This window comes from Oncorhynchus kisutch, linkage group LG1 (genome assembly GCF_002021735.2).
Source record: "Oncorhynchus kisutch isolate 150728-3 linkage group LG1, Okis_V2, whole genome shotgun sequence".
NCBI classification, from domain to species: domain Eukaryota; kingdom Metazoa; phylum Chordata; class Actinopteri; order Salmoniformes; family Salmonidae; genus Oncorhynchus; species Oncorhynchus kisutch.
The window spans coordinates 23,409,851-23,466,080 of NC_034174.2; the positions used below are offsets into that span (position 1 = coordinate 23,409,851).

Below are 56,230 nucleotides of genomic sequence, written 5' to 3' on the forward strand. Positions count from 1 at the left end.
AAAATTAGGGGTTCAACAACGATTCTTCTAAGATCCTCAAAGTTCTTTGAGAAACCTTAGGGTTCTTGGCACTGAACATGGCCCCCCAAAAGGTTCTTCCAAGAGCCACATAGGAGGTGGGGTTCATCGAGGAACCTCCTTAGTTGGTGGGAGTACTTGCAGGAACCTAACTGCCCAACTGAAACATTTGCATTTCAATTTGAAAGGACAGCAGGTGCAGGCACTTAACTGAAACATGTAAAGATCCCCTCAGTTTAAGGTAAGGGTTGTCCCTTGTATGATCTAAATTGATAGTTGTGTGATGATACCATCTATCTTTTCATATTTGTGCAAATCTTTCTAAAACAGAACATTTACCAAATTCAATGGATATCAATCAACAAAGAGGTAAGAATATGTAGGCTATAAGAATGTGTTGAAGGCTGGCTGTATTGGGTGCAGATGACTGAACTGCTCACCTTTTGTGTCTGTAGGTATACAGACGAGGAGGCATACAAAGGTATGTCAAGCTGATCACATTTACCATTCTCCTCCCTTACCTCGTCAATTAATATCCCATAAGTCTCTACATTATGGACAAGATATGTGTATGAAAACCATTATCAAAACAGGTTTTTTCATTCACCATAAAAACCAAGGTATGAATACTGTTGTGTGCATGTTTTGACATCTGTACAATTCCTATATTTTGGAGTCGCAGACTTCACCCTCCCAACACCTCTGATGAATATAACAGGAAATCTGTTTGATCACCATGCACTGCAAAATCATTCTGGCTATGGATACAGAGAACATCAACACAGTTTATCTCATTTGCTCATTTTATAAAATAATTAACGTTGCTTGTGTTGTGTCCATACATTTTCTGTCAATCATTTCTTAACTACGTTTGCAAAGCTGTAACTAGATAGCCCTTCATCTAAAAATAACACACAAGAGAAAAATTACGTAAATACATGCCTAGGTATCCCTAAACAATCAATTGTGCTGTAGGTTGCATCCAGGCCAATAAGAACAACTGAGATGAATTGCCACTCAAGGAGAGATTTACTCCAGACAGGCCATTTTTTCCGTCCCCTCCAAGACTGTTAACTGGTTTTATAGGTAATTGCTCATCTTAAAGAGCTGTTCCCTCAGCGGTGTAATTATCAAGTACTGTAATTACCACAGAGTCACATTCACCCTCTTTGCCATTATTAAACCACCATCCACCCAACACCTGGGATCTAATATAAACTTAGTTACAAAATAACCCACAATTAGAAGTAAAATATAATATAGACCATGTGAAAGAGAAAGGCAAGACACAACATCCGGGTACCTGAAATACACTGCATGGTTGTTTTTAAGATGCACAGTAGACCTTCCCGTTGACTTATTCAAATTTCAATCAAAATGTATTTTATGAAGCCCTTTTTAAATCAGTAGTTGCCACAAAGTGCTAGACAGAAACCCTGCCTAAAATCCCAAAGAGCAAGCAATGCAGATGTAGAAGCACAGTGGCTAGAAAAAAACTCTAGAAAGGCAGGAACCTATAGGAATAAACCTACAGAGGAACCAGGCACACAGGGATGGCCAGTCCTCTTCTGGCTGTGCCGGGTTGAGATGATAAGAGTACATGGGCATTTAGGCCAGATAGTTCTTCAAGACGTTCAAAGTTCGTGGATGACATGCAGGGTCAAATAATATCCAAAGTGGTTATAGGGGGTGCAGCACTTCGACACCTCAGGAGGAAATTTCAGTTTCCTTTTCATAGCCAAGCATTATGATAGAGACATTGAACTTTACTGCAATGGAACTCATAGTGTCTTCCCAGAGGCATCTCTGACATTTCCTAGTATATACTGCCAGCTTCTGGTATCATAGTGAATAAACAATAATTTTTCCTCTGAAGGTACACTACAGAAAAAAATATTAGTCACCTGACTGGTTTTATGCAGCTAATCTGGGACTCACTTTTGCTAGCACAGGGCAGCCAAGAACTAAACTGGCTGTGACTTCTAGACATCTTCTTTGGTGGGGTTTATCAACAGTTGGCATCCAACATTATGGTGCATTACCGCCACCTCCTGTTTTATTTTACCTTTATTTAACAAGTCAGTTTAGAACAAATTCTTATTTTCAATAACGGCCTAAAAACAGGCCTAAGAACAGGGGCAGAACGGCAGATTTTTACCTTGTCAGCTCAGGTATTTGATCTTGCAACCTTTCGGTTACTAGTCCAACACTCTCACCACTAGGCTACCTGCCGCCCCAGGTAGTGTGGACCAGAGACAGAGAAACTAAATCCTACCTGCCAGCACAGTTGCTCTTAAAAAAAGATATCTAATGACATTCTACTCAAAATACTCTTTAAACTAATTTCCCTATATCCCCTTCTCCCTCATACTAGATCTCATCCTCTCTCTTTCCCTCCAATAATGTCCACACAGTATCATTACCTGCTCCACTGTCTCTGTTTCCTGGCAATACTCACATTTTCCCGATGGATGCTTTCCTATCACATGTACGGTCTTATTCAACTGACTGTGTCCCACCCTTAATCTACTGACTGTGTCCCACCCTTAATCAACTGGCTGTGTCCCACCCTTAATCTACTGGCTGTGTCCCAGTATTAATCTTGTAAATATAGCCTCCTCTCTTCTGTCCCTTCCTGCCGTCCTCCCCTCCCCAACTTTCCTCTGTACTTGAACTAAATGCCTGCCCTTGGTATCTCTATTCCACTGCTCCTGACATTTCTCCTCCATCACTGTCCATATCATGCTTTTTGCCTCTGCCTTGCTCATTGAAACTACCACAACATCCCCACTACTTAGTGCTTGTTTAGCCAGTACATCAACTGCCTCATTCCCCTCCACTCTCACATGAGCTGGGAACCATGTAAATATGATCTGTATACCCATTTTTTTACTCCTGCAATGGGTTTGTAGCACCTCATAAAGCAGGTCGTCTGCTGCGTGATATAAAGGACTGGAGACTCATCAACACTGCACATGAATCAGAGCAAATAACTACTCTTTCTGGCTTAACTTCCTCCACCCACTGCAAGGCCAACATTATCTCTGCCGTTTAAAGAGCCAGATGATCTGTAACACGTTTCCTTACTCTCACTTCACATTCCTGCACTACAAATACTGACCCAGTACGTCCTGTCCTTGGATCTTTTGAACAATCTGTGTATATGGCCATAAAATCCTGATACACAGTATCCAGACGTGTCTTAAACCAATCAGATGGATCAACACCCTCCCTATCTTCCCCTAGTCTCTTCAATACTTCCAGATCTACTACTGGAGGTGGGACTAGCCATGGTGGATTCACAGGGATAGCTACCGTTGAACTCCCTTCCATACAGTCATCTCCTTCGCCTGGGTATTACCCATCCACCCAAAGCTTGTGTTCCGTCTTCGCTCATGTTCCCAGCATGCCTGTAAAATCCTTTCGCAGGATAAGATACCCCATGTCCCTGTAGGCTGACCCAATAATTAATTGCCAGCTGCTGTCTACTAATCTACAATGGCATATTCCCCACCTCCACCATATCCTTGCCCCTGTATGACATCTAGCCTTTACAATGATGTCTGGGCTGCCGAACCATACGCTTTCCTGCCACAGTCTATTACAGACCGGATCAATGCAACATACATGGTCTTCAATGAGGAACGCCCAGCCCCCCCACTCCTTCCCCGTGAGACCGGATCAATGCAACATACATGGTCTTCAATGAGGAACGCCCAGCCCCCCCACTCCTTCCCCGTCAGACAGCACATCACATTTAGTACCTTCTAACACTTTCCCACCACTCTCTCAATGTGTTCTGCCCAGGTCATTCTAGTATCAAAGTATAGCCCAAGGAACCTGAAGGCCCCCACCCTCTCCCATATAACCTCAAGCATACCTCATCTCCCAACTTCCTCCTGGTAAAGTACACTGAGTTCTCTACAGAGAACCTGATTCCCACATTAATGCCCACCACTCTACCTCATCAATTGCTTCCTGTACCTTCCTGACTATACATGGCACATTTCTTCCTCTCTCCCATAAGGCCTCATCATCTGCAAATAACTACCTCCCAATATCCGGCTGTACCTGAGAGTAAACATCATTGATCATGATTGAAAACAACAGGACTAATCACACTCCCCTGTGGTGTACCATTAACCACCAAGTAGCTGCCTGAGAGAGACTTCTCCACCCTCACCTGGATAGATCTTTCAAACAGGAAATCCTTTATCCAGTTCTACGTTCTTCCTCCTACCCCCATAATATCAAGCTTGATTAACAACCCCTCCTTCCACATCATATGGCTTCTCCACATCAAAAAAATACAGCTACAACAGTCCTTGTTCACCTGAGCCTTCCTGACCTCTGCGTCTAAGCAGAGCACTGGGTCCGTTGTTCCCCTACCCTTCCTGAATCCGCTCTGATGTGGCGATACTAACCCCCTGCTCTCCAGGAAGTAAGTTAGCCTCTCCGTTATCATACGCTCTATAATCTTACATATATGTGATGTTAAGGCTATTGGCCGATAGCTTGTTGACCTCGTTGGGCCCTTCCCTGGCTTCCGGATTGGTACCACTACTAACTCCTTCCAGCTGCCTGGTAGTTTCCCTTCCTCCCACACTCTGTTGTACAACACCAATACCTTATCCAATGCCTCATCACTAAGATGGGCCAACATAACATAGAACACCTCATCTTTCCCAGGTGAAGTTAACCAGCCTTACCTTTTGCCCTTTTCACCTCTGCCATGGTAAACGGTTCATTCAACGCATCATTTACATCCTCCCTCCTAACCAGCAGTCCAGGATGCTCCTCTCTTCCCCTCTGCCCCTCCTCTGACTAATTTGCCAAACTGTACAGTTGGACAAACGCTTTGGCCATCATCTCTGCCTTCTCATCTGTTACTGCCACATCGTCAACACTGGATAATCCCACTCCCTTCTGACCCCACTCATCCTCTTAATCATCCCCCACACTTCTCCCACAGGTGTCGGCCTTCCAATTGTGTCACAGAACCGACGCCAACATGACCTCTTTTTCTCATCAGAGCCTGGGCCTGCTTATACTGAAAAAGATATTGGAAGTTGTGTCCTTTTCAGTACTCCAAATGCCCTGATCCTACTCCTCACCATTTCCCCACACTCCTCCATCCACCACGGGTCTGCTTTCCTCCTCCTCCCTGAACTCTTGGGTATCGCCTCAGTAACTGCCCACACTAAAGCTGCTCTTACCCAGTTATTCATACTATCTACTTCCCCTCACATCTAGTCATCATAACTTTGTAGCTAAAATGTACTCAAACTTTATGATGAAACGAACATGACTTACAGTACCATTTCATTTGTGATCTTGGTGACGATTTGAATAAGCAATTTCTTATTGGTCCATTCCGGTTTCTGTGCAATGCATTGTGAGTAGCTAGATTCTTCTTCTTTGGTGGAGTTTAATAAAGGTTGGCATCCAATATTAATGGTGCATTACCACCACCTACTGGACAGGGGTGAAAAAGGAAACTCCATATGGTGAAATGCCACCACCTACTGTATGGGCATTGAACGACAAAATCAAAATCCTTTGCGGGAAAGGGGGAAAAACGACATTATACAAAAATAGATACATCAACAAACAAAACCTATTTCACTCCTTCAGTGACAAAATACATCCATACACAGGTTCAGGGACCTGTGAGGGCAGAACATTGGTCGACAGGATTCCATGCAAGGCCTAGCTTTGGAATCACAAAGACCCCAAAAACTTTTAGCTGCACTCACAATGATGCCAATTTCCTCCAACTTCTTCGCTGCTTGTGCTGTAAAGTGTATGACCATTGTAATAATAATAATATTTTTTAAATCAACCTTTTTAACACTTAGTGGTTAGAGCATTGGACTAGTAACCGAAAGGTTGCAAGTTCAAATCCCCGAGCTGACAAGGTACAAAATCTGTCGTTCTGCCCTTGAACAGGCAGTTAACACACTGTTCCTAGGCCGTCATTGAAAATAAGAATTTGTTCTTAACTGACTTGCCTAGTAAAATAAAGGTTAAAAAAAATAAAAAATAAACAAAAAATAAAAAATATCATGATCCCTCGGTTGGTGAGAAACCTACACTGGTGGTGGTGGCTCTACTACCATTGTTTCTTCACCGCCACTCGCTCCTTCCACTCTTCTCATCGTCTCCAGACAGGAGACACGCTGGAAAGCCACTACTCTTGCCACCTCTGTCTCCTTCATCCTAAAAGGGCACTCCAGGAATTCGGGCAGCATTTCACCTCAGCTTGCATACAATACTGTTCCCGTCTGCTTACACTTGACACACACGACCAAATCTTTTGCATTTGACACTGAAGGGGCTTGTGCACAAAAGTTCTTACAGGGTGTCTCATGAACCCTAACTTGACATGAGAAGGAAGAGACTGCTAATCAAAGAACAATAGAATGGATTAAGTGAATTTATTTTTTCCATCCACAATATAGTCTCATAAACCCAACCGTAGGCAAAAGTAGTGACTAGACTAGTGTCTGGTTTCAATGATGGACTATTTTGGCATAGAGGAACTATGTCACTGCCTACGTCAATAAAATACCGGGGACTCTCCCAACAAATCACAAGGCAGACATACCAGAACCTTGCTATTCAAAACCAAAGTTTGCAGTGAAAACTTTGCAGTGGTTTAAGTTAAGGTAGTTGATGCAAACTAGCCACTTACGAAATGCACTCATTAAAAATAACCTCCTTGATCTCCATCTTGCTAACTATTATTTTATTCAAGCAGATAGGCAGTGATATTGTTCCTCTATGCCAAAGGAGTCCATCATTGAAATCAGACCCTAGTCTCTGCTTTTGCCTAGTGTCAGGTTTATGAGACTATCCAGAATATGGGTCAATTGACATGCACACCCCAATCCATCTAGGTCTTCAGTTATATCATCTGCTTCATTTTTTATTTAACCAGGCAAGTCAGTTAAGAACAAATTCTTATTTACAATGACGGCCTAGGAACAGTGTGTTAACTGCCTTATTCAGAGGCAGAACCACAGATTTTTACCTTGTCAGCTCGGGGAATTGATCTAGCAACCGTTCAGTTACTGGCCCAAAGCTCTAAACACTAGGCTACCTGCCATCCCTGAATAGGGGCCCTGCTAAGAAAACCCATACACTAAAAATTCAACTTCACATATCTTTTGTCTAGCAATGGAAAACCTACCGGAATTTTTCCAATAGAAACTCTAATTTTCATTGCAAAACATTTTCAGTTTGCGGTAAACGGTTTCTGTTGCAAAAAGTTTCTCAACAGACTAAATGTTTTGCAACAGAATTGGCGTAATGAATACACCCCAGGGCATGGAAATATGAAATACACTCCTGCTGCAGACAGCTCAGGCCTCACTCTATACTGCCACCTACTGGAGACCTCACTTACTGGCCCCTCCCTATACTCACACCTATTCTATTTTATTTAACCTGTATTTAACTAGGCAAGTCAATTAAAAAAACTTTTTTATTTACAATGACGACCTACCAAAAAGCAAAAGGCCCCCTGCGGGGACGGGGGCCTGGGATTTTTTTTTTTTTAATACAATATAAATATAGGACAAAACACACATCACAACAAGAGAGACAGCACAACACTACATAAAGAGAGACCTAAGACAACATAGCAAGGCAGCAACACATATGACAACACAGCATGGTAGCAACACAACATAACAACAACATGGTAGCAACACAAAACATGGTACAAACATTATCGGGCACTGTCAACAGCACTAAGGTCAAGAAGGTAGAGACAGCAATACGTCACACAAAGCAGCCACAACTGTCAGTAAGAGTGTCCATGATTGAAGCTTTGAATGAAGAGATTGAGATAACTGTCCAGTTTGAGTGTTTGTTGCAGCTTGTTCCAGTCGCTAGCTGCAGCGAACTGAAAAGAGGAGCAACCCAGGGATGTGTGTGCTTTGGGGCCCTTTAACAGAATGTGATTGGCAGAACGGATGTTGTATGTGGAGGATGAGGGCTGCAGTAGATATCTCAGATAGGGGGGAGTGAGGCATAAGAGGGTTTTATAAATAAGCATAAACCAATGGGTCTTGTGACAGGTATACAGAGATGACCAGTTTACAGAGGAGTATAGAGTGCAGTGATGTGTCCTGTAAGGAGCATTGGTGGCAAATCTGATGGCCGAATGGTAAAGAACATCTAGCAGCTCGAGAGCACCCTTACCTGCAGATCTATAAATTATGTCTCCGTAATCTAGCATGGGTAGGATGGTCATCTGAATCAGTGTTAGTTTGACAGCTGGGGTGAAAGAGGAGCGATTACGATAGAGGAAACCATGTCTAGATTTAACTTTAGCCTACAGCTTTGATATGTGCTGAGAGAAGGAGGGTGTACTGTCTAGCCATACTCCCAAGAACTTATATGAGGTGACTACCTCAAGCTCTAAATCCTCAGAGGTAGTAATAACATCTGTGGGAAGACGGGCATTCTTCTTACCAAACCACATGATCTTTGTTTTGGAGGTGTTCAGAACAAGGTTAAGGGTAGAGAAAGCTTGTTGGACACTAAGAACACTTTGTTGTAAAGCATTTAACACAAAATCCAGGGAGGGGCCAGCTGAGTATAAGACCATCATCATCATCATGCATATAAATGGATAAGAGAGCTTCCTACTGCCCTAGCTATGTTGTTGATGTAAATTGAGAAGAGCGTGGGGCTTAGGATTGAGCCTTGGGGTACTCCCTAGGTGACAGGCAGTGGTTGAGACAGAAGATTTTCTGACTTTATACACTGCACTCAGAGAGGTAGTTAGCAAACCAGGCCAAAGGCGACTCAGAGACACCAATACCCCTTAACCAGCCCACAAGAACGGAATGGTCTACCGTATCAAAATGTCAATAAAAATCGCAGCACAATATTGCTTAGAATCAAGGACAATGGTGACATCATTTAGGACCTTTAAGGTTGCAGTGACACATGCATAACCTGAGCAGAAACCAGACTGCATACCCGAGAGAATACTATAGACATCAAGAAAGCCAGTCAGTTGATTATTAACAAGTTTTTCCAGAACTTTTGATAAACAGGGGAAATAGAAATGTTTGACCCTGGTACAGTTAGGATCTGCTTGATCTCCCCCTTTAAATAAAGGACGAACTGTGGCTGCCTTCAAATGAATGGGAACCTCACTAGAAAGTAGAGACAGGTTAAAAATGTCAGAGCTTGGTGATGATAGGGGCAGCAACCTTAAAGAAGAAAGGGTCTAAACCATCTGACCCAGATGTTTTTTGGGGGTCAAGTTTAAGGAGCTCCTTTGGCACCTCAGACTCAGTGACTGCCTTCAGGGAGAAACTTTGTAGCGGGGCAGGGGAAAAAGAGGGAGAAGTATTGAGGATAGTCACGTTAGAAGGGTTGGGAGATGAGGAAATGTTGGATGGGCAAGGAGGCATGGCTGAGTCAAATAGGAATCCTGACTTAATGAAGTGGTGATTAAAGAGCTCAGCCATGTGCTTATTCAGTAACAACCACATCATCAACATTACGGGACATGGGCAGCTGTGAGGAGGAGGGTTTATTCTCCAGGTCTTTAACTTTGGCCTTCCGGATAGCCTGAGTGCACTTATTTCTCATTTGCCTGAACGATAGCCAGTCAGCCTGAGTATGCATGTGGCGAGCATTTCGTCAACTCGGCAAGATCACGGTCGAACCAGAGGCTAAGCCTCATATTTGACTATTTTTATTCACAAATGTGAGTGAAATGCTTTGTGTACATTGTGGAGCCCTGACCACCTGTCAATGTGGCTGGTGAAATAGACATTTTACCCTTCAATGCCAAAATCTACCCGAATTTGGCAGGTGGCCAGTGTTCATTTTTGACCCTGGTACCTTGACCACCCAGCAGTGCAGACTTTAGTAAAGCAGACTACACCAACAACTCCAGCCCTGACCTGCTGAAGCTGATGATGAGCCAGCAGCTGATGTTGGGTTAGCAGTTGACAGGCCTGAGACCAAGCCTTCTCACCCAGGCCCACGACAGATGAGTGACCTTCCCAACACAGAACGACATCATGGAAGGTATGTGAACAGTTATGGTAGAAGCTGGTTCTTTACTTTCCTTAATTCTTCTAATAACAAAAAGAGTGTTCCGTCCCCCATCCTTTTCCAAATACTGAACATGTTTACAATATATTTTCAACATAATTCACAACAGGTTTTAAATGAAGTCTTAAATTCTAATGCAATATGACGTAGTTATAATTTGAAGTTTGACTCTTATTAACTGCTCTGTCTCCCCCTGTGACAGACCCTCTGCTGCTCACCGCTACTATGTTGAACACTACAACCTCGCCCATACGCACAGCACAGATGCCCAATAACGCAGTGTCCCCACCCTCCATGCATCCCCTCTACCCTTCTGTGGACATCGGTGCACATGTTCGTCACACGACATAGCTATATTTTTATATGTCTATCTTTTCAGGGAACATGGTCATTTGTGTGTAGAGGTGGAAGTCTGCTCTCCAACACCATCAGACAGATACAATCTAACTATCTGTCCCCAAGTTTCACTCATCTAATTCTGATGGATCATGTTGAGGTGGAGATCCTGCTGGATAAAGGAGAGGAAATTGAGAACCTAGTCTGAGAGAACCAAAATCACAATAATGTTGCATGGCTGAGCTGGATGGATGGCACACACCACTAACTCAAGCTGAACTGCTGCAGGTGGCTGCAGCTTAGGACCATGTTCTGTCTACAACCATCTCCACACTGGCAGAAAAAGACACACTGCTGTGAAGGGTCCTGCTTGACCCAAATGCTTCAAATGGCACAATTACATAAGAGGCTGTCTGTTTGACAGGTGTTAATCAAACAGAAACCAACAGAACACCATCAGTGAATAACGTTTGAGTTAAACTGTTTTATCATAAAGTAATGATTAATTATAATGTGGACTACATATTGTTACACTTTCCGGACTGCTGTCCCTAGGTTAGCATTGTCTAGCACAAACACTTTTAGCTGAATGCATTGCTAATACCACCCCTAACATGTTGCCATTCCCATGTCGTTTCATTATGTGCATCTCATTAGTCATTGACATAAACATTTGTGTGTTACGATGTGGTATCTGTTTCTGTGTTGACAGTTGCAATAGTCAAAATAACAAGCATTACAAATGTATTCATACATTTTCTTTCTTTAATTTGTCTAAATACCAGTTCCCACATCATACGTTTTATACTCTGCAGGGTTCTCTCTCTATGTAATACTACTTGTTGATAAAAAGGAAATCATGATGTCAAATATATACAGTATATATACAGTATATATATATATATATATATCACAAACACACAAAAGTATAAAGACAACCTTTCAAATTAGTGGATTTCAGCCACACCCGTTGCTGACAGGTGTATAAAATCAAGCACACAGCAATAGAATCTCCATAGACAAATATTGGCAGTAAAATGTCCTTACTGAAGAGCTCAGTGACATTCAATGTGGCACCGTCATAGGCTGGAAGCAACTTCAGCAGAATAACTGTTCGTCGGGAGCTTCATGAAATGGGTTTCCATGACCGAGCAGTCACACACAAGCTTAAGATCTCCATGCGCAATGCCAAACATCTTGAGTGGTGTAAAGCTGGTGGCAAGCTTGTGTTTTCTGGATTGATGAATCACGCTTCACCATCTGGCAGTCCAACGCATGAATTTGGGTTTGCGGATGCCAGGAGAACGCTACCTGCCCAAATGCATAGTGCCAACTAAAGTTTGGTGAATAAAAAAAGGAAGACGAATAATGGTCTGGGGCTGTTTTTCGTGGTTCTGGCTAGGTCCCTAAGTTCCAGTGAAGGGAAATGTTAATGCTACAGAATACAATTACATTCTAGACAAATCTGTGAATCCAACTTTGTGGTAACAGTTTGGGGAAGGTCCATTCCTGTAACTGTGCAGGATGTAAATCTCAGTCGGATGCTTGATGCTGGATGTAACTCAGAGATGGATTCTGGATGTACAGTTGAAGTCGGAAGTTTACATACACCTTAGCCAAATACATTTAAACTCAGTTATTCACAAATTCTGACATCTAATCCAAATCCCCACATAAGAATGTGAAATGTCAGAATAATAGTAGAGATAATTATTTATTTCAGCTTTATTTATTTTATTTATTTCATCACATTCCCAGTGGGTCAGAAGTTTACATACACTCAATTAGTATTTGGTAGCCTTGCCCTTAAATTATTTAACTTGGGTCAAACGATTCGGGTAGCCTTCCACAAGCTTCCCACAATAAGTTGGGTAAATTTTGGCCCATTCCTCCTGACAGTGCTGGTGTAACGGAGTCAGGTTTGTAGGCCTCCTTGCTCGCACACACTTTTTCGGTTCTGCCCACAAATTTTCTGTAGGATTGAGGTCAGGGCTTTGTGTTGGCCACTCCAATACCTTGACTTTATTGTCCTTAAGCCATTTTGCCACAACTTTGGATGTATGCTTGGGGTCATTGTCCATTTGGAAGACCCATTTGGGACCAAGCTTTAACTTCCTGACTGATGTCTTGAGATGTTGGTTCAATATATCCACATAATTTTCCATCCTCATGACGCCATCTATTTTGTGAAGTGCACCAGTCCCTCCTGCAGCAAAGCACCCCCACAACATGATGCTGCCACCCCCGTGCTTCAAGGTTGGGATGGTGTTCTTCAGCTTGCAAGCATCCCCCTTTTTCCTCCAAACATAACGATGGTCATTATGGCCAAACAGCTCTATTTTTTTTCATCAGACCAGAGGAAATTTATCCAAAAAGAACGCTCTTTGTCCCCATGTGCAGTTGAAAACCTTAGTCTGGCGTTTTTTATGGCGTTTTTGGAGCAGTGGCTTCTTCCTTGCTGAGCAGCCTTTCAGATTATGTCGATATAGGACTTGTTTTACTGTGGATATAGATACTTTTGTACCCGTTTCCACCAGCATCTTCACAAGGTCCTTTGCTGTTGTTCCGGGTATGATTTGCACGTTTCACACCAAAGTACGTTCATCTCTAGGAGACAGAACGCATCTCCTTCCTGAGCGGTATGATGACTGTGTGGTCCCATGGTGTTTATACTTGCGTACTATTGTTTGTACAGATGAACGTGGTACCTTCAGGCATTTGGAAGTTGCTCCCAATGATGAACCAGACTTGTGGAGGCCTATACATTTTTTTCTGAGGTCTTGGCTGATTTCTTTTGATTTTTCCATGATGTCAAGCAAAGAGGCACTGTGTTTGAAGGTAGGCCTTAAAATACATCCACAGGTACACCTCCAATGGACTCAAATGATGTCAATTAGCCTATCAGAAGCTTCCAAAGCCATGACATCATTTTCTGGAATTTTCCAAGCTGTTTAAAGGCACAGTCAACTTAGTGTATGTAAAATTCTGACCCACTGGAATTGTGATAGTGAATTATAAGTGAAATCATCTGTCTGTAAACAATTGATGACACAAGTCATTTTTCGATGCAAAGTAAATGTCCTAACCGACTTGCCAAAACTATAGTTTGTTAACAAGAAACTTGTGGAGTGGTTGAAAAACTAGTTTAAATGACTCCAACATAAGTGTATGTACACTTCCGACTTCAACTGCAACTCTGTGCGGGACGCTTGATGCAACTCTGTGCCGGATGCTGGATGGAACTTGGAGCTGGATTCTATACCGGATGTCACATATAGCATCTAGCTCAAAGTTACAGCCCCTACTGCACCCAGAATTCCACACAATAGTTTGTGGACTCTACTCCATAATTGCTAGGAGGTGAATAAACAGCATGTTGGTATGTTATTACAAAATGTATTCTAAATTAAACAATAGATCAATTCAAAAGCTAACTAGTCCTTGCTTGTTCAAGTACCCTTATGTCCTGCACAGATTTCCATGATCACTGTAAAAAGCCAGTCTATTAGATATACAAACGATTGATTATACATTTGTGGAATAAATGGGTACAATATTTTTGAACGTATTTTTCTTTCATAGTCTGCTTTGTCTTGTATTATATTGAAACTATTAGATTTGTACATTTGTACAGCTAGAATGTAGTATTGTTAGTGCGTTTTTTTTTCTTCCCACGCTGCATGTGTTGTAAAGAGAATTATCACGGCTATGGCATCCACAAATACACAGTCTGTAGCTAGGTCTCCATCCAATTGGTGACACATTTTCTTGCGAATATTCTAAAATCGGCATAAAGAAAATATGCACATTTTCCCACCCAATTAACATGTTGAGGATACAAATCAGTGCATGATGACGTAGTGGACACAAATGTACTTTTTGGCTTAAATGTTCATGTACCGAATAAAAATCTAAGATTCAATGGTGTTTCCATTGCATTTTAAACTCTACCGATAGTTGTCACAAATACTGTTGCGTTGAATAGCAAATGTGCCTACTCTAGCAAACAACTCGTAGTGCGGGTATGATGTGCTTGTAGGCTACTCTACATGAGATTATTTTGAATAAACGAGAATATTTGTATTTGTGTTAGTGTTTACATACTGGAGAGGGAATGCAAAACAACGACGCTGGACAGAGTGGAATCAGGTGTATCAAAAAGGCAGTTTATTGAGTCAAAGAGATCTTGTCCTGCCGTTTATCGTGCACGGACCTAAGCAATATGACTCTGTGAGGAGTCAGAAAAATTAGGCTCCCCAGCCAGAGTTTACAGCAGAATGTATACACAGAATAATGTAGGTGGAGTCTCGTCGTGTTGGTCTTCTGACTGGTCCTGAAGAGTTGGAGGTGGGCCTGCTCTTAGCCAGAGCAGGAGCCCCATTGGTGCACAGCAAAGTCCTTTTCTCTTGGCACCCGACCAGTAGGGGGGTGCCAAGAAATGTATGTGTGTCAAGGAAGCGTGGATTTAGGGACTGGTAATGTCTGCTTTAGGCTCAGGTGTTTCCTGTTTATGCAGGAGTGCATGTAGGGTTCAATGTCAGTGAGATAGCTTGGCACTCTAAGCTCGTTAGTGTTGCAGGATGATCTTTGTAGTTTACAGGGGAGTATATTTGCGTGATGGCAGCTGTGTGTCCTTCAGATAATCATGTTATTGCACGTAGGCTCTAAACTTGACTGAGGACACTGGGCCCAGAGTTATCTGAGGGCATCCGTTTAACCAGAGCTTTGGTCTGCTAGTAATGCTTTATATTATTATTTATATAACATTTGTCAAATGGCAGTCAAGCATCAAGCATCAAGCATCAAGCCTCATGTCACCAGAGTAAATCTGTCGATATTTATTTGAAATCGAGATCGCTGTACACTTTCACCACCCTGTGAAGTTCATCATAATTTATTTAATATGTAGCCTAATAAACTGCATGGTTTCCCAAGACATAGTGGGAGGACCACACACCATATAATCGCGTGGCTCCCAATTGACTTTGGTATGATGTTATTTGTCTATATTTGTTCATAAAGGCGTTTAACCACCATTTCTTGCATAATTAATTTTACCGACACAAAAAGATCCCACCATGTCGAATGAACAAATTATCTGTCTACATTTATACAATTTTACGGAAACTGTACCTGTTTCGATCACAGCTGTTATTATTTTAAAAAATTACGATATGACGATATGACTCGCATAAAACCTGTTGATGAAAACGTAGTTATTGCTGGTAAATGATTAGACACTAAAAGGAAATGTGCGTGTTTTATTTAGCTAGTTAAAATATAAATAAAGTGTTTTATGACCTGGTTTAAACAGACAGCATTAGATGTGTATTCTGGAATTGAGACGCTCTGCAACCAGGTTGTGTGATAGGACCTTCTGTGTTTGCTATCAATAAATAGATTTGATAACTGCTTTTCCCCCCCATTTTAGCTGCTTGTGCCACGGATGTCTTCAAAATAGCATCAATATGAGTTTTCAATTGCTGATTATCACTAGACAAGTCCATATGTACATGTAAGGGAATATGCATTTCACGACAGCTTCACGACTTTCTGCTTTGTCTGCAGTGCCTACATTCCTATGAACAACATGGTGTTTGTTTAGTGACGTTGATGGTCTGTACACCACAGCGAAAGGTAGGTTTTCTGTTTAAGAATACTATGATGAAAGGTATCTGGTAATAAATTGTTATCGAATTCCACTATATTTATTTCAAATTTCAAGGGAACTGTTCAGCCTGCAGCCAAGTTAAGACTCAAGTCTCTATCTACACATTTGATTCTGGAAAGCCAAACTACTCCACTGTCATATTTCATATCTGGAATGGTTAGTGATATCTCTGTGTTATATGCACTACAACCTCACAAGCTCTCTTGCACTGGAGAAAAGAGAACAGTACCATACTTAAACAATAAACTCTCTTATTTTACTTTTTTTTTGTGAGTTCTTTATTAATGTTTTTGATTTCGTTGCAGTAATTCCTTCATTGGGTTTCACACACCCAGACATAACTGGAATAAATGTTTTCCTACACAAAACATATCTGTGTGTCTACAAGTCTGTCAGAGAACTGGAGATGAAATGCATTGACTTACATATTTTCAATTAAATACACGGTAAAACTTCTAGTTTCGTTGTCATGTCAAATCCCCTGTATTCTGTTGGCAATGTACCAGACAGTGACATCTGGTGCTTGATGTTGGAGAACATACTCGTTCTATGAGGTAAAGCGGAGTTTGAAGAGCAAAGTCTTGGGAGATTTATGACTGAGACTTCAGGCCTGAGTGGGTAAATGGTTTTCCTTGTTGCATATCCATCATGTTCAAATGTGTTCCTTACCTGCCACCCTAGACCCACTTCAGCTTGCATACCGCCCCTAGAGGTCCATAGACCATGCAATCGCCATCACACTGCACAATCCCATCTGGACAAGAGGAAAACCCATGTAAGAATGCTGTTCATTGACTCAGCATTTAACACCATAGTACCCTCCAATCTCATCATTAAGCTGGAGGCCTTGGGTCTCAACCCCGCCCTGTGCAATTGGGTCCTGGACTTCCTAAAGGGCCGCCCCCAGGTGGTGAAAGTAGGAAACTACATCTCCACTTCGCTGATCCTCAACACCCCACAATGGTGGTTCAGTTGCCGTCTGCACAATGCATCACCGGGGGAAAACTACCTGCCCTCCAGGACACCTATAGCACCCAATGTCACAGGAAGGCCAAAAAGATCATCAAGGACAACAACCACCCGAGCCACTGCCTGTTCACCCCTTTACCATCCAGAAGGTGAGGTCAATACAAGTGCATCAAAGCTGGGACTGAGAGACTGAAAAACAGCTTCTCTCTCAAGACCATCAGACTGCTAAACAGAAAATCAAATCAAATTGTATTTGTCACACACGCCGAATACAACAGGTGTAGATCTTACAGTGAAATGCTTACTTACAAGCCCTTAACAAGAATATCATTTTCTTAAAACTGCTTTATTGGTTAAGGGCTTGTAAGTAAGTATTTCACTGTAAGATCTACACCTGTTGTATTCGGCATGTGTGACAAATAACATTTGATTTGATTTTCTGTTTAGCAGTCTGATGGTCTTGAGATAGAAGCTGTTTTTTTTTGTTGCAGGTAATCTTTCAGGAATATAATTACATTTCAGTAAAAATTGAAGACCTCCCAACTTATTAAACAGATTACACTTCTGTTGATACTGAATCTTTTGGAAGTATTAAGGTTTAGTAACACAGAACCATTTATATCTTTGTAAAACATGCAAATTACTTTGAAAATTTTATCACCAAATCCAAAAAGTTTAAGAGACCTAAAGAGAAATTCATGTTCAATTGTGTCAAAGGCTTTATAGAAGTCCAAAAATAAGACAACCACATCTGAGTCAATTGCATCTGAATAATCTATAAGCTTATGTGACGGCCCTTCGTAAATCCTGTTTGAGTTTCACTTATAATGGGTATCTATTCCTTTCTTTAACCTTTTGGCATAAACCAGAGCAATCAATATTTAATAAAGTAATTGGTCTCAAATTGTCAATGAGACACAGGTCTTTATAGGGCTTCAGAATCAATTAAATAAAGCCCTGTTTCATAGTGGAGACCATTTCCCCATTTTTAATGCAATCTTGAAACATTAAAAAAATCAGGTCTTCTAGTAACTCCCAAAACTGTCTGTAGAATTCAACTGACAGGCCATCAGGGCCAGGTGATTTAGCCTTTTGCATTGAATTCAGAGCCTCTCTAATTTCTTCAATTGCCACAGGTGAATCAAACTGACATAATTCTGAATGTGGCAAAAGTAGGTTCCACAACCATCTTCCTGAAATTGAGAGCTGTAAAGGTTTTCATAAAAGGAATTGACAAATTATGATATTGTAATGGGATCTTTGCATAAAACTTAGTTAATTTTGAGTGTAGTTATAGACTTTCTTTTGTAGTTTCTCCTTTCAAGTGCAAGAAAGTAACTAGTGTTTCTATCCCCCTCTTCAATCCATTTGGCTCTTGACCTTACTAAGGCACCCTTTACCAGATCTGTGTAAAGCTGTTCTAATTCTAGTTGTAAAGACCTGAATACTGTCAAGCTTGCTCATCATCTCTTTTTCTCCAAAGGTTCTTTCAGTGCGTTTAATGGCTACCACTGACTTTATATTTGAAAAATACCCATCTACTTCCATGACCCAAGTCCAGGTATAACCCTTTGTATCCGGATTGAAATAATGCCAGGCATCCTCAACACAGAGATCCTTGTATAATGTGGTGATAATATTGCTATTTTGAGGGCTTCGTTAAAATCCCCTGAAATAATTAGAAAAATACTGAGTAAAAGCATTGTCAAGTTGAAGATACTACGACCCAACTCCCATCTTGTGAAGATGTGGATTCTAGAACGTCACCTTTAAACTTGTGAATAAGTGTCAAAACACCGGCAGAATGATTTGATCCATGACTGAAATAGGAAATATCTCCCCGTTGTGATTTCCAAAATTATTTGACATTTTCACCCGAATGAGTTTCCTGAAGAAGGACAAAATCTGCGTTACAGCGTTTACAATATAAAAATAAAGCTTTCCTTTTTGTAAGATTTCTCAAACCCCTAGCATTCAGACTAACGATATTGAGTGAATTGAAAACGATCTCCTGCATTAAAAAAATTAAAGAACACAAATTAGATAACACAAGTAGTAATGTGAACAATAAAACAAACAGTGAACCATGAAAGGATTACTCCGACGGAAAACTACCCTCAGCTGAGGTAGCGGTGGTTAACAGTATAACAAATCTATTTACTTCCTTTTTTAGTTGGCAAGCGTTCATCAGTTGTAGTTCGAACGATACATTTAGTCGTGGCATTACATTAACTGTACTCTTGGTAGTACTCACAGTTCCAGTTTGGTTAATGTCAACAGAGTTACCCAGTAATCATTCTTCCTTCGATAAACGCGTGTGGGCCCTTCAGGACAGGAGCCTCCACTTCATCAGACGGTAGCATGACGTCACATGTGGGTGGTTGCTGCTACGTGGACAGGAAGTACCTAGCTCAGCTAGCCAGTCGCCAAAAATACCAAAACAAATCGACGGTGCAGGCGAAAGACGGTTCATGAAGCAGCATAACATTTAAACATGTCATGATTGAGGCAAGGCGTTTCATTGCACTTTATGGATTACCGAGCTTTCTCTATGGAGTATTCTTTGACGTGGATCGATGAAAGGTTTGCCTGATTGTTGTTAGCTAGCTAACATTAGTTGCCTAACCAGCTAACGTTAGCTAGGTAGCCAAGTTAGACAACTCGCTGCTTAGCATTTCCTTTTTTGGAGTAACAAAACTTAGCTATACCAGATCGAGATTGTCATAAGTCAACTATATTGTTAGCTAACCTCATTTGAAAGTGCATACTCCTAGCTAGCTAACCTGGTCACTAACGTTAGCTAGCTAGCAATAGACCGCTATGAGTTGGTTCAGTTCTACCCAACTGTCAAGCTTTGCCAAACAAGCTTTGACAACAGCTCAGAAGTCCATCGACCGCGTACTGGACATTAAAGAAGACGAATGGGGTGACACAGTGGTAATGCCTTATGACGGTAGGTAAAATAACGTTATCTAACTAGCTAGTTTAGCATGTCAGTGTGCTGTTGTTTTGGGGTCAACATTATACAACCTTTTTCGTTTGAACATTATTGATGTGATTACCAATGGAAGCAAGACACTAGTCATCTTGATAAGGAAGGTAGTCATAACGAGGTGTATAATGTACTCTACCCAATAAAGCTAATATGTGATATGCTTTGGAGTTTATATGACCTTATCTTCTCGACATTAACCAACAAGGGTTTTCACGTTAGATCTACCAGGGAAGACTCCATTGAGCGGTGGATGGGGGATGACACAATGGGACTCTCCCCCGGAGGAATGCACCACAACTCTCCCCCCATCATCTGAGGCCATCACGACCCCTGTCACCCGCATGGTTGTGGATGAAACAGAGAACTTCTTCAGTGCTTTTCTGCCCTCAGGAGAGCTCCAGGGTGTCATGGACACTCAGGTAGTCTCTGTGCCGCCCACCAAGTCCCACAGGCGGCCACAGGAGAAGGATGAGGAGGACAAGGACGATGTGGACCCTCACAAGACAGGCCTGACAGAGACCAACAGACTGGAAGACCAGGAAGCTACTGAGAACCAGGCTGTCCTGACTGAGTCCTCAAGTCTATGGTCTTCCTCTGAAATTGTTCTCGTTCAGACACCAGACTCTCCAGTCCTGGCTCAGGGTGATTCTCCTGATGACACTGACAGCCTACTAATCAGTGAGAGCTGGATAGAATCAACTGTGGATGATACAACTGCTGTTTCTGAGGATGCACGAACTGAACGACCATTTACTCCCTCAGAAACCCAACATGATTATGATGATCACATCTCTGAACCCACCGTCAACACTGAACTAGAGCCCCCCTTCAATCCATCTCCTCCCACACCCCCTAGGGAAATCTTATTGGAGGCCAAAGACCCCAAAGTGGAGGACAGGCAGAGTGACACACCCTCCCCTAAATCGGAGGACAGACAGAGCAACACCCCCTCCCCTCCTGTCAGCGCCTTCTCCTCAGGCACCTCCACCACTAGTGATATTGAGGTTTTGGACCATGAGAGTGTACAGAGCGAGAGTTCAGCCAGTTCCAGGCAGGAGATAGCAGAGGCCAAAGCAGGCCTCCACCTGATGCAGGGCTCCTTCCAGCTTCTCTCAGCCTCTGCCTGTGGGGACTTCCCCCGCTTAGAGGACTACCCCAAGCTGACCGAGAGCTGTGGATCCTCCTCAGATGCCTTTGAGCGCATCGACTCGTTCAGCATGCAGTCCCTGGACAGCCGCAGTGTCAGCGAAGTCAATTCTGATGATGAGATCCCAGGGAGCCGGACACTGGCATCTGTCACCGCAGGGCCCACGCCTTCTCCGCCTGTCAGAGTGGCAACCACTGCACAGGAACGGGAAAAAGAAGAGGAGGAGAAGCAGCAGGAGGAGGAAGAAGATGATGAAGAGGGGCTAACAGAAACAATGAAGGATCAGTCTCTGGATGAGAATGAGATGGAGGAGAGTGGTCGCAGTGCTACACCTGTTAACAGCGAGCAGCCTGAGGACCTAATAGAACAGGAATCAGAGGCGGACGTCACGCTGTCAGGTCCCACCCCTGACCATGAGGAACAGTTGCCCCCACCAATAACGGAAGAGAAAAGAGGGGTGTCAACATGTCAGATTCTGGAGCTTCAAAAGGTAACACACCTGTTCAGAACATGACCTTTGTGACTTGTAACAACACTTTTTAATGAACTGCTTGTGTGTGCATGAGTTGGTGTGTCCCCTTTTTTAAAATACCAACGCCTGGAGAGCAGAATAGTAAAACACCTGGTTGGACAATCCTGTTCATATGCCAAAGTAAATAGTCTGTGGATAAGATGCATTCTCCCAAACCATCATGAATTAAACAATGTGCACCTCAATTTGAACAACACATTTGATGGAGACTGTGTGACAAGAATGAAGTACTAATCATTTATTAAGGTGCCTTATCAGTGTTTTCAATGCGTTGGTTTGTGGAAAATCATTTCTTTGTAGGTAATTGATGAGCTGTCAAGCCGCCTTGAGAAGAGGGAGTTACAGCTGCTGTCAGTCAGCAAAGACAAAGCCAGGCTGGAGGAGGAGTGTGACAACCTTAAAGAGTGAGTATAAAGATCCTAACAATGTTTAAAACCCATTTCTTAAATGCATTGTAAGAGCAGAAAGAAGCATTCTCCAAACACACCTATGGAAATACACTGAGTGTACAAAACATTAGGAACACTTTCCTAATATTAAGTTACACCCCCTTTTGCCCTCAGAACAGCCTCGTGGGGGCATGGACTCAATAAGGTGTCAAGCGTTCCACAGGGATACTGGCCCATGTTGACTCTAATGCTTCCCACAGCTGTGTCATGTTGGCTGGACGTCCTTTGGGTGGTCGACCGTTGTTGATACACACAGGAAACTATTGAGCGTGAAAAACCCAGCAGCGTTGCAGTTCTTGACACACTCAAACCGTTGTGACTGTCACCTGCTACCATACCTGTTCAAGTGCACTTCAATATGTTGTCTTGCCAATTCACCCTCTGAATGGCACACATACACAATCCGTGTCTCAATTGTCTCAAGGCTTAAAAATCCTTATTTAACTTGTCTCCTCCTCTTCATCTACACTGATTGAAGTGGATTTAACAACTGACATCAATAAGGGATCATAGCTTTCACCTGGTCAGTCTTTGTCATGGAAAAAGTAGGTGTTGGCTGACAAAGTCACAAAAATGATGCACAAAGCCTGAAGCTGTGCTTTGTTATGATTCTGAACGGTCAGATAGCTAGCAATAATGACAAGAATCTGTCATGTGGGGAATCGCAGGTGTCTTGTTTCAGCTAGTTTTTATCTTGTCTTATTTTAACTGATTTTCATGTCAATGCTAATATGGCCAAAATGTACTAGCAAACTAACCAACAACTGTAATAATGTATGTGAGAGACTAGTGCTAATTGTGCAAATGTATTTGTTTTCAATAAACATTTGGAGATGAAATATAGGTTACATGTTGTCAACGATCTAAGCCAACCATGTCTGTTTTGCCCCATAGTTTCGCATGTGTCAGTTTTGTTTCTAAACAGCTAACCCATCTATACATGAATGGTAAAGTAAATAGCAAATAGTTTGTCGGCCAATTTGTCCTCTTGGTTGTGTCTATGGTGAAGTATAGTCTATAGATAAGGATGGTCCTTTAAGAGACTGAGAAGTCTCTGTGTGTTGCAGTGAGGTGATAGGTCTTAAGGAGGAGAGTTCCAGTGTGCAGTCTCTGAAGGAGGAGTTCACCCAGCGCATCGCAGACACAGAGAGGAAAGCCCAGCTAGCGTGCAAGGAGAGGGATATTGCCAAGAAGGTAAAACACAAACCGATATCTCTGTCTGTGTCAGGTATTACTGTCCCTGGTTACTCTACCCCCATAAGAATTGATTTAAGATCATTGAGTCAAATAACTGAAAATTTGTGACCATGATAGTCACATTATGCACAGCCTCTCCAGTCTATTTTACTGTTATGTTTCCTCCGGAGGAGATAAAGGGGATGAGGGAAGAGCTGTCCACCAGACTGAACTCCAACGAGACTATGGAGATCATCAGAGAGAAGGAGGAGCAGATCCGCGAACTGCTGGAGGAGGGTGAGAAGCTGTCCAAGCAGCAGCTGCAGCACTCCAACATCATCAAGAAGCTGCGTGTGAAGGAGAAGGAGAGCGAGACCAAAATCACCAAACAGAACAAGAAGCTGAAAGATCAGGAGGAAGAGCTCAAACACCTACAGCAGGTCAGTGGAAATATACAGTACTGTTCAAAAGTTTGGGGTCACTTAGAAATGTCCTTGGTTTTGGAAGAAAAGCACATTTTTGGCCATTTAAAATAACATCATATTGATCAGAAATACAGTGTAGACATTGTTAATGTTGTAAATGACAGATTTTTTTAATAGAAGATCTACATAGGCCCGTTATCAGCAACCATCACTCCTGTGTTCCAATGGCATGTTGTGTTAGCTAATCCAAGTTTATCATTTTAAAAGGCTAAATGATCATTAGAAAACCCTTTTGCAATTATGGTAGCGCAGCTGAAAACTGTTGTTCTGATTTAAAGAAGCAATAAAACTGGCCTTCTTTAGACTAGTTGAGTATCTGGAGCATCAGCATTTGTGGGTTTAATTACAGGCTCAAAATGGCCAGAAACAAATAACTTTTGTCTGAAACTCATCAGTCTATTCTTGTTCTGAGAAATGAAGGCTATTCCATGTGAGAAATTGCAAAGAAACTGAAGATCTCGTACAACTCTGTGTACTACTCCCTTCACAGAACAGCGCAAACGGACTCTAACCAGAATAGAAAGAGGAGTGGGAGGACCCAGTGCTCAACTGAGCAAGAGAATATGTACATGAGTGTCTAGTCCTCAACTGGCAGCTTCATTAAATAATACCCCCAAAACACCAGTCTCACCGTCAACAGTGAAGAGGTGACTCTGGGATGCTGGCCTTCTAGGCAGAGTGTCAAAGAAAAAGCCATATCTCAGACTGGACAATAAAAAGGGAAGATTAGATGGGCAAAAGAACACACACTGGACAGAGGAACTCTGCCTAGAAGGCCAGCATCCCGGAGTCGCCTCTTCACTGTTGATGTTGAGACTGGTGTTTTGCAGGTACTACTTAATGAAGCTGCCATTTGAGGACTTGTGAGGCGTCTGTTTACAACATTAGCAATGTTTACACTGTATTTCTGGTCAATTTGATGTTATGTTAATGGACATCAAAATGTGTTTTTCTTTCAAAAACAAGGACATTTCTAAGTGACCCCAACCTTTTGAACGGTAGTGTAGATATCTTTAATTTGAAGGATTTTATTGAACAATCACATTCCTTCAGTAGTCATCAGAAGTGTATCCTGATCCTGAAAGCCCATTTGGTATTTAACCCTGCCTGGCTGTATATGTGTCTGAAGGTTCTGGATGAGAAGGAGGAAGTGGAGAAGCAGCACAGGGACAACATTAAGAAGCTGAACGTGGTGGTGGAGCGCCAGGAGAAGGACATGACCAAACTCCAGAGTGACTCAGAGGAGCTCCTGGAAAACAACAGGAGCCTGCAGGCTGCCCTCGACAACTCCTACAAGTGAGGATACATTCTGTACTCCACTCTACTAGTATAACTCACACTGGTGAAATAATAACTCACACCACCCTACTTTTCTTACTCCTGCTTCAGACGTGCAATGTGCTTGTCATTTTGAAACCCCACAAAGACATAACGTTCTGACGGGTAAAGACGGTCACAGACGGTCACAGAAGCACCAACTCATACAGTATATCCAAGTCAGTGTAATGTGACGGAAGGTAGCCAGAAGTTAAGAGCGTTGGGCCAGTAATTGAAAGGTCGCTGGTTCGAATCGCCGAGCGCACTAGTGAAAAATCTGTCGATTAGCAAGTCACTTAACCCGAGTCGCTCCTTTAAGTCACTGTTGATAAGAGCGTCTGCTAAATGACTAAAATGTCAACGTGTGTCTGTGATGTCAGGGAACTGGCTGCACTGCACAAAGCCAAGGCAAGCCATGCCAGCGAGGCCCAGGAGGCTGCTTTGAGCAGGGAGACCCAGGCCAAGGAGGAGCTGGCTCTGGCCCTGGTGAAGGCCCAGGAGGAGGCCCGCATGCAGCAGGATGCTCTGGTCAACCAGGTGGCTGATCTGCGGCTGGCTCTGCAGAGGGCTGAACAGCAGCAGGCCAGGAAAGAAGACTACCTGAGGGAGGAGATCAGTGACCTGCAGCAGGTAAGAGACACTAATGACTTCTTTGGAGTTGTCTGCAAGGGGAAGCCGTGCTTGTGTTAGGGGTCAAAGGTCACACACTGATGTGTTTGCTGGTTGTCTCCGTAGAGACTGCAGGGGGCGGAGACCAGGAACCAAGAACTGAGTCAGAGTGTTACCTCTGCAACGCGGCCGCTGCTCAGACAGATCGAGAACCTGCAGGCCTCGCTGGGGGGCCAGACGGCATCATGGGAGAAACTGGAGAAGAGCATCTCAGATCGACTAGGTTACTCTCAAAAGTTACTCTAGTTTGTAACAAGCTTTTTAAGAGTCTCCTCTGGACAACCGATTGTTCCTATTTAAAAAAAAATATATATATGTTTCATATGTAATTCCTTTAACCTCCCACCCTTTAACTCAACAGTTGAAGCACAGGCCCAGCTGGCTGTTGCCGTGGAAAAGGAGCGTGCAGCAACTGAGGAGCTGATGGCTATTAAGGCCCAGCTGGCCTCACTGGAGTCCCAGAATTCCCTGCTTCGACAAGAGAAAGGGCGTCTCCACGGTCAGCTGGACGCAGAGAAGACCAGGCGGGAGAAACTGGAGGATGACAGCAGCAGGTACTGGGGGGCTTTTTTCATAGGTTTTGTGAGACTATAACTGTTGCATAGTAGTCAGTTGCCTTTACTTTCCTTAAGTTGGACCTAGCAGCTATCCATTACAAAGCTTTGGAGCCTTTCCATTAATGGCCATTTCCTGTCATCCTTATGGTGTAGGGAGCATGTGGAGCTGGATAATCTGAGGGGAGAGCACACTCGAACACAGGAGGAGGCCAAGAAGGAGAAGGTATGTTCCCTCCCCTGCCCTACTCACCCTTCAGTAATGGAACAACACTTCTTACACAACTGTAACCTTCTCTGTTCCTCCCGCCAGCTCCTCCTGACCAATCAGCTGGAGATGGAGAAAATGAAGGTGGAGCAAGAGAAGAAGAAATGCTACCTAGCACAAGAGGCCCTGAAGGAAAAGGTAGATCTATTTGTCAATGTAAGTTCTATATCAATGACCAGCCGTGTGTGTCTGTTCTTAAATCAATCTGTGTGGAGTGAGACTGGCCTGATGTATATGATGTTTCTCTGTCATTAGGAGCGGAAGGTATTGGTTCACTCTGTGGGTGAGCCCCCAGCCTCATCCACCCCCTCCCTGTCCCGTTCCAGCTCCATCAGTGGGGTAGACCACGCCGGCCTGCACTCCTCCTTCTCCCAGGTACTTGCCACAGGCACACCTTTTATGCTTTTGTACCCAGCCAGACTTCCATTTCTAGCCCTGTATTTGGGATGGTGACCTAGAAAGTTCTGTTTTTGTTTTGTTTATTACATGCAGCTAAGTAAGATGAATAGGGAACATATGACAAAGGGCCAAATCCTAACTAGTTTGCATATTTGGTTCGTTTGAGGTTGGATGGTTAACAAGACAGACCTGTTTTGAATTTCGTCAGGAGGACTCTCTGGGTCACTCATTGGGGACGATGACGATGTCTATGAGTGGGACCAACCTGTACGAGGCGGCTCGGCTCAGTGGAGGCTCCAGCATCATAGAGAACCTGCAATCCCAGCTCAAACTCAGAGAGGGAGAGATAGCACAGCTACAGGTACCAGCTGCCTGTCTGACACCTTGCTTTGAGGACTGCCGTTGGAAGTGTCCTACATGCATTTCTTTAAATGCCTTCTGGTTTTCAATGAAGTGATTTACAAATATACTATTGTTGAAAAACAATGCTTTCCAGGGATATTACCTCTTGCTTCTCGTCTCCCTCCCTCCCTCTCTCATCTCTTTCTCCCTTAGCTGGAGATTGCTAGTCTGGAGAGGACTCGCTCGTCCATGGCGGAGGAGATGGTCAGATTGACCAATCAGAATGAGGAGATGGAGGACAGTGTGAAGGAGATCCCCACACTGAAAGTACAACTTCAGGTGAGGAGAGGATCAGTTCACACAAGTGCCACTAAGCCAGTGAAATACAAGTGCCACTAAGCCAGTGAAATACAAGTGCCACTAAGCCAGTGAAATACAAGTGCCACTAAGCCAGTGAAATACAAGTGCCACTAAGCCAGTGAAATACAAGTGCCACTAAGCCAGTGAAATACAAGTGCCACTAAGCCAGTGAAATACAAGTGCCACTAAGCCAGTGAAATACAAGTGCCACTAAGCCAGTGAAATACAAGTGCCACTAAGCCAGTGAAATACAAGTGCCACTAAGCCAGTGAAATACAAGTGCCACTAAGCCAGTGAAATACAAGTGCCACTAAGCCAGTGAAATACAAGTGCCACTAAGCCAGTGAAATACAAGTGCCACTAAGCCAGTGAAATACAAGTGCCACTAAGCCAGTGAAATACAAGTGCCACTAAGCCAGTGAAATACAAGTGCCACTAAGCCATTGTAATCATATTAGGGTCAATCCTTGTTGTGATTCTTTAATTAAAAACCAAGATGTTATGTGAAAACTGACATCTTACAAGATGAGTTACTGGGCAGAGATGTGTGACCATCTAGGCACAGATAAAGGAAAGGTAAAGTCCATTAGTAAACCCTCTTGTGACTATATAGATCTAGTGTTGTCCTCTGAGCCTGTGTTGTGCGACTGACTATTGTAGGAGCTGGAGCAGAGACACAACACCATCCTCCAGATGTATGGAGAGAAGGCTGAGGAGGCAGAGGAGCTGAGACTCGACCTGGAGGACGTCAAGAACATGTTCAAAACCCAGATTGACGAACTGCTCAAGAACCAGAAGTAGACTGTTCCATCTAACATCCAGACCATACACAGATACAATAAACTCTTTTTTTTAGAAGTGCATTTACTGTAAAGGATGGGAAAAGAAGAGTTAATGCACCTTTTTATTTCTGATTACAGAACAGTTATTGTTTTCTTTAGGTTTTCCATCACTGTCTCTAAAGGAAGGGACATTTGAAAATCTGTCATATTATTTTAACAATTAGAATCAAACTATTTAAGTGGGATATGATGGGTAACAAATCAATATCTTAACATGTACTGATATGAAGGATAGTCACAATTAATATTCTACATTCATCATTTACTAGTTCCTTTGCATTGATTCATAACCCAACAGCCTGTTAAACAGATTGTTTTAGATGTCATTGTCCTTTATTGTGATCAACTGGCTTCCTTTTTCACTTTGTGTGTAGTGGGATGATTCAGAATGGACTATCAAGTTATATTGACAGTCTCAATCCCCTTGACCCCAGCATCCTAATTGTCATCAGTGTGTATGTTTCTGAAAACTGTACATCTTACTTTAGGATGAAAGAACAGAAAGAGTAAAGATTTGATATATTGCTTGTTTGCATTTGCTTCAGAGGTGTCACGTGTAGACAACCAAACGTTGCCTTTGGTGTGTATCAGTGACTAGGAAATCTGTAGAATTGAAAGTTATACTGTGTTGAGGCAAGGCAAGGATAATCTGCAGATATCTCATAGGCATTTTCTTTAATTTAAAAAGAAAGCTATTTAATCTCATGTTAACATAGATAATGGTATAAGATGGATGTTTACTCTAAAATGTTTGTTCTTTCCCTTGCTGGGTTTCTGTCCAAATTCAAACAATTAACTGTTATAACAAATATATCAAAAAGAAAGAATATTGCACAGTGGTATGTAGTCAATAGTTTACAGGTTTCTTCACAAATCACACATGGGGCATAGACATGAAGTTAGAAACACTGTTGATTTACAAGATTCTCGGGTCTAAAATGTAGAGTCTGTAAATAAACATTTATTGGGGTGGGGATTTATTCTTGATGTGATATTTTTTTTTATTGTTGCAGAATTGTAGGCAAAAACAATTGCACTTCTGCAAGTCTGAACTACATCCTACAACTCCACCTTGTGACTAATAATATACTGCATGCCGGTGTAAGGTTTCCGGTGTTATGGCGACCTGGAGCATACATTTTTGTTTGCAGAAGGTAAGCGCCAGGTTTCATGTGTAGTTTAATCTACCGATCGAACACATAATGTTTATATTTCCGATAAGTAGTTTTTCGAAGTTTGCTGGTTCTAAACTTTCGCTGTCACCCTTTTCACTCGGATTGCAGTCAATTGTAAGGTGTACCAGCAAAAGCGGTGCCACCAAGAATGTTGCAAGCTGTCGATGTCTGCGTAGCGGGAGCACAGTGATGATGATGTGTCCAGCAATGCAAATAAATATTCTAGTCCAGACATTTTAGGGGCGTTTTGCAATGTGAGTGTATTAATAATATCGGTGCAACTTGTTAACGAGCGGAGATAGTCGTTCCCTTCCTGTAAGCTACAGATAATTATATTGTAGCTGGATAACTAGTTAAAATCGGATACAATGTGTCACTGCGCCGTATAGTTTATGGTGTGGTTTACATTGTAGCATTCAACAAAACAATTGTGTTCTGGATGCGCAATGTATTACTTAGGTACAATAGACGGCCAGCGACACTCCCTAAGAGAAGTCTAGACGGCTAACTTAATAGCTTCAGGGAGCAACATTTTACAACAGAAACGGATGTCGTCGTTATGTTATCCCACATATAGCTTGTTGGTGTTATTATTCAAGGCTCTGAACTTACATATAGCCCACTAACAACTTGAGCATCTTTATGTTTTGAAGCCTTATGGCATTTTCCCACGGACTCAATTGCATCTCAGACATTTGGCTCATTGTTCCACCAATAAAAGAACGTCTCTCAGCGGGTGTGTAAAGCAGACTAGGCAACTTTATACTGTATTTTACGTTTTGCTTTGCTCAGCAGTCTATGGTTGTCAGCATATGCATCAACACATTTTCCACCAGTAAGTTTTTTTCTTCTCCCCAGGACAAACACAGAAGCATGGGAATATAATATGATGATGTTATGTGGATATTCTTCTAGTCTGACCTTTTTTGTTAGCTGTGTTCTCATGGGTCACATGTCATACAGGTCCCGCACTTGTTTTCTCAAACAATGGTAGGAAAAGGGTCACTAATGTTTCCTTCACTAGGACCTCTCCTATATGGAGTTCAGATCCGCCTCGGCAGGTTCCCGCACTATGGTCTATACCCACATGCTTGTAAACTGCAGTATACATATCTATCCTAGATTACAGTGTATCTGCTTCTATTGGACTTTCTTTCCCCATCTCTTTCTCTGTCTCTTTTTTTTTCTCTTTCCCAGAGTTTGGGTTGTGCTGTGAGGTAAGCCAAGGCGACTCTCCCATGTGTTTCTGTGGGACTGACTATGCTGCTGTTGGTAGCACTGGTCATGGTCTGTACTTACACTGTGGTAGCTGCCGAGGAGGCTGAGAACACCAGCCACAAACCACCACTCCACTACAGCAGCCTCGCGCTGCCACAGCACCATATCCCCTACTTCCTCCACACTAACAAGAGAGTGGCCAGGCTTTGTCGAGAGGACCCGCTCTGCCCTTTTAAAGTAAGAACTGCACTTTCATTGTTTTTAATAGTACAGGGTGAGCTACTGTTTTATTATCACTGTGTTATTATCAACACTGTTATCATCACTGTGTTATTATGACTGTTATTATCACTGTGTTATTATCAACACTGTTATCATCACTGTGTTATTATGACTGTTATTATCACTGTGTTATTATCAACACTGTTATCATCACTGTGTTATTATGACTGTTATTATGACTGTGTTATTGTGTTATTATCACTGTTATTATCAACACTGTTATTATCAACATTGTTATTATCAACATTGTTATTATCACTGTGTTATTATCAACATTGTTATTATCACTGTGTTATTATCACTGTGTTATTATCAACATTGTTATTATCACTGTGTTATTATCAACACTATTATTATCACTGTGTTATTATCAACACTATTATTATAACTGTTATTATCACTGTGTTATTATCAACACTGTTATTATCACTGTGTTATTGTCAACACTGTTATCATCACTGTGTTATTATGACTGTGTTATTATCACTGTGTTATTCAAATCAAATCAAATCAAATGTATTTATATAGCCCTTCGTACATCAGCTGATCTCAAAGTGCTGTACAGAAACCCAGCCTAAAACCCCAAACAGCAAGCAATGCAGGTGTAGAAGCACCTGTTATTATCACTGTTATTGTGTTATTATCACTGTGTTATTGTGTTATTATCACTGTGTTATTATCACTGTGTTATTATCACTGTTATTGTGTTATTATCACTGTGTTATTGTGTTATTATCACTGTGTTATTATCACTGTGTTATTATCAACACTGTTATTATCACTGTGTTATTATCAACACTGTTATTATCACTGTGTTATTATCACTGTGTTATCAACACTGTTATTATCACTGTGTTATCAACACTATTATTATCACTGTGTTATCAACACTATTATTATCACTGTGTTATTATCAACACTATTATTATCACTGTTATTATCACTGTGTTATCAACACTGTTATTATCACTGTGTTATCAACACTATTAGTATCACTGTTATTATCACTGTGTTATTGTTATTATCACTGTGTTATTATCACTGTGCTATTGTGTTATTATCACTGTGTTATTATCATCACTGTGTTATTGTGTTATTATCACTGTGTTATTAACACTGTTGTGTTATTATCACTGTGTTATTGTGTCTGTTATTATCACTGTGTTATTGTGTCTTATTATCACTGTGTTATTGTGTTAATATCACTGTGTTATTATCACTGTTATTGTGTTATTATCACTGTGTTATTGTGTTATTATCACTGTGTTATTATCACTGTTATTGTGTTATTATCACTGTGTTATTATCACTGTTATTGTGTTATTATCACTGTGTTATTATCACTGTTATTGTGTTAATATCACTGTGTTATTATCACTGTTATTGTGTTATTATCACTATTATTATCACTGTTATTGTGTTATTATCACTGTTATTGTGTTAATATTGCTGTTATTATCACTGTTATTGTGTTATTATCACTGTTATTGTGCTATTATCACTGTGTTATTGTGTTATTATCACTGTTATTGTGTTATTAGCACTGTGTTATTATCACTGTTATTATCACTGTTATTGTGCTATTATCACTGTGTTATTGTGTTATTATCACTGTGTTATTGTGTTATTATCACTGTGTTATTGTGTTATTAGCACTGTGTTATTATCACTGTTATTATCACTGTTATTGTGCTATTATCACTGTGTTATTGTGTTATTATCACTGTGTTATTATCACTGTTATTCTGTTAATATCACTGTTATTATCACTGTTATTGTGCTATTATCACTGTGTTATTGTGTTATTATCACTGTGTTATTGTGTTATTAGCACTGTGTTATTATCACTGTTATTATCACTGTTATTGTGTTATTATCACTGTGTTATTGTGTTATTATCACTGTGTTATTATCACTGTTATTGTGTTATTATCACTGTGTTATTATCACTGTGTTATTATGTTGGGTATCGTACCATGTTGGGTGTCGTCACTCATACTGTGGAGTGGGATTAGCTCTTTTAAATTCTTGAACTGAGTTGAATTTTTGTCAAGGTGAATCTATTTTCTAAGCAGCCTTGTGGACAGAGAGTGACAAAAACGTTAAGAACTTAAGTTTACGATTATTGCAAATTTAAAGCTTTGGACAGTGACCACACACAGATTTTTATGTGTATCATGGTGGTACAAGTAGCTGTTTAGTGTGGACTTTCATGGTCTATGCAAGTGTGTGTTAGCACATCTTTAGTGCGTCTCTCCCCCTCCCCCACACTTAATGTTTTACGACAGGATGCTCTGCCGGATGTGTCGTCCTGCTGGGGGTATGAGAAGAACTGTGCCCCAGAGAACCGCTTTGGCTATCCTGTCTGCACCAAGATCGACTCTGGATGGTACAACACAATCCCCCTCTCTGCATTTCCTTTTATTCATTAGCATATTGTGCCAAGCTCCTGTCATACATGTGGACGTGCATAATGTATTTCTGCAGTTGGTTTGGCCTAACAGAGCTCTTTGTCCTCCCTAGGGCTAGCTCAGTGGAGGCAGCCCAGGAGCTGTTCTGGAAACAGGCAGACTTTGGTTATGTCATGGAGCGCCTCAGTGAGATGAAGACCCTCTGCAAGGCCACCAATCCTGTAAGACCCTGCCATCCCTCGGTGCAGCTGCACACAGAGGACTCAGGGATCCACAGGGATAAACAGAAAAGGCATTTGCTAAATGCTTACATTTTATTTCTAGGGAGATTCATCTCTGAAATGCTCCAGCCACACTCGCTTCTGCAGGGCGACCAATCTGTACCTGGACCTGAGAAACCCTCGCAGGGGTCATGAGAGGTCAGTGCACCTTAGTTGACACTTCCTGTCTAGCGACCCATCTGGTTTCCTTGTTTTCCTTTGTGGACCATGTCAGGGGAAGAATTCCCTAGCCGTAGTTTATTTTGGGTCTGTGTCTTCCATTTGCTTGTCCCTTCATCTTCATCGAACCAAAAGACAGGATAGGCAATATGGCAGACACATTTCTTAGACTAATGAAATAAATTATTATCAAATTAAAGAAGTGTGGGACACACCTGTGTTTTCTCTGCAGGTATAAGGAGGACTTTCTCCAGGAGGGGGAGATTGGGGGGCGTTGCAGTCTGAACAGCCGAGCGCTGGCCGCAGAAGGAGAGCACAAGAGCCCTCTGCAGTCCTGGTGAGACAACACAGAGAATCCTTATGCCCCTCCCTGAACTGTCAGATTCATATCAAGGTTTCTTCTTTCTAAATACATTTCACTTCGTAACAAAAGTATTTGATTGATTGATGAATGACACATACATGAAACTCTCTGAAACACACTCTTTTTCCTTCCCAAGGTATGCTGAACTGCAGGCATACACAGAGCTGGACTTCAACCCCACAGATGAAGAGCATTGTGACATCATCATTGAGAAACCTACTGTATTCATGAAGCTTGACGCAGGTGGGAACAATCTTCATGCCTTTAGTACAATGTCAAATAACTTATTCTGTTTATGTACAGTGTAGAACTAGTGACACAGTAACAGATGTACTGAGATGTGATGGACAAACCTGAATGTGTCTTTTTCACAGGGGTGAACATGTACCATCATTTCTGTGACTTTGTCAACCTGTACATTTCCCAGCACATCAACAACTCCTTCAGCAGAAACATCAATATCCTCATGTGGGATACGGTAGGTACAACATTCTGCAGCCCGTATCTATTTCACTGATCTGAGAGGACTGGATAGGTGCAAGAAATCTGTTGAGGACTCCGCTGGGCCCTCCATAGGCTAGTTGGAGTTTCCACCATGTTGCAAGCTGTTGTTTTGTTCAAAGCTGTATGTACTGTACAAAAAGAAGTCTGGTTGTTGACCAGAGGGTTGTGTAAAGAAGTGTTAATATGGTTGTTGACCAGAGGGTTGTGTCAGGAAGTGTTAGTATGGTTGTTGACCAGAGGGTTGTGTAAAGAAGTGTTAGTATGGTTGTTGACCAGAGGGTTGTGTATGGCGGTGCTGTGTTTTACATGTGACTACTTGCGTGCGGAGGGGGTCAACAGGAAGTAGTAGGTGAAAAACAGAATGATTTATGGGAAACCTTATCCTGTCCATTGTTCCCCCCTCTGGCTGTGGAAGTGAAGGATAACGGTAAAGAAATAGAGGGAGGGAGAGAAAATGACAGCGAGAGGGAAAGGAAGGGCCTTTCATCTGACAAACAACACAAGTTGTAAGGTAAACTGGTGACTGACTGCTGGGAAAGGTTCTAATGAAACATACACCATAATACAAACCACTGTTTCCTAATAGTCTCCATGTAATCTGGAATTGAGTTTAGCCAGTTTGATGAAGCAACTGAATTTCGAAGTCGGCTTTCTTATGTATGTTTCTTCCTTTTCAGAGTTTTAGTGGATATGGGGATCTGTTCAGTGAGACATGGAAGGCTTTCTCTGACTATGACATCATCCATCTGAAAACATTTGACACTAAAAGGGTAAAATAATCAAAGCTCTGTTGTGTGTGTGTGTGTGTGTGTGTGTGTGTGTGTGTGTGTATGTGTGTGTGCATTCGAGTGTGGTCGTACATGGTTGTTTAACGTGTCCATTATCTTGAAACAGGTGTGCTTCAAAGATTCCGTGTTCTCCCTGCTCCCCAGGATGAGATATGGGCTGTTCTATAACACACCTTTGGTACGTATTCTGTCTGTATCTCCTATGTAGTAAACATATAGAGATAGAATTGCGCCGCCTTTGAGGAAATCTGAATCCCTTTGAACTTCTTGGGATGTCCCTGATTTCTGACTCCATGCGTTTGCCTATTTTTATCACGCAGACTTTATGTCCGTGCTTTTTTTTGTTCATGCTTCTCGCCGCCTCATTCCGTTTTCCTGCATCTTCTGATATCCAGTTTGGTAATAACATGCAATTTAGGTCAAATATTTATGTTTTGTATTCATCGTATCCAGCTCTTATGTAAATTAAATGATAATTTCAAGGAGATTTGTGTACACATGGCAACATGTAAATTACGTACAGTACCAGTCAAAAGTTTGAACACACCTACTAATTCCAGGGTTTTTCTTTATTTTTACTATTTTCTACATTATAGAATAATAGTGAAGACATAAAAACTATGAAATAACACATATGGAATCATGTAGTAACCAAAAAGTGTTAAACAAATCAAAATATATTTTATATTTGAGTTTCTTCAAAGTGGCCACCCTTTGCCTTGATGACAGCTTTGCATACTTTTGGTATTCTCTCAACCAGCTTAATGGGGTAGTCACCTGGAATGCATTTCAATTAACAGGCGTGCCTTGTTAAAAGTTCATTTGTGGATTTTTTTCACTTAATGCGTTTGAGCCAATCAGTTGTGTTGGGACAAAGGAAAGGGGTGGTATACAGAAGATAGCTCTATTTGGTAAAAGACCAAGTCCATATTATGTCAAAAACAGCTCAAATAGCAAAGAAAAACAACAGTCCATCATCACTTTAAGACATGATTTAAAAAACATGTTGAAAGTTTCTTCAAGTGCAGTCGCAAAAACCATCAAGCGCTGTGATGAAACTGGCTCTCATGAGGACCGCCACAGGAAAGGAAGACCCAGAGTCACCTCTGCTGCAGAGGATACATTCATTAAAGTTACCAGCTTCAGAAATTGCAGTCTAAATAAATGCTTCACAGAGTTCAAGTAACAGACACATCTCAACATAAATTGTTCAGAGGAGACTGCGTGAATCAGGCCTTCATGGTCAAATTGCTGTAAAGGAAACCACTACTAAAGGTCACTAATAAGAAGAAGGGACTTGCTTGGGCCAAGAAACACGATCAATGGACATGTCTTTTTGTCCAAATTTGAGATTTTTGGTTCCAACCACCATGCCTTTGTGAGACGCAGAGTAGGTGAACGGATGATCTCTGCATGTGTGGTTCCCACCGTGAAGCATAGAGGAGGAGGTGTGATGGTGTGGGGATGCTTTGCTGGTGACATTGTCTTTGATTTATTTAGAATTCACGGCACACTTAACCAGCATGGCTACCACAGCATTCTGCAGCGATATGCAATCCCATCTGGCTTGGGTTTAGTGGAACTATAATTTATTTTTCAACCGGACAATGACCCAACACAACTCCAGGCTGTTTAAGGGCTTTTTGAGCATGAAGGAGAGTGATGGAGTGCTGCATGTGACCTCCACAATCACCGACCTCAACCCAATTGAGATGGTTTGGGATGAGTTCGACTGCAGAGTGAAAGATAAGCAGCCAACACGTGCTCAGCATATGTGGGAACTCCTTCAAGTCTGATGGAAAAGCATTCCAGGTGAAGCTGGTTGAGAGAATGCCTCGAGTGTGCAAGCTGTCATCAAGGCAAAGGGTGGCTACTTTAAATAATTGAACACTCTTTTGGTTACTACATGATTCCAGATGTGTTATTTCATAGTTTTGATGTCTTCACGATTATTCTACAATGTAGAAAATAGTACAAATTAAGAAAAACCCTTGAATGAATAAGTGTGTCCAAACCTTTGACTGGTACTGTAGGTTTAGGGGGCAGCCTTGAGGTGTGAAATATTGATCATGTTTAAATTCAGGTGTTTAAATGTATGAGTGATGTGCTATGGCCTGTAGGAGTGAATAACAGATCTGTGCTCTGGCCTGTAGGAGTGAATAACAGATCTGTGCTCTGGCCTGTAGGAGTGAATAACAGATCTGTGCTCTGGCCTGTAGGAGTGAATAACAGATCTGTGCTCTGGCCTGTAGGAGTGAATAACAGATCTGTGCTCTGGCCTGTAGGAGTGAATAACAGATCTGTGCTCTGGCCTGTAGGAGTGAATAACAGATCTGTGCTCTGGCCTGTAGGAGTGAATAACAGATCTGTGCTCTGGCCTGTAGGAGTGAATAACAGATCTGTGCTCTGGCCTGTAGGAGTGAATAACAGATCTGTGCTCTGGCCTGTAGGAGTGAATAACAGATCTGTGCTCTGGCCTGTAGGAGTGAATAACAGATCTGTGCTCTGGCCTGTAGGAGTGAATAACAGATCTGTGCTCTGGCCTGTAGGAGTGAATAACAGATCTGTGCTCTGGCCTGTAGGAGTGAATAACAGATCTGTGCTCTGGCCTGTAGGAGTGAATAACAGATCTGCGCTCTGCATGAATTTTAAATGTGTCTTTTCATGTGTATGGAATTATGTTTGGATTTGGCAGATATCTATCAAATTACACATTTCACTGTGTGTGTGTGTTCTCTCTATACATACATGTATGTGTGTGAGTGTTGCGTGTGAGGGACACATACAAATGGATCGGATGTTTTCTTCTTGGCATGTTAATGGCAGATATCTGACTGCTACAGTGAAGGGATGTTCAGGGCCTTCTCCCAGCATGTTCTATATCGACTCGGCGTTCCACAGGATGGACCCATGGTAAGGAATACTGACCACACACACACACCCACATACGACTACGCAGACACACACTGAAACACACACACACACCCACATACGACTACGCAGACACACACTGAAACACACACACACACACACCCACATACGACTACACACACACACACACTGAAACACCCACACACCCACATACGACTACGCAGACACACACTGAAACACACACACCCACATACGACTACAGACACACACACACACTGAAACACACACACACCCACATACGACTACATACACACACACACTGAAACACACACACACATAGCACGGGTCACTTTGTTGGCGCACACACACCTTTTCTTCAGTGGTCTGTAACTCCCCGATACAGGTTTCACTGGTCTGTAACTCCCCGATACAGGCTTCACTGGTCTGTAACTCCCCGATACAGGCTTAACTGGTCTGTAACTCCCCGATACAGGCTTCACTGGTCTGTAACTCCCCGATACAGGCTTCACTGGTCTGTAACTCCCCGATACAGGCTTCACTGGTCTTTACGACCCCAGACTGAGTGCATTTGACTGTATCTTTATGACCATTGAAGACGTTTGCGAGGATGCAGCTCATTGTGTATTCTCGGCTGATGCTAAGAATATGTTAACAGGCTTCCTGTGAGATGACGGTGCTTGCGATAGCGTCTCCCAGCTGAATGAGAGGTGTGCCTGGCCCTGACCCCCCTCTCAGCCCCTTTCAGACCCTCCTTTTATTCCTCTGATTAATGGCTAAGGGAGACACCAGACCATTGTGCTCTTCTCAGCATCATATCAGCTCTCCTTATGCACACACTGCTGTTTCATCTCCTCCATCTAATATGTTTTATAGTTTGGTAAAGGCATGTATTTAGCACTATACCGTGTTGGTATACTCCCTCTGGGGTTCTCCTGGCAGTCTTTGTGGTTTGTGGCTGATCACTTTCACAGTTTCTCAGTTTTTAGCATCAGGAGTTGTCTTCCTCAGGCTATTTTCACCTCAGATGGCACAATGCCATTGAGACTGAAAGGGAGTTTTGTAGCTCTTTTAGCCACTAGGAGATGGTAATGCTGTATAACAAGCTTGCTCTCAACCTTGTTAGCTCAGCCCGCTCGGCTGTAGCTCTATCATGAACATACTATTTGTAAAAAATAAATTATCAATACTTTTTTTAATGTTCTGTAGAAAACTCCCACTTCCCCTTACCTTATTTGTTGTGGCAGTTTTCTACAGTTTTCTACAGTTTTCTATACAGTCTAAATGAAGGTCCTTGAAAAGCTATGGATGGGCTTAATATGTCAGATTATGAGATCAGCATAATATTTGCAGATGTTGCAATTGCTCTTACTGCACCATATAAAATATACATGTCATATTTATAATAATAAGATATGCCATTTACCAGATGCTTTTATACAAAGGATCTCAAAGTCATGCATGCACACACTTACTTATGGGTGGCCCCAGGAATTGAACCCACAATGCTGGCGTTGCAAGGGCCATGTTCCACTTTACCAACTGTGCCACACAGTAAGTATCATCTCACCACCCCTATGTTCTTGGCTTCAGGAGGGGAGGATTCGGGTGACGTTGTTGGCACGCAGCACAGACTACCGTAAGATATTGAACCAGCGGGAGGTGAGTCCAGGCTGAGGCAGCACTGCCAACTCTCTGCTCCCTCCCTCCCTCCCTCCATTGCCTCCTCCAGCTCTTAGCTGGCCATTTAAAATTGTATTTGCTATAAACTGGCAGCGTAAAATGCCTATGATTTATGCAGCCAGTCTCTGTGTTTGTTTGAGCTCTCATTGATGGGAGAATACGTTCATACAGCTCACAAACGCCCTGAAGACTGTGCCTCTACTTGAGGTCAGAGTGGTGGATTACAAATACAAGTGAGTGAACAGTTTGTGTTATTTAGACGCAGTTTAGGGGAAGTAATGTTGGATTATATAGTAATGCTGGAGAACACAATACAGCAGCACAAAGGGAATTGTGTATCAGCTGGGTTTTATTGTCTGACACACCGCTTTTAGAGTGGAGTAAATATTGAATGTACAGTATAGTATGTTGGACTGAAGTCTGTCGGGGTATTGGGTTAAGTAGTAAGTTCAATTTAAATATAAGCTTTTGATGTGAGTGCTGCAGGTGCTTGGTGGGTGACCTGTCTGGTCTGGTCTGGTCTGGTCTGGTCTGGTCTGGTCTTGTCTGGTCTTGTCTTGTCTTGTCTGTAGGGACGTTCCGTTCCTGGAGCAGCTCAGCATTACCCACAACTCTGACATCTTCATCGGGATTCACGGGGCAGGACTTACTCATCTGCTCTTCCTTCCTGATTGGGCCGTCATCTTTGAGCTGTGAGTGACAATTGTCAGTCTGTCTCTGTGGGTCTACAACAGGTTTACAGTGTCTTTGTGTTTCTGGGTCTGTGTGTCTGTCTGTCTCACTGGATCCTTGTTTCTGTCTGTCCTTCCATGCTCTGTGGATGGCAGTACGGGTCTACAGGCAGTGATGGAAAAAATACCCAATCGTCATAATTAAGTAAAAGTAAAGATACCTTAATAGAAAATGACTCAAATAAAAGTGAACATCACCCACTAAAATACTGCTTGTCTAAAAGTATTTGGTTTGAAATATGCTCTAGTGTCAAAAGTAAATGTAATTACTAAAACATACTTAAGTGTAAAAGTATAAATAATTTCAAATTCCTTATATTAGCACAATTGTTTTATTATTTTTTATTTACGAATAGCCAGGGGCACAATCCAACACAGAGACATCATTTACAAACAAAGCATTTGTGTTTAGTGAGTCCGCCAGATCAGAAGCAGTAGGGATGACCAGGGATGTTCTCTTGATAAGTGTGTGAATTGGAACATTTTCCTGTCCTGCTAAGCATTCAACGAGTACTTTTAGGTGTCAGGAAAAATGTATGGAGTAAAAAGTACCTTATTTTCATTTGGAATGTATTGAAGTAAAAGTAGTCAAAAATACGAATAGTAAAATACAGACACCCCCAAAAAACTACTTAAGTAGTACTTTAAGGCATTTATTGTTAAGCATAACAGGGCAGAGTGATATCTGGGCTGGATATGGTATTGTGTATCTATGTGTGTGATGGGTGGGTCTGGCAGCATGCTGTGCTCTGTTAGCCCTTAGCCGCAAGGCATGGCGGTGAAATACGGACTAATTTAAACAGGCATTCATCAGGCAGGACGAGGAGGCGGACGCCACAGAGAGAGGAGAGAGAGAGCAGGAGATGAAGTGTCTCCATCTGTTCTCCACAGATATAACTGTCAGGATGAGAGCTGCTATCGAGATCTGGCTCGGCTACGCGGGATCCGATATGTGACTTGGCAGAAAAGGGACAAAGTGCTCCCAGAAGATAAGGTGGGAAACTCCAACACCACTCTTGCCACCACCTCCACCTAACTCACCGCCCCAGTTTCCCAGACACACCTGACTAATGCTCACCTGTAGCTTCAGCATTTATCACCATACTCATCTGTCATTTTGTTTTTAGTACACACACTCACACTGCCTCACACACACACTCACACTGCCTCACACACACACTCACACTGCCTCACACACACACTCACACTGCCTCACACACACACTCAAACTGCCTCACACACACACTCACACTGCCTCACACACACACTCACAAATCACAGACCTGGAGTGCAGTGTTCATAAAGACTTTCTCTCACTTTTCCATCCCCCCCCCCCCCCCTCACCACACACAGGGTCACCATCCCACCCTGGGGGATCATCCTAAGTTCACCAACTACTCCTTTGACGTGGAGGAGTTCATGCGTCTGGTGCTAGAAGCAGCAGACTACGTCCTGCACCACCCCAAGTGGCAGCCCTCGCCCAGCCATGATGAACTGTAAGCCTGCACCACCCCAAGTGGCAGCCCTCACCCAGCCATGATGAACTGTAAGCCTGCACCACCCCAAGTGGCAGCCCCCACCCAGCCATGATGAACTGTAAGCCTGCACCACCCCAAGTGGCAGCCCTCGCCCAGCCATGATGAACTGTAAGCCTGCACCACCCCAAGTGGCAGCCCTCGCCCAGCCATGATGAACTGTAAGCCTGCACCACCCCAAGTGGCAGCCCCCACCCAGCCATGATGAACTGTAAGCCTGCAGCACCCCAAGTGGTAGCCCCCACCCAGCCATGATGAACTGTAAGCCTGCAGCCCCTACCCAGCCATGAACTGTAAGCCTGCAGCACGAGGACAGTTTGGTGAAGTCAAACACACGACTGAAACACAGTCGTCTTATAAATCTAAAAGTATGTTTAATTCTAGTTCTTGTATATTATGAAGGTTAAGTTTAAGTTTACAACATCACTTTTCAGCTATTTATTATTTCATTTTTTTCTGCAGTGAGTCTTTAACACAGCCTTCTAGGCCAACACAGCCCAAGGTGCATCTCAGTAGTGATAATAAAGAGAAATGCAATGGCCTTGGCAAACTTAGAGTACCTGCTACCATTTTCCTTGTTAGAGAACAGTATATGTGCTATACATACACTCCTTACAACAAATGACTATTTCTATTACAAGCTGCCACTGGTGCTTGCCGTAATGATCATTTGTTTACTTTCTAAAACAATGGGTTTATTTTCTGCATTTTCTGATTAAAGGGGTGTGTTGTAGACAGACAGGGATGGAACTTTGAACATGTTGTAAATGTGCCCATTTTATCAACCCCGCAGAATTGTCTTTGCAACTATTTTGTCGTCACTACATATAGTAAACTTCCAGGAAGGGAAAACACAAGTGATATAATCAATCTAAAGCTGGGTGTTTTATTTATAAGTGAAAGGGAGTCAGACCTTTTGGTCAATGTTTTGGAAAGTCTTGTAAATCATGTTATATTTCAAAGCCATGGAAATATTTTGAAATAAAAATTTTCAAAAGTGTTGACATCTCTCTCTTTTTTGGCAATTTAAGCAGCAATGATTTTATTAATCATTATTCAAATTCATATTTTGATAGTAACTGTGTACAGTATCTCCTGAACTTTTCAAACAGAATTGCTGATCTCAGACAGTTATTTGCTGAGGGTTTCATTATTTTAGTTTGCAGGGGGCTGGTAGGAATGGCTCCCCACAAAAGGGCACTTGTTCAGATATATTTGTCATCACCATAAATCTGGCTGACCTCAAAACCACCACGGCTGCGCGCTGCGCTGTCGGTGACACTTATTTGCCATGACACCTGTGTACCACTAGATGGCAGTAGAACACCACACATGAGTCAATTTAGATTACTTTTCCCCCCCAGGATCACAGAGGAGAGAATTGCACGATGTGTGGAACTGCATTGATTGGTGTGAGAGTGCTTCTCTTGTATAAGTCTGTTGAAATCCTCTGAAATCTAGGTCAGGTTTTATTGAGTTGATCATAGAATGATAGATATGCTAGCTCTTAAATCTGAAGACGTATCAGGCCGAATAGCTCATGTTCTAGAGTTGTGAACTGTTGTACCCCATACAAAACACTGCCACCACAAATCTCTCTATCTGAGCTGCTCTTGTCAATGTTGTGGTTGAACTTTCCCATTATTGACAGACACCAGTGCTGTCTGGGATTAACACTATTTCTAGGTCGGCTCAGTTTACAGCCAGTGACCAGCATAAAGAAAATAATCACCTCTACGCAGGGGATCAAAAGCAGAGAAACCAAGATGGCTGCTGCTCATTAACCTTCAGCAGGTTGAACATCGATGCCAAGCCCAATGTTCCCTTCTCTCCACTTTTTACTTTTAACAACGGAATAAGACATCATCACAATTTGTATTTTTGGAAAGAAATGAGAACATGGGAAAACTAAGTACAAAGAGTTATTGTCACTTGACTCATAAAGTCAAATATTGTGCATGAGTGTGTGTGTGTGTGAGAGAGAGAGAGAGAGAGAGAGAGAGAGAGAGAGAGAGAGAGAGAGAGAGCTCTGCCCCTTGGAAACCCGATGTAGTCCATTGGCCACCCGTGCGCGGTGTGTGTGTGCGTGCCTCCTGTGTAATTAGGAAAAAGCATGTGCTAATTGAGTTATGGTCTTAGGGCCCGGTAGAATCCACCTCACCACTCATTATCTATGAGTGTCAGCCATTAGTGCTTATGACAGCGACGTTTGAGTATTTGTTTCAGGTGTCCCACGTGGTGCTTTATAAACAGTTCTGGGTGGGTGGGCTTATTTCGTCATGTTAGAAGCAATGGTGTGAGTCCACTGGAGGTGTTGAATTACTGCCTCTGTTGCTCTTTAATGCAGGCCTTATGAGCTTGAAATATGCAAGCAGAGGGAGGCTCCTTCAAAGACAGCCTATATCTTCTTCATGGGGAAGTGTGCTGTGCGTAAAGTTATTACTGCACATCTCAGCCTGGGATTCAGACTAGATTAGGGAGAATTTGTATTTTTTATTTTTAGGATTGTGCTCTCACTGTCAATATAGGCCTAAGGACAACTACCGACTGGGGTTATTTTCACCCCAGAGGGATATTTTTTAAATTATATTCTTAATAAATTGAAATCATTGTTAAGTGTTTATGTATCAATATGGACTAAAATGTTGTCCTTTGGGGTCATTTTGATCCCAGCCAGAAATACCTAATTCGGCCTATAGTCATTTGATAGATAGGACCTTTATTTGAGTCTAGGCTTCTCTGGAGACATAATGACAAGTCATCCATACCAGCAAAGGGTGAAGGGGGACCTGTCTCAGTGACCAGATGGACAGATCATCTGCAGAGATATAGCTCCCCCTAATATTGTACTTTTCTATACCACGTATCATATGACTGTGTGCAAAAACAAAATGACCGGGTTTTGTTTGCATACAAATACAAATCTGCCAATGGTATACAAAGTCTATGAATGATAGACATGCTGGATAGAACTGCAATACATAATTTATATACACTCTGAATATACACAGAGATGTATTGATGTGTATTCATTGAACACTGGTCACTTTAATAATGTTTACATACTAATTTACCCACTTTGTGTATATACTGTACTCTAGTCATGGCTCATCCTATATAACTAATGCTGTACACACCTTTTCTTTTCATATACTGTCTTACACACTATTTTATATATATTAGATATATATATATATATACACATGATGTTAGTAGTTTGAGGGGTTAAATTAATCTGCATATAGTGTCCCTTGTTAACGGGTGAGTAACTTGTTCACCTAGTTTTCTGAAGCTCGCTTTTTGTTGTTGAACTTACTAGGCTCATGTATTTTCTACTCAGGCCATATATTTGATTTAGTTTTCATCATCTATCTCCTCTCTCATCCATTTCCCCTTGTCTTTATGCACAATATCCATTATATTGTGTATCACCTCGACCTAATCTAATTTATTTTATAAAGCAAATATTTCTCACCACTGAACAGAGATAAATCAATTACAGTCAGCTCATCTTACCTCACCACTCCTACAGGCGTCCCGCAAAGCAGAAAAACATAATCTTTCAGGGGATAAATGTGAAAATATTGATTGAGTGGGGAAGAAATATTCCTCAAGTTATGACTAGATATTTCCATAATGTTTTTCTCCATGAGACAACGATTATGGGTGGAAATAGTCCCAGAAGGGATCCTATATCCTGGGTCCCTGGAACACGAGTCGTCTTGCCCTTTACTCCAATCTTCCTCATTCAGCACTATTTCCTGTATAAACCCTGGCATGCCAAATGGGATATCTGAAATTGAAAGATATTATAAATAGGCTATTACAAATGTGCATTTTTGATATCCTGAACTTGGTCTCTTTGAAAATAGCTACTCTGGTTGAAAATACAAGTTTGTCGACTGCGCCATGCACCGAGAAACAGATGGCATGAATTGAATTTCACACCATTTAACCTCATACCTTAATGCCCAGTAAAGTGTTTTCTTCTGTTAATTTGGTTTGGTCCAATACAACCCAGCCGTTTGCGGAAGATAGATGAGATAAGTGCTTTTGATGAAATAGTATTAACGGAATGGCCAGCAGCTTGGAATGTAGGCCTACCCATTAGCCGTGTTCACACTTGAGCTAAAAGGCCTAACATCCACACCGCTAAACGAGGTGGATTTTCGAATCACATTAGCTCTCTGGTGGTTTCACACATTTGTCAAAATATCCTGACATCCTTTTCAGTTGATTCAAACAACGGTTGGCGGCTGATCTGACAGCTGAGTCAATGCAGACAACAGCGGATTTTAAGCGTTCATGCGGGAGCTCTCCATGGTTCTGAAGTCCTATAGCGCGCCACTGTCCTTAACGGTTCAAATCAAATCAAGTTTATTTGTCACGTGCGCCGAATAAAACAGTGAAATGCTTACTTACAGGCTCTAACCAATAGTGCAAAAAATATATTAGGTGAACAATAGGTATGTAAAGAAATAAAACAACAGTAAAAAGACAGGTTATATACAGTAGTATGGTTAAAGTGATTGTGCATATAAGATGAACAGAGAGTAGCAGTAGCGTAAAAGAGTTGTTGGCGGGTGGTGGGTGGGACACAATGCAGATAGCCTGGTTAGCCAATGTACGGGAGCACTGGTTGGTCTGCCCTGTCCTCTATTGGAAGAAGAGACAGACTGCTGAGAGTCAGTGACGGAAAATTGCAACATTGGCTGACAAATCTGCCATTTGAAGCCTGTAGTGTTTCGTTTGATGCGCTTCCCATGGTTATTTTCAAAGCAGCAGTATCTTCTCAAATGTCCATTTAAAATTATATTTCATGCAGACAGGCACATTCATAAATGTAGGCTTACAGGTTAACCTACAACCTCATCAGAACGAAATAACGAGTCACCATGAAACTAAGTGACATGCAAAGACAGAGGTAGTCTACACCTTCAACTGAAACTTTACAGCTCACATTCTAGCTGCTGGCTCACTTAAACCAAGTCGTAAAAATCCAGGGTGGAGCTTCGCGAGGTAGTCTGTGGTAAATATTTTATTAGATAAATGTCTGGGGCCTGGGCAGTAGAAGTGTAGACTACTCGATGCTGGAAATTAATCGCAAGGAGAGATTGAATATACTGGCTGAATTGCACCGGGTCTAGTCGTGTTTTATCTGAGCACACTCAGAACACATTTTATGTCATGCTCTCTTCACCAAAGCATTCACTTCTGCAGCATAGGCTACAGTAGGCCTATTTTTCGCTTATTCGATCAATGTAACGGAAGTTGTGTAGACTATAAACATATAGCCTAGTGAGCAGAAAAATAAGCCCCCTTCATATGATATTCCGTGAAAAACATCTGAACATATCGGATCCTCCTCACCTTAGGTCGTTAGCGGACATCGACCTGGCCAAAGCCTAATGACTAGCCTAAATTGGCTACCAATCGCAAAGCCCTCATAGAATAATCTTGGGATCAAATAAATGATAGCTTTTCTCTTGGAGCATATCTGTGAGACGGAGATAATTAAATTATGTTTAACACCACCTCGGGGGTTTACATTACACCGACGCGCTTACAGATGGGCACAGCATCAAGTAGGCCTATTGATATTTATGCAGCGTTTGTAATGTGATTGAAGTGTGGAAGTGAGCCGGCCTATTATGTGATGCTAAGTGTAATCGATTAAATTGATCTATAGTTGAGCATCTGCCAATCTGTCTCAACACGATTAGAGGACCCCCACCCCCCAGAAACGCAATGCTGACAAAACGAATAACTTTTGGATCGCACTGAGCTAGTCATCATCACTTGGTTTTCTCCTCAGACTTGCCATGCCGTCATTTCAGCACATCCCTCACTTGGCGACTTGTAAACTATGACATCACTGAACGTAGCCTATACTTGATAGATTGCAAATGGGGCGGGCGCAGCGCATGTGTTCAGAATGGGAAAGACAGCTCACAATTCTCCTGTCAAATCGATCCCAGCTCGAGAGGTGTGCGCGCGGGGGAGCGCAACTATCATTCTACCATCACCATCACTCTTGCATCTCTCCAGCGGCTAGCGAACCCGTCTGACGGGCATTGGCGGGGGACCATTGTCAATAACACAATGAACTAGTGTTGAACGTTTAGAAAACATTAGTCTCTTTTCGCTCTTTTGGATGTATTCACTTTTGGTGACTTTTTTTCTGACATGAACCTCTACATCTCTATGCCACTGTCTTCGTTTGGTTTCCGTTGTTATGGGACGCAGTAAGATACTGTAACTAGAGGGTGGATCCAGTCTGTAACCAAACTCAGACAGCTCACCCAGCTCCAGCGCGGTGGTACCCGGATAAACTGTAGCCCACCCTGCTGCTCGCCTGATTGTGGCCGGCGTCGCTAGATTGGCAGGCAGCTGTAAGGATTGGTTTATAGTCGGAAACCGGATTCAGTGAAGTGAAGAAAAAGTAACACAGCAAGCGTGCTATCCCCCGGATTCCTAAACTATTTGATTATGCCATCGGTTTTATAGATTTAGGTAAGAGGGTATTTTTCATTCTTAATTCCTTGCATTGATTTGTATAGACCACCTGCTTTCCTGTTTGTTTCGTGACTGTTCCATGGGCTCGGGCGCACACGTTCAGTGATAGGCTAATGAAATAGGGACCAGGGTCAAGAGACGACTTTGCTTTTCGAAGGTGTAGGCACTAGGCAGGCTACCATTTTTCATGCCGCACAGAGGAGGGGTGGTTACTGCTAAAGGGGAAAATAACTTTGATGTTCTGGGTCTCTATAGTGTGCTCAATTTGTGCTCAATTTGCTCAATGACCACCCTGTGAGAGGAGGACGTTTTGGAGAAAAATACAAGAATGAAACTATTTATCCTCAATCTCTGGCCATTAAAGTCACTTCAGATTCCTGTTTTCTTTACATTGCTTAATCTACATCCTTACACTGGATTGCAATAGACTGTCTTAAATTAAAACGAGGGAACTTTAGAAAAATCCAATCCACTGTCATTTGAATCTGCTCGCAGTAAGGGTAGAGAGTGTAAAACAGAGACAAACGGTGAGATTGATGCAGTGTTCAGTGCGAGGCTAAATAAGCGTTAATCGGGGCTCGGTGCTGCTTATTAGCGGCTATCGAGTGGTCGGTAAGGCTGTTCAGCTGATCTGGCTCTTTTTCACCGGGGTTCTAACGGCTTCGTCTGGATCCTGATCTGGTGAGAATAGAGAAGAAGCGGAGACCTAGGCGCGCAGTGAGAAAATGCTGCTGAACGCTCTACTCACAGCAGGGCTGGACTGAAGTAAAAGGCTTTTATTAATGTGCAGAAACAGACATCATGCAATAGAGAATAAATATTAATATTATTCACAAACTCTTTCAATTCAATTGACAGGGGCTTTTTTTGGCATGGGAATCACGTCTCTCCCCTCCCCCCCCCTCTCTCTTTCTCTCTCTCTCTCACACACACATTAAGAGGAAAATTACTTGGTGCATGTTAATGAGAGCAGAAATGAGAGCCAACCCCTATTATGTTGTAATTGTTAGTCATCCTTGTCTCTAACCCCCACCCTCCTCCTCCCCACCACCTCCTCTCTCCTCTTCTCTCTCATCCTTGTCTCTAACTCCAACCCTCCTCCTCCCCACCACCTCCTCTCTCCTCTTCTCTCTCATCCTTGTCTCTAACTCCAACCCTCCTCCTCCCCACCACCTCCTCTCTGCTCTTCATTCTCATCCTTGTCTCTAACCCCCACCCTCCTCCTCCCCACCACCTCCTTTCTGCTCTTCTCTCTCATCCTTGTCTCTAACCCCCACCCTCCTCCTCCCCAACACCTCCTCTCTGCTCTTCTCTCTCATCCTTGTCTCTAACCCCCACCCTCCTCCTCCCCACCACCTCCTCTCTGCTCTTCTCTCTCATCCTTGTCTCTAACCCCCACCCTCCTCCTCCCCACCACCTCCTCTGCTCTTCTCTCTCATCCTTGTCTCTAACCCCCACCCTCCTCCTCCCCACCACCTCCTCTCTGCTCTTCTCTCTCATCCTCTGCTTTGCATTTTGTACAGAGTGAGAAAGAGTGTAATTATTTCCCCATTGTTTCTCTGTCCGGTAGTGGCAGTCTACAGGGACCGTGTCATTAGTACAGTGCAGAGGGGGAGATGGAGAGGTCCCCAGAGAGAGGAAAGGTTTGGCGACTTAATTCTCAATGACAGTAACATGAAGATAGGTGCAGTACTCTACATTTCAATGAGATTACTCTAGCAAACCTGGCCTCCTCTTTCACTGAACCATCGTCAATACACATGCGTGCCACACACACACACACACACACACACACACACACACACACACACACACACACACACACACACACACACACACACACACACACACACACACACACACACACACACACACACACACACACACACACACACACACACACACACACACACACACACACCTCTTTGTACATGGGCCTGGCATACTTTTCTGAGGGAAAGCGATAGAATTGAGGATTCTCACCAGCATATCTCCAAGCTATGTTGTTTCCCCTTTGTCAGCCTCTGTGGTCCCATTTTATCTCCACATACCCCCTCCTCTATACCTTCCCACATCCAGACTCCTCTCCCACTTCTCAGAACCCCCACCAGACAGCAATAAGGCCTATCCTGTGAGGCTCCTACATGGCATGGCCATCCTTTTCCTCCCGACATGCAGGGGATTTATCTGGCTGAGTGATTGTGAATGCGGAGGAGTGTATTGTGTGCATTTGTGATTGTGTTTGAGTATGAGGCTAAGCAGGCAGGGAGGGGACAGACCAGATACTCCTGGGCGATAAGCTAGATGAATAACAGAGGGATCCCGGATAGCAGTGCGACAGACTGATCTGAGATCAGCCGTACACTGGCATTAGCAGATGCACTGTGTGCCACTGTGATTGATGCTGTGCAATCCAGAGAGGAGGAGAGGAGAGATCCTCCCAGCAGGGAGGTAGAGAGAAGGAGAGAGAGAGGAGAGTGGGAGGCCTCTCATCTGTAAGTGAGATTGGTCCTGATGGCCATTCATCCTCTCCTCTGTTGCCCGAACCATACTGTACTGTACTGGGTAGTCTCCAGAGAGATATTAGAGTCAATCGCATCCTAATGCAGCACAGGAGCTGGAGAAAAAACAGTCCATCAGAGCTTCCATAGAGGCCAGGCTGAGATGGAGGGTGCAGCCAGAGATCAGTGTCACCTCTGGGGTAGCCTGGAGGAAGGTAGGGCAGTTTAACATTAGAGGGAGTATGTGTGCCTGTGCCATGAGCAGCAGAAGGCAGAGGACACAACCCACTGTCATGAAGAGTATGATTTGTGAGTTAGAAATCCATTGAGCCCTTGCTTTTTTTAATCAAAGGGAGCCTCTCTAAAGAGAGTGAATGGTTAAAGGCCGAGTGCAGTCTCAAAAACGTGATTTTCCTGTGTTTTATATATATATCAAATCAAATCAAAGTTTACTTGTCACGTTCGCCGAATACAACAGATGAAATAGTGAATACAGTGAAATTCTTACTTACAGGCTCTAACCAACAGTGCAAAAAAGGTATTAGGGGAACAATAGGTAAGTAAAGAAATAAAACAACAGTAAAAAGACTATACAGTAGCGAGGCTACATACAGTAGAGAGGCTATAAACAGTAGAGGGGCTATATACAGTAGAGAGGCTATAAACAGTAGAGGGGCTATATACAGTAGAGAGGCTATAAACAGTAGAGGGGCTATATACAGTAGAGAGGCTATATACAGTAGAGAGGCTATAAACAGTAGAGGGGCTATATACAGTAGAGAGGCTATATACAGTAGCGAGGCTACATACAGACACCAGTTAGTCAGGCTGATTGAGGTAGTATGTACATGTAGATATGGTTAAAGTGACTATGCATATATGATAAATAGAGAGTAGCAGTAGCGTAAAAGAGGGGTTGGTGGGTGGTGGGTGGGATACAATGCAGATAGCCTGGTTAGCCAATGTGCAGGGGTACTCGTTGTTCGGGCCAATTGAGGTAGTATGTACATGACTGTATAGTTAAAGTGACTATGCATATATGATAAACAGAGAGTAGCAGCAGTGTAAAAGAGGGGGTTGGCAGGTGGGGGGTGGCGTGACACAATGTAAATAGTCCGGGTAGCCATTTGATTACCTGTTCAGGAGTCTTATGGCTTGGGGGTAAAAACTGTTGAGAAGCCTTTTTGTCCTAGACTTGGCACTCCGGTACCGCTTGCCATGCGGTAGTAGAGCGAACAGTCTATGACTGGGGTGGCCAAACACACTACCCTCTGAAATGCAATTGCCGTACCAGGCAGTGATGCTCTCGATGTTGCAGCTGTAGAACCTTTTGAGGATCTGAGGACCCATGCCAAATCTTTTTACTTTCCTGAGAGGGAATAGGCTTTGTCGTGCCCGACTGTCTTTCACGACTGTCTTGTTGTGTTTGGACCATTCTAGTTTGTTGGTGACGTGGACACCAAGGAACTTGAAGCTCTCAACCTGCTCCACTACAGCCCCGTCGATGAGAATTCCACACTATTAGATTGGAATAATAGTGTGAAATTGTGAAAACTATAACAATATCCTTTTAGGTTAAGAACTGAAATTTCAGCCTGTTTTGGTGGGATGGAGTTTTGGCCTGCCTGGTGACATCACCATTACCATTACCCACCCATTAAGAAAGAGAGTTCCAAAACTTTCTGCCAAGGGGCGGCAGGGTAGCGTAGTGGTTAGAGCTTTGGACTAGTAACCGGAAGGTTGCAAGTTCAAACCCCTGAGCTGACAAGGTACAAATCTGTCATTCTGCCCTTGAACAGGCAGAAAATGCTCTTTGCAAAGGAGCTATTTTTGTTCGTTTTTGATCAATTTAATTGAAAAAAAATCACAGTAAGGTACATAATTGTTACCCAGAAATGATTTGATTTTGAGATAAAAATGGCTGCTTTGAACCTTTAAGGGATCCCATTAAAGAAATATGGAATCCCCTGTGTTCTCTCTCCCTTACCTCTCTCTGCTACTCTCTCTCCCCTGATTTCCCCCCACTCTCTTTCTGTCTGTCTCTTTCTCTTACTGTCCCTCACCCTCTATCTTCCTTTTTAACACTCTCCCCCTTTCTCTCTCTGAGTCTGTTTTCTCTGTGCCCCAGGAGGCTGCAGTAATACAGTGAGGGAGATGAAAATGTGTGGTGTGTAACAGCCTGGAAAAGTAGTGTGTGAATGAGGAAGGCGAGCCCTGGAAGACAGAGGCAGAACAGAGGGAGGAGAGACATATTGCACCGTGGTCCATTGAGCTGTTCTCCTTCGTTCGTCCTGCATGTGTCCCACTGCCTCCCAGGGTTCTGTGATGTCTGGCCTCACTCTACGTAATGGAATCTGAGGCGCTGTTGTCTCCGGCAGATCTGTTTGGCTGCTTGGCTGCTTGGCTGTTTGGCTGCTTGGCTGCTTGGCTCAGGCCAATCAAGCAGGAGTTTGATTCCATATAGCAGGGCTGGCTTTGATGGACAGCTCAACCTGAAAGCCCTGGGATTAAGGAACAGCAGCCATTTAGAAAGAGAAAGTACGAATGAGGTAGGCATTTGTTTGCGCAAGTAATGTATTTTGTAAAGTGGGAGTTTTGAGGTTGAAAGAAAATAGTTCTTAAATGTATTCTGTCCAGATGTTGGCTGATCACAGAACAAACCCACTTCCCTCTAAACTTTCTCCCTGAATCTCACATTCGTACAAGTATAAGGAAGTTGTCTTGCGCTCTCATTTCACATATCCCATAGAAAAGAGCACCATCTTCATTTTACTATGCAAACACTTTTATGGATAAAGTAAATAATACATTTCTCCTCACAGTTGGGTTGGTTGATTGATCACAATGGTATTTTGTTCATTGATAAGATTCATTGTGATGATGACAGATCCCCTGTAAGTGACGGTAATGATTGTAATTGAACAGACACGGCTCCTACCCATGGTGCAGTATATATCACCCAGGATGCAATCTGCTCCTGTCCCTGCTCGCGGCATGTTGCTGTGGCAGCTGGCAGATGTGCAGGTAAGCGTGAGCGACATCGTGTGTGTGATTATTAAAGTCTCCCAGTGTAGGCCTAGCATAGGGCCACTGTGAAGGGCTGCAAACTAACGCCACTGATAGAGCCTACACCAGTCACAGTCACAGCAGCACCCAGAGAAACACTACAGGCTGTAGGGGGAATTAGAACTGTGGGACTAAAGACTGAAAGGGAAAGATGGAGGGTGGTTTGTTCTTTCTCTGCAGGTGAGTATTTGTGCCTGTGTGAGAGAAGATGGGTGTTGTTTTTTGTGTGTACCTGTACCTGTACCTGTACCTGTGCCTCTCTCTCTCTCTCTCTCTCTCTCTCTCTCTCTCTCTCTCCCTCCCTCCCTCCCTCCCTCCCTCCCTCGGTTGTATTGAAGGCAGAGCCAGAGATCTCTCTGAGTATTGCGGTAGTGTGTTTGAGGTGATGGCTTTGTAATGAGAGCTCCAGGCTGCCACCGGTCAGGAGACTGTCTCTGAGGAGGACTGATGTCACTCGCAGGATCAGTGGACAATGCCCTGCTCAGGGGTGTTAGAGGATGACACATATAATTCAATGTGTGTGTGTGGTGTAGTGTGTTTGGCTGTCTCTGTGTGTGTGTGTTTGGCTGTCTCTCTCTGTGTGTGTGTTAGCATTGGTTTTATGTATGAGTGCGAGGGTAAGAGGGGAACAGAGTGATACGATGTCATGCTCTGGAGACCCACAGACAAATTAATTCACTTATTGACACCACTGACACAACTCACTGACTTTGTAAAATGAACAATTGATCAGTCCCTCTCTCTTTCTCCCCCCCTCCTCTCTTTTTTTAACCTTTATTTAATTAGGCAAGTCAGTTAAGGCTAGGCTGCCTCTCTCCAGCCCCCCTCTCTCTCTCTCTCTCTCTCTCTCTCTCTCTCTCTCTCTCTCTCTCTCTCTCTCTCTCTCTCTCTCTCTCTCTCGCTGTCTCACTCTCTCTCTCTCTCTCTCTCTCTCTCTCTCTCTCAATTCAATTCAATTCAATTCAATTCAAGGGCTTTATTGGCATGGGAAACATGTGTTAACATTGCCAAAGCAAGTGAGGTAGACAACATACAAAGTGAATATATAAAGTGAAAAACACCAAAAATTAACAGTAAACATTACACATACAGAAGTTTCAAAACAGTAAAGACATTACAAATGTCATATTATATATATATACAGTGTTCTAACAATGTACAAATGGCTAAAGGACACAAGATAAAATAAATAAGCATAAATATGGGTTGTATTTACAATTGTGTTTGTTCTTCACTGGTTGCCCTTTTCTCGTGGCAACAGGTCACAAATCTTGCTGCTGTGATGGCACACTGTGGAATTTCACCCAGTAGATATGGGAGTTTTTCAAAATTGGATTTGTTTTCGAATTCTTTGTGGATCTGTGTAATCTCTCTCTCTCTCTCTCTCTCTCTCTCTCTCTCTCGCTGTCTCTCTCTCTCTCTCTCTCCTCTCGCTCTCTCTCTCTCTTTCTCTCTCGCTGTCTCTCTCTCTCTCTCTCTCTCTCTCCTCTCTCTCTCTCTCTCTCTCTCTCT

General features: G+C 42.7%; 2 protein-coding genes and 1 long non-coding RNA gene across 8 annotated transcripts; 2 read left to right on the top strand and 1 right to left on the bottom strand.

The window, feature by feature from the left end:
• Nucleotides 1–14,585: 14,585 nt before the first annotated feature.
• On the bottom strand, nt 14,586–19,456 carry LOC116357416 (uncharacterized). Its single transcript, XR_004205396.1, has 2 exons — nt 19,335–19,456; nt 14,586–16,865 (listed from the first exon to the last, which is right to left on the bottom strand). It is a non-coding gene; the product is annotated as an uncharacterized LOC116357416 (long non-coding RNA).
• On the top strand, nt 19,442–29,591 carry tmf1 (TATA element modulatory factor 1). 4 transcript variants are annotated; one of them, XM_020491662.2, is made up of 15 exons: nt 19,442–20,033; nt 20,295–21,712; nt 22,055–22,158; nt 23,271–23,397; nt 23,574–23,819; nt 24,994–25,160; nt 25,562–25,811; nt 25,917–26,073; nt 26,212–26,404; nt 26,561–26,630; nt 26,718–26,828; nt 26,928–27,047; nt 27,280–27,432; nt 27,627–27,752; nt 28,434–29,591. In XM_020491662.2, exons 1-15 carry the CDS (start codon nt 19,901–19,903, stop codon nt 28,572–28,574), a joined length of 3,516 nt encoding a protein of 1,171 aa, XP_020347251.1. In that variant the 5' UTR covers nt 19,442–19,900; the 3' UTR covers nt 28,575–29,591. The 4 variants fall into 4 exon arrangements, with proteins under 4 accessions (XP_020347251.1, XP_031660331.1, XP_020347241.1 ...); XM_031804471.1 differs by having other exon boundaries at nt 26,718–26,810; XM_020491652.2 differs by having other exon boundaries at nt 19,443–20,033; nt 23,571–23,819.
• A 92-nt stretch (nt 29,592–29,683) lies between these two features.
• On the top strand, nt 29,684–43,637 carry eogt (EGF domain-specific O-linked N-acetylglucosamine (GlcNAc) transferase). 3 transcript variants are annotated; one of them, XR_004205388.1, is made up of 16 exons: nt 29,684–29,769; nt 30,988–31,245; nt 33,579–33,679; nt 33,814–33,922; nt 34,026–34,120; nt 34,374–34,478; nt 34,642–34,748; nt 34,880–34,983; nt 35,687–35,779; nt 35,904–35,975; nt 38,624–38,710; nt 40,280–40,348; nt 40,541–40,602; nt 40,942–41,061; nt 41,904–42,094; nt 42,454–43,637. XR_004205388.1 is itself a non-coding variant. In XM_031804482.1 (16 exons), the coding sequence occupies exons 2-15, from the start codon at nt 31,051–31,053 to the stop codon at nt 42,054–42,056; spliced, it is 1,461 nt and encodes a 486-aa protein (XP_031660342.1). In that variant the 5' UTR covers nt 29,684–29,769; nt 30,988–31,050; the 3' UTR covers nt 42,057–42,094; nt 42,454–43,637. The 3 variants fall into 3 exon arrangements, 2 of the variants coding, with proteins under 2 accessions (XP_031660342.1, XP_031660335.1); XM_031804482.1 differs by having other exon boundaries at nt 41,915–42,094; XM_031804475.1 differs by having other exon boundaries at nt 29,685–29,769; nt 41,992–42,094.
• Nucleotides 43,638–56,230: the final 12,593 nt, after the last annotated feature.

What these genes read in the sequence shown, in the direction of transcription:
- eogt (XM_031804475.1), top strand. Translation starts at nt 31,051, where the DNA reads ATGCTGCTGTTGGTAGCACTGGTCATGGTCTGTACTTACACTGTGGTA. An exon ending in TGTTCTATAACACACCTTTG is followed by an intron (nt 35,976 to 38,623) that starts GTACGTATTCTG and finishes TGTTAATGGCAG; the next exon opens with ATATCTGACTGCTACAGTGA. An exon ending in AGATATTGAACCAGCGGGAG is followed by an intron (nt 40,349 to 40,540) that starts GTGAGTCCAGGC and finishes ACGTTCATACAG; the next exon opens with CTCACAAACGCCCTGAAGAC.
- tmf1 (XM_020491652.2), top strand. Translation starts at nt 19,901, where the DNA reads ATGAGTTGGTTCAGTTCTACCCAACTGTCAAGCTTTGCCAAACAAGCT. An exon ending in CTGGAGGATGACAGCAGCAG is followed by an intron (nt 26,405 to 26,560) that starts GTACTGGGGGGC and finishes CTTATGGTGTAG; the next exon opens with GGAGCATGTGGAGCTGGATA. An exon ending in AGGTAGATCTATTTGTCAAT is followed by an intron (nt 26,829 to 26,927) that starts GTAAGTTCTATA and finishes CTCTGTCATTAG; the next exon opens with GAGCGGAAGGTATTGGTTCA.